Here is a 72,089-nt window from a genome sequence, read left to right as displayed (position 1 = left end):
TTCAAGAAAGGTTAACTTTTCCTCGCTCTTCCTTTTGGGCGATGCTCTGGTTAGCCAAAGTTGAGTTCATCCGAACCCAACTCTGACCTTCTCCTCGAGCAGGCTTCCTCCCCGGCTTCTAGTTCCTCAAATACGCCACGTGAGTCATTCTCATCAATCGGTGTACTCTTTCGCAACTTCTTGTTCATTCAATGCACTGAGCTCGCCGATTCCCTTTCCGTGTCATCCTTCTCGTCGGATATGTCTTGCACTTGACTTCTTGTGTTCCTAAGTTTATACGCACTTATACATAATAGATCAAAACACAACACCTAACTTAACTTGGTTGACCATATCAAAATCTATCCGGGGTTCTTACACATTCATCTAAATTGCATTACAATAATTAACCCGTCTTCAAAGTAACTTTATCACTCTAGTACCAACTCAATTACACCGTAATGACTACCATACGTAATCATCTTAAAAATATATTAATTAATAAAGGCTTTTAGCAAAATGACGCACTTGAAGCGTTCCCTAACATTTGATTTCCTTTAGTCGATAGGCAAAATGAACCACCTTAACAACCTCCATCCATCATAATAGGTTAAAAAGTAATATTTTGAGCAAATTTAAACACAACAACTGCTAGTTTTCGGAAGAAGTTGATGAATCCCTCATGCGACTCAGTCTTCTAGAAAGTAATATATAAAACATGATTTTATTCCTCTCGAATGTCTTATCGTCTCATAATGAATTCTGAAAAAAAAAATCATAGTACCAAATCTCTTAAATTTAAAGGACATTTTTAATTAAAAACATGAATCCAACAAAAATCAATCCTTACCTGAAATAACTTTACCATCCAAACACTAACTTAGCTACACTGTAGCAGCACTCAACACGTTCTAGTGTCCAAGTCTAAGAAGCAGTCCGCTAGAGCTAGCTATTCTCGACCTCTGTACTCTATGCTCAACTCCCTTGAAACCTTTTATGTTGGGTCTGACCCTTTATGGTCCTCGTAAGTTAGAGGACAGAATCCTGCATTGCAGGTACATATCATAATTAGAAATAGTCCTTGCAAGAATATATCATAATTAACCACGGTCCTTGTAACCCGGGACCATTATTGTCACTGTCCCATAATATTTCTCACCGTTGCAATTTATAATTTTAAGATCTAACCATCCTTGAATTTTACGATATTAATTAATTATATATAATAATTAAAATCGACGACCACATGAAAAATCTAAATCTAATATCTCTTTTTTCTTTTTTCTTTTATTATTCTTTTAGCTTAGCGGTAACTTAAATATCGAAGGACTGTGCCGAATAACTTTCGGCAGGGCGCGCGCTCTGACAAATGTTATTTTGCACAAGATTATTTTCTTCCCGCTGCTGTTTTAGCAACCAAAGTAAAGCTGAATTTCTGACACATGAGTACCTTGCAGAAGTGAAATAATAATCCATTTTAATATATTAATTTGTTGTTGCAGGAAAGAAAGGATAAATCTTTACGGACAGATTAACCAACTAAAAAATAAATTATAATATATATCATTTTAAATTATAATTAACTATGAATATAAAAAGAGATAATTTTATTTGAATATTCTTAATAATAATTTTTTTAAAAGTATATCCTACAGTTGTAGGACCATAATTTTAAAAAATAATTTAGAAATCTAACTTTTCAAATTAACCAATTCTAAACATGACTTATCCTATTTCATGAAAATTTTTTATCAATTACCGGGATAAATCAAGAAATTTTTATGAAGGCCTATCCAAGTGTTTATTCCACTAAAAAATTCTTTATAATACATCGCAGTTGAAATTCAACTCTTAAATATTTGATTAGTTGTTTGAAATGTCTAACCATCGCACTATTTCCCTGAGATAATAATAATAATAATAATAATAATAATAATATAATAGATGATTATATAATAATAATAATATAATAAAAGATGATTATACTGATCCTAAGCGCTTCTCACAGTCTATTTTCATATTACATGAAAAAAATAAATTACGAATTCAACTTATAACAATTAAATAACTAGTGGATGGAAGAAATTTTTTCTGAAACTATATATCTATCAAAAATTAATCTGTACCTTATTATATTAAATCGGTCACCTCTAATTAACTAATAATAATAATATTAAAAACCAATAAAATGATCATCAACTCATTTAACTTATGACTTGGCAACTCATAAAGAAGAGTTGGTCATTCAGGGACTATGATATAGTGAAAAGTTTTAAATTGTCATTTAAACATCCATGCATCCTAGTTATAATGTATTTATAAACATTTGTTTTTAAATAGAACATGTAATCATATGATATTGAACCGGTCATTGTAACCCCTTTTTAATTTATCATTAGAAAATTTTCATGTATTCTAATCAATCATCCCCATTCGTCAATGCTACCCTATTCATCACAGTTGGTCCGGTTAGTTATTGGAGCTGCATGACAGTGACGTCCACCTCTCAAGGAATAGGATTCTAAACGTGGAATTTAATGCTGCAATTTTATTAATTTAATCTGACTGCCAATCCACATCATTGCCTACGCAACAAGCTAGGTTGCCTGCCAATCATTCCACACAATATTAATTTTCTTTCTTATCATATTTATTAATGTTTAAAAGTCATGAATAACATAAAATAAAATAAAATAAAATAAAATAAATTAGTTATATTGTTCTATTATGTATCTTTAGCTTTAGTTGAATTGTTTATCTCGTTAGCAATTATAAAGCCTCAATTAAAACTTTTAAAAAACAATTTAAAAATCTTTTAAAGATAGTTTTTCTCATTTAAAATTATTAAAATTTATTATTATACATTTTTACCCCTTTTTTTTTTCCCTGAAACGCCATTTTATTACTATTTCCATTTCATTTAGTGTAACTGCGAATTTTCTATTTTAAACTCGTGAAGGATCCGTCTCCATCTCCGAATTAAATATTCCCACTCCACTTGCTTCAACGTCGCTTCCTTTTCTCATTAATGGCTTCCCACTCTCTTCTTCTGCTCTTCTTGCCTCCTCGTCCTCCTACGCCCATCGCACGACCCTAATCTCGATGCCTGCCCTCGCCTTCTACCTCTCCAGCCCATTCTCCCGTCCTCGCCTTAGAACCCTAATCCCGGCTCAAACTCGAACAAACTCGCTTGGGGATGCCGTGCCTCGCTTCAATCTCGCTGCCTCGCTCGCCTTCCTGGTTTGTTCTCTCTCCAAATCATTGAGGTCTTGTAGTGTAGTGTAAAGTTGATTTCTTTACCGTTTTAAGATCTGGTTCGCCTCCTCCGCTGCTTGCGTTTTGTCTAACATTCTTCTTCTTTTTTTTTTCTTGATTAATGTAGTTGATGTTAAAGGTTGTTGTTTTGTTTGTTAGGTTTACGAGGTTGTAGTTTAGTTATCGAGCTTTAGAAGCATTTGACGCTGGGGTTACGCGAGATGGGCTCAGAGGGTGGAGGTTTCTTTCATTTGTTTGATTGGAACAGGAAATCACGCAAGAAATTGTTCTACAACGGAGACGCTTGTTCTGGTATGTTGTTTTTTCCTCATTGGTATTTGCTCGCTTGTTTATTCGGACGTTGAAGTCAAGCCTGTTGCAACTTAAACTGTCTTCTTCTTACAGAAAAAACAACCAAGGGCAATAAGTGTGATTATAATAAGTCAGAGCCACAACTCCACCAGGTGCCTTTAAACCTCTTTTGCTCTGTCCTTTTTTCAAGTTGGTACAAATCTACTTTTTAATGCGCTTTCTTTTTTGCAGGTTGATCAAAATGAATCGGATGGGCAAGCAAGCACCGAGGTTGGCAGTAACTATTATGGTAATTTGGTAACTGATCAAGAGGAAGGTGGATTTAAAGCTCCAGGAGTTGTAGCCAAGCTTATGGGTTTGGACTCTATGCCAGCCTCTAGCAATTCTAAGCCTGATTCTCCACTCTTAGATGACTCAAGCTCTTTTTGGGGTAACAATAGTCAGAAGAGAGATGCTGAATATTACTCCAATGATAGTGTATATCATGTGATTACAAGAAACAATATCTATTCTGGAAAAATAGAAACAAAGTTACAGAGGATGCCGAGCAGCCCAATTGAGAAATTTCAAATAGAAATGTTGCCTCCTAGAGGAGCTAAAACTATATCAATTACCCACCACAAATTACTTTCTCCTGTTAGAAATTCTGGTCTCATCGCTCCTAGAAATGCATCTTATATAATTGAAGCTGCAGCAAAGATTCTTGAACCAGAATTTCACAGTACTACCATGGGTGGACTTCATTCTTTCAGGATGCCTCTGAAATCACTAAAGGATAGTGAATCCAAAGGGATCATAGAAACACGTAGGAATATATCAAAACAGATAGAATCATCTGTTGGAATTTCAAAGACTGGTGATCCTGCATCTCTCAGAGGACGGACCTTAAAGAGTTCAAAGAGCCTGAAAGATGATACAGGTGCTCAATTGAATGGAAGTTCAAATGAGTCCCAGTATTCAGGTGCTAAAGTAAATCAGAACTCAGGTTCGCTTCCAATTAAAGCAAAGGTAAACTCACAGAGGAAGGAGGGAGCAAGCTTGAAGAGCAGCACAACATTAGGCAAAGATAATGAGGGGTGCAGCTCAAACAAGCCAGCTAATAGTCTGTTGGATGACCAAAACAACAACCAGGATAGGAGAGCTCCTTCTGTTAATGGTTACAGTGTGCTGAAGAGAAGTAATCAGAAGGACAAGTATCCGTCTGGTAAAGGCAAGTTAACTTTGCAGCCATCAGTTACAGAGCAGCAAGGGACCAAAAACGTTATTGGACATGTGTCATCTGAGAAGAGAAAGATTGGAAGTGAGTTTCCAGTGAGTAATAAAGTGGGTTACAAGAAAGGAATAGGAACTTATTACTCCGAGAAAGAGGCAGTGCCGTCAGGTTGCAAAAACTTCTCACAGCATAATAGTTTGGTAGAGACAAAGTCATCTTCCCAAACAAGTTTTTCTAATGGGATCGCTCAGGTGCCCCCAGGTAAATCTTGGACCCTGGTACAGCATAATTTTGTATTGGATGAACATTTGAAATGCAGGTATGATAATGTGCAAAAGAGCACAGATGTTGTTTCATTTACATTCACCTCACAAATTAGTAAGCCAAAGGGCTCATCACTGTCCTTCAGCAGCAAGGTGGAAAACCAGGTCAAAAAGAATGAATATTCTGATAAGAAATGTCAAGATGTTGTATATTCAGACAACCAAATCTTACCCCACTCAAAACAGAATGTTATAGAACAGGACTGTCTAGGCATTCTTTTAGAAAGAAAGTTGCAAGATTTAACTACAGGTGCTCAATCACCTTATTTTAATTTACTTAAACGAGGTAGTGTTTCAGCATGCATACCCATTGTGGATGATTCGGCTTCTGCTTTTAATGAATATAGTTCTGAGCGCAAAAAGAAAGCCTCATTTTCATCTGTTAGTTTGAAATCAGTTTCATTAGCTAGCGAAATGGAAGAAGGCAACATGAGCTTTAGGCTACAGGTATGCTGCTACTATTTATTCTTTTGCCTATGTTCTTCGCAAACATGTAAATTTATGGCTTGAGAAAAATAAATCATTGGACACTACAGATGCTGTTAATTTGGAAAAACCTGCCAGTATTTGTTCGAAGTAAGGATTTGACATGATCATGTTTTGTCACTTAAGTCCTTTCATGGTGTCTTTCTTATGCAACAAAAGTAGTCTAGTTTTTGAAAATTTGAATGATGAATATTGTCATTAATTAACCAGTACCTGTAATTTTTTGTCGATACATATTGGTAACAGGGAAATTCTCACAATGGACACTGTCTTTTCATTGTTTATTTTCTTATTGTTTTCCAAAGAGAAATTTGAGATTTAAATTGGGTTTGAAAATATTTAAACATGTTGGTGTTTTTTTTTTTCATCAGGAGGGTCAACTAGACAATTTTTTGCTAATAACTTAATGAGTTATTTAACCATGTTCCTTTCTCCATTCTCTTCAAGATAATTACCAGAAAGATTATCAAAAATTGCACGCTTGATTTCTACCAACAAAACTATCTATTGTATCCCTCAACCGCATTAAATTCCCTTGAATATCTGTATATTAGTGCCCATGTTGCTGGGCATATGTGAACGTGCCCCTTTTTGTTTTGGTTGAGTTACTATATTATCCTCATTCATCTTTTCTGAGTGTGGATAATCCATAAATTAGGACTTTATGTATATATTTGCACACATTATGCAAGCTTAATTTTTTTATTTCTTAATATCTTATGAATTAATTATAAATTTTGACAGCTACCACAATCTGGAATCTCATAATAATTAATATGTTATGTTCATTTATTTATTGACAAATGAGAATGTTCTAGTTTTATAAGTCTAAGTTTGAGCAAAATAATCCTGGAGACCAAATCTTTTGGCTGGATCTTGAAATGCAGATATACGGACTTAGTACTAAGCAAACATTGACTTGGACCAACTGTCTGCCGTGCTTTTGTTCATAAAAAATTGTTCTTTACGAGAAAAAAACAGTTTGATTCACAAAAAAAATTATTCTAGTGAGTATCAACATAATTCACAAGTTCAGTGGCATAAAGATTTATCTAGCCTGGAGACCTGGTGGATTTTTTTTTTTTTTGATCTAGGACCTGAGCACACCAGCTTAATTTGGTCTCAGACTGTCCATGTTTTTTTCAGTGATTTTAACTTAGCTAAAAGGTGCCTTTTTGCCATACGTAAAAGATCCTTTGACCAAGAGTTTTAAGAAACATAAGCAAGCAATACAGTATCTGATTACCCAATATATGATCTGGTTACTGATGAAGTCTCTGCCTCGGAGATCTGGGGCCTGTGCACACTAGCTAAATATAGTCTCCAGACTATATGTTTAAGTTTTTTTTTAATGATTTTTGCTTATATGCATTAGCATAAGCACTTCGTATTAAAATAGTTATTTCTTCAATTATTCATAAAATCTTGTTTAAATAGTTGTAAAACTTAACAAATACAAGTAATTCATAACATAAGGTTATCTTCGGACCAAAAAATAAGGGTTTTAACACAAACCATCTATTGAATAACAAAAATGCAAAATAATGCCGAAATTTCAAATTTGTAGCCATAACCAAAACTTATAGTATCTTTACAAAAGCCTTCAAAGTCAATGTGAAGTTTGTTATTCTTCTTCAGAAAGGGATTTAGCTATATTTACAATCATTATCATAACAACAAGTAAGTGGGTTTTTAGTTTATACTACCAGGGTACAAGTGAGTCTGCAGCTCCTCTGGTAACAGAGTCTATTAGCTTGTGTTTCTGAAATTAAATTCCATGTCAAAGTCCGACCCAAGCTAATTTCTTTGTTAAATCATTTGATTGCATTTGTCCATCTTTTGTAGCCAGGGATCTCATCCCTTCTCAATTTGTTGTGTTTTTAAAAGATTTTATTGAATTTAAAATAGATTGGAATAGTTATCTTTTCCATGTGTTGCCTCATCACAAATATTGAGTTCTCTTTAACCTAGTGCTTATCATAGTTTGGTGAACCATTTAAAGAATAAAGACATATGCATTAAAGAGCTAACACTTATCACCTTCAGTTTGAATGTGTAATGGAAGCACATATAACTTGTAAAACATGGTGAGCAAGGACTGCTTTTAAAACATGGCTCCTTAGCCTTCTTTGTTTCTAGTGTTTTTTCCTCACTTCTTTCTCAACCCTCATCTTTACATAACGAGGTAAAAGATAACCAAATTCATAAGTACATATTATTTCTGGTGTGAGGCAGTAAAAGCCTTCATAGTGATGGTTTTGTTAACTAACCTTTCAAAAAGATCAGATCCAAAAGATGTAAAGTCAGCTTAAAAGCTGTTGATAGAAAACTGGAAACTTTGGTAACGTGAATAATTGGTGCCAATGTTCGATTTAAATGAGTTTTTGAAGAACAATTTTGCTGAAAAGGTCTGGATTGTAGTATTTGTTGGTAATGGCTTTATATTCTGATTTGCTGTTCATTATAGTTTGACTTGGAAATTGAAATTGGGGGGAAGATCAATTTTTTGATAAGTTATAAGAGATGAAATTTGAAATGGTCTGTCATTTTAGTTTTTTTTATGCCTTTCCATTTCTTCTTTTATCAAAATTAGGTATTGGACCTGTGTTAACCAAGTATGGATGCCACTCTAGACTACGCAAAGCCTTTTCAGTTACATTGCACACAAAGTCAAGAGTATATGTTAACAAACAACATACTTAGCTTAGACTTGTGAGTTAGATTACGTCAAACTGTTAAATGCTAGTTTTCTTATGTTTCGATACTTCCAAGTATTACTAGATAAATTTACGATGCATTTGTTTGAGCATTCTGCTTTTCCAATTGAACAGCTTTTTGAGTCACTGCAGGAAATGAGTAGAGCAGGATCTCACAGCAAGGTGGACGAAATTGGTCACCAAGATCTGAGCCCTTTATCCTGGAACTCTATGCTGAGCTGCAGCAGTGTTCATGGTACTATCAGAATGCTTACACTCGATGCTTTCTTCAACAAGTAAACAATTTTAGTTTTCTCTTTGCAGGAAACAAAATAAGTTCCACTTTTTGTGCTGATTTATCAAATTCAGTTTCCCAATTTTCTGAAAATAGAGATGGAGAATTAGTATCTGAAATCCGCAACGGTGGTCATACTAATTCATCCACTCATGAACTAGAATATGTGAAAGAGATAATTATTAACACCGGCTTTACATTTGAGGATCTGATACCATGCCCACTTGACCATTCTTTCGAGATACTTGATCCAATTCTTTTTCACAAGCTGGAAGAGACTAGAATCTCAACACCAAATGAAGCGGAGGAGAAAAGGCTGAGGATGAGGCGGAAGATATTATTCGACTCTGTGAACGAATGCTTGGACAGGAAATGCAGTCAGTATTTCCGGTCAGGATTCCAATCATGGGTGAAAGGGGTAGCTGTTGCTGCAAAAAGTTTGGGAGATGAACTCTACAAGGAGATCTCAGATTGGAGTAGCATTGGAGACTGGATGGTGGATGAACTTGTGAATCGAGACATGAGTACGCATTTAGGTGGTTGGGTTCACTATGAAATTGAAGCATTCGAAGCAGGAATAGAGATTGAGTCAGAGCTTTTCAATTCCTTGGTCGATGATGTTGCTGCCGGATTGTTATGAGGAACGAGGAAACAAACTTGAGGGATTCACTTGCAAACCGCTTGAAGCCCTCTATACAGTCGATGGTTTCAGGTATTTTAATCCTGAGGCTGTATAGGGGGTTTCACGGTGAAGGCCCCTTCATGGTTTATTGGTCAGTCTTGAAGAAGTGAGGAAACAGGCTTGCCTTTCGTTCCCACATTTGATGTTCTCCAGGCTTCTCTCTTTTCCTTGTAACCATGTAAATACATTCCAGGATTTGAAGAGAATCACTGTGGCATTGTTGGGACTCGAGTTAGCAATCATTTTGCTCCGACAAGAATTCCTAAAATGGCAAGATTCGTGTAGTGCATTGAACTTGCTAAATAGTAGTTGGCTTTACACACTTGATCATCATGCTTCAACACTAGACTTTAGTTGCCTCCGCGGATTCGGATTGATGCAGTTGATATTTTATATGGGTATTTATTTAATAGGCCTCGGAATCAATTCTCAACAGGAGTAAAATATCTCATTGGGATTTATCTCTTTGTATTTTATCATGGAATTGGCCATATTAGATCATTTGGGATGAGCGATATGTTTTACTCTGACAGTAAACTTTAGGTAGGTCGAGTTGGACAACCAAGTTGAATGGGCCAGGGTGCACAGGCCAAGTGTTGGATGGATTAGTTGGACAATCAAGTAGGCTTTTAAGCTTGCCTGTCTTGGAGGCTAGCCAAGTCACACAGGGTAAGTAGGCTGGTTGAACTGCATTGTGCTAACATGCCTATCGAGGTGAATGCGTCAAATGAGGTTGGGATGTCAGTTTAGACAATGCGTTGATCAAGTTGGATTGGATGAAGTGTATAATGTTCGACAAGCTAGTTGGTTGCTGGGTGTGGATTCACTAGTACTTTCCGGGGAAGACCTATCATCTCCGGGATTAATTGAGTGTCCTAACACTTGGATTTTTTTTTTACTTGAAAAAAAGATTAACAAAAACTTCTAGCATAATTAAAATTTTAAGTGCCATTTCTAAAAATGGTTAAGCTTTTGGAATATTTCAAGTAACCAACTCGAGGTACGCGGCGACCGTTTCAACCGCTCCATCTCTATGCGGAATCAGTATAAACAAGTTGCAACTATGTTCTTATTTGTTCTTGGCCACAATACTTGACAAAGGCCATCACACATAATGCATGATTCAAGAGAAGTGGTTGTTGTGAGCTTGACGTTGTCAAGCCATGACCACCACGCTTAGTTCAACCATTATTGTATCATCTTATGCTTTTGCTCTATACTCGAGGAAAATTTGGGGCGCAACAGTTTATAATTGTAGGATAACAAACCATGGCAAACATAAATTCATGGATCCAACATTTACAACTGTAGCATTGTTAAATACCTGCACAACACGGTTACTCAATCCTGCCAACCTATTAGAGTTCGTAAACTGGAACGGTCAAGTTAAGAAGACTCGTATTCGAAAGAAAAAAAAAAAAACTAGTGATGTAGCAGTGTTCATAGGATAGACATATATCAGCGGAAACTTGATACCTAGGATTCCATGTACTGAGAAGCTGGTGGACTTGTTTTTGTTTTCCAGGATCCTGCAGAGTAACGAACAGCTTTAACAGTCAGGAAGATTAGACAGAATGCTTGCAATTTGTTAGAAACAGAATCTTAGACATCATGGAGAAACATTCATCCAGTGAGAGACAAACTATAGAGCTCTGTTGTTGTTGTTGAGAAGTGAGCAATGGATATGCAGCAGAATCTATGGCAAGGATTTCTTTCAATGAAGGCTAAGTTTTTAGTTTTTTAGATATGAATCATGTACGCAAGGGATATAACTAAGACTCCACTCGTTCGTTTTAAGCATTACATACTTTGTCTTCTTAAGGGTGTTATGCTGAAGACCCAGGAATGCATCTATCTATACCCTGTGGCATTGTTTATCATAGAACTGAAGTGAAGATATAGAATTAGTCTTAATTACCCAAAGAAGATTGGTATTACTATTTCTTAATTACCCAAAGAAGATTGGAATGATCGAAAGGAATAAATTTTGCTCCGATTAGAAGAGTGCAAGACAAAATGCCCATAAACAACCAACTGGATTGAAAATTGGGAAGTCTGGAAATCTTGAAGGTGAAGCAGGCCATTTATAGCCGCAGTCCAAAAACAGAGAAACCTCGGATGACGTGTGGACTGTGTGCAGGATGACGCTAGCAAGAGACACACGAAAGACATGATGCTCAAGTATGCTGATCTTGGATAAGATGTTGGCTTTGCTCTGGTCAGGAAGAAGATGTTGAACTATAAGACATGATGATGGTAGGCCATTGCCAAATTCTGCGGCTAAGGCATCCCATTGGATGGAGGAATTGCGCTGATGGACAGCTTTATAAAGAGTGAGGCTTGCTGGAGATCTGTTGGTGCATCACAGATCAGCAAAGCTGGTGAGATCTACAGGATGACACGAGGGAAGGCAGACGCATAATGGTGAAAGGATGCTGGTGAAATGTGGATGACAAGCAAGGAAGAACCATGACTAGCATTGCAAGTGGTGAAACTGGATTTTCTCAAGTTGTCGATCTGTTGACTACTGTGAGAACACTGACATGCTGATGCATGAGTTAAAGGAGTTCAATGGACACTAGTACAGAACAAGGATACTAAGAAGTGAGGTGAAGAAATCAAAGGATGAGTAAAACGCCAACAACCTACTCTGAAGGTGAATTTTGCTTTGCAAAATCTTAATTCTAGAAAGGAGGCTCTAATACCACATATAATTTAGGAAAACAAATATCCTGTTGCATTGTTAGAATCAACATTATATGAGCATATATTGACCTATGATAAAAACCGTAAACCAAACTTGAAAATAGCAATGCTGAACTACACTTGCTGCACATAATAGCTTTGGGTTATAAAGTCATTTTCTAATAATGGTCATTAACTTTGGGTTATAAAGCCATTTTTTATTATGAAAAGTAAAGAGCCATTACCTTGAGCTCCACGAATCTCAACTTCTCGCCATTCTTGAACTAGGGCGCAGCAACAGCAAAGTAGATGAGACAAGAAATCATCACAAAGCCCTCCCTAATTGTAAAAGAGTAGTTTATCAGCAAACTCTGAAAAGTAGTTTGGCTTCTCTACACCTCTTTATTTTTCTGAAAGCATTGTTAAGCCTTTAAAAATTGTGAACAAACATAAAATTACGAGGTTTAGAATTATAGCACCACCTATTTAACAAATGATTGTAACACTGTTTGCCGTCTCATAATGCAATAGCAGTCATTGAGCAATGCATACTACATTGACATGAATATCTGAAGGTATACAAGATAACTTCTTACCAGATTTATTTAGACAAAAATTATCAATTTTTAAATTTTTAAAAAACTTTGCAGAAGTCAGTATACTTTGTAAGTAAACATGACAGAATGACGGAAGCCAGATTACCGTAATATTGAACATTTTCCGTAGCTTCCTTCGTACACAGCAAGTGTAACAACAGCACGATAATACTAATGTATAAGCCATCAAATCATTACATGCTTCAGCAGAAGCTGTTGACAAGAAACAAGGCCTCAGTTCAACGCTAGTATACGTCAGAAATTTCTATCAGACTATGAACAGAATATCTAATGAGAAGTTTATATGAAATTGCTACTTTACAAAAATGGAAGCTTCCTACACCGTAAAAGTCACGACAGATGACTAAGAGCAAAACTGAAAAGAGGACTGCGAGCATCCAGGTTCCTGTCCGCAAGAAGAAAAAGCCAACGAATGCTAGAGGTCTTTTTTAATCATTACATAGTTTAAACATAGATTATTCAGAACAATTTTGTCCAAATGGAATCTGCCAACAAGTTCATAAGAAACTGAAAAAGTGCCGGCAAGAATCTTATGGAAGTCGTCTTCATTCCCTTTGAAGAGCTTATTGTTCTTGGAAAATATAGCGCTAATCATCTTTTTTCATCTCTATTATTTTTCCTTTCAAAATATCTAGATTCATTTTGAGGTAAACTATATTCAACACTTATCTTGATAGTCATCCTTATTCCCAACTGAGTTTCTCGTGATTATGTAAATTGGCCTTGACAATAATGCTAATTGAATAGATTCAAACTCTCAATGAAGATTGTGACAGTTCATCCTTATATCAAATATGAATTATTGTTTATTTAGCTAAGTACACGCATTTGTCTGCAGGAAGTGCAACAGTAAAAAGAACAAGCAGTCTTTCCAGTGAATTATATCTATTATCTAGCTACCCAAAGAATCTGAAACTTTAAAGCAGATTGGTCTAGTTTCTTGTATATTTTAATAAATACACCAGATATTGTTTTTTTCCAGTCTATGTCCAAGAATCAAGAGATATACGATGTCAACTAACATAGAATTGATTGTTTCTAATCTGAAATGACAATGGCAAACAAAAGAAAATTCTAAATAGATGTAGGTTTGTTTGGTTGTTATTCATTTTTACAAAATATATATTGACTACCAACAGAAAGATTAGGCAAGAAACTAGCTGTGGAAAAAACTAACTTACAAATTGGTCTATCTTTTGCCACACTAGCAATCTGTGAAAATGTTCCGCAGGGATAGAATAAAGTTCGCAAACCTGCAAAACATCATTAGGCAATATAATTTTTATCTAATTTTAGAAAAGAACTGTATAAAAATAATCTTGTAAAATCTATAACCATATTTGAAATAGTTTTCAATCCTGCCTAAGATGGATAAACTAGTGTCCATTTTACATCTTAGCTTATACAGAAACAAAATCCACAATGAAAATCAACAGAAATGGTTAGCAAATCATGGGTCACTTGAGTTTGAGAAAGGGCAGTCTGATACACAAAGCTCCCGTTAATGTGGGGTCCTAGGGAAGAATCTATTATATGCGGCCTTACCTTGCATTGTAAGAAGTTGTTTGCGCGACTGGAACCCGTGACCACCAAGTCACACGACAATAACTTTACTATTACGCCAAAGCTCCCCATCCGTCACTTGATTTTGACAATTTGACAAAAATTAATTGGTAACATAGAGTAGCAGGAGACCTAAAATGAAGAGGAACTGATCACTCATGTATGCATACTGTAGATTGTTTGGGAGGGGAAAACACTTCACTTAAGAAGCCCATAAATTAAATGTCTAAATATAGGGAACAGATGACTGCTACTGTCCAGTAATATCGAAAGAATAGGGAAGGAGAACATCAAAAGTGCATCAGTTGACTAAGATGATCTGGAGGTCTATTCACCAATGAGTCTATGAAAAAAAAGAACAAATACCATTGTGGATTCTTTTTCTTTCTTTTACTAGGCATATATAACTCAAAATCTATCTTGACAAGCTTTGCAACACTTAAAATTGAGCAGTTGTGTTGTTAAATTTGATTGGTTCACTGCATACTCCAAATGATAAATTTCAATGACTAACAACTTTTCCCAAAGGTCGAATGGAAGCCGTCTTTCAGACCCTGATAATGTCAGTATTTCAAAAAATATATATAACTAAGTTAGTGCACATGATCCACATTGCACGCATGGAGACGAGTGTTAAAATTATGATCAATTGTTAAGTTTATCATGATTTTTTAAGGTTTTAACAAAAATATCCCTTATTTTCATTTCTAACTACAAATATATCACACACTTTCAACATGACAAGGAATCTATAATGGAAAAATAAGTATGACCAAATTTAAAATTAAATCTTGACAAAATTGTTTCCACATGGCAACATACTCATTTGGCTACAAGGAATTCAAGTACATAGTAAATCATAACAGTGTTTTGTAATAAGCAACTTCACAAAATAGCATAAGCATGAAACGAACAATCACATACATAATGAAGGCTCTGAACAGCATCCCAGTAAATCTGCATGCCATTCTTCATGTCCATGAAATCCTTTGTATGAAGGTGTATCGTGACCATATGTATCTGGTGAAGCCCTTCTAGACAAAATTCAGAATTGTTATCATATTCTGAAGTTTACATTTACGTTGCAAAACATCATGAACTAGAAAGCTTACTGTTAGTAAAATTCATATGAATAAAGTATGAGATAGTGCTTTAATATCTTCAACTCATACATTCATTCCAACAAAATCCAAGAAAATGCTTAAAACAAAAGATGGGATGTTGGTCAAACTCTATTTATTCAGACAATGGTGATGGATCTCACATGTGAGTGGGTGGGAATACAGTGAGCAATGATGGGATGGATCACCATAGAAGCTTGTCCAAGCTGGTCACACCATGTGCTATGTAAAGATTGGTATAGGAGAATTCTATACTGCTCATGGTTGTCATTGCTTGGGCTAAATGTCTTTCTTTTAGAGAAACACATAAATATAATCATGGTAAAATATTCAACAATTAGGGAAGAAAATGACAGCAGCGTTATTTTATCATTGAATCGAGGTAAATCACATGTGAGTTAGAATCAAATTCCTTCCTAGCAATTATTTATCATGTGATAATCTCACCATTACATGGACATGTCGCCAGTGGACCATTTTTTCAAAGAATTACACAATTGAATTTACTTAAAGACACATGTTTTGACCAGCAATATCAGCAAAAGAACAAAAAAGAATTGTTACCTTAGGAGTATGCCTGATGTAACAAAAACAAGAGGTTGAAGGAAAAGTGGTAAGCCGAGAACAAAGTGAACAATAACTTTTCCTTTGGTTTGCTATATTTGAAAATTTATATGATAATCTATAACTCTTTGAATAAGTACATTATGAGTCCCTAAAGTTGAACTTTTCTAGAAAACAACTATTTCATAAATTAATACTCAAGATCATGGAAGTGTAGAATCATTTGAGGCAGGAAAATCACTATTTTTCTATTGGAATTCAAGTAAACTACATAGACATTATAAATACAGATTGTCTAATCTAATGAAATTTTAATTCCTTGAGTGGAAAATTTTAATCACTGGAATGATGGATTATTGTACAAGTGTGCTTTGTTATGAAAAATGAAAACTGTAGTAAGGTTGCCTGCAGATATATTAGCATCTTCTAAAGAAAGATGTATTCTATGGATTTACGATTATGTCTATACATATAGAAAAACAAGACCAACCTAGTTGTCCCATCAAAGGACTTCTCTTTGTAATCATTGGGATCTGAATATTTTAGCTCAACTTTCTTTGGACTTTTAAGATGTGCACTTTTTTCTTCTAATGCTGTTTCCACATTTTGTGTTACCCCTATCAAATGTTGGATCATTTCACTTTGACCTATATCACACGATCTCTCAAGCTCCATTTGCAGCTTTTCCCTTTCTTTCTTAAGGGCTTCATCAAATGGCACATTTGGATAAGAACAAGAGAGAGATTTCTTGAGAACTGTGGAAGGATTTGTTGATCGTTCACGATCCAAAATGACATCTTGCACTTTTCTATCTTCTTCATCCAAGGTATATTCTCGCTCATCCCTCTCAATGGAATCAAGCCTTTCCTATCATATGAAAAAGGAAATAAGAAGCTCTAGGGGAAAGAACAAAAGCAAATATTACATGAATCATAAGAAAGGACATTGACATGCCAAGATCAACGATAACTTCAAAAGTTTTTATAGAAAACCCAAAAGATCCACCAAAATGTCCTAGATAAACTTCAAAAAAAAAAAACTCGGAAATTACTCAATGAAACCCTAAATCAGGTTAGAATGAAAACAAAAAAAAACCACTTTTAATTAGGATATATGAAATTTAAACTTGCCAAACAAAGGAAATTCTGTATTGAATAATTGAATCCTTTGACACTTTAACTAAACCAAAGCTCACTTACACTTCGGACAAAAGCCTATCCAACATGAGTAAAATTTTCACCATACAAAGTTATTCTGTAAAAATATCTCTAATCCCAGAATTGAATGTCCACGACCACTAGAAGAGAAAATTAAAATCTTGCTATGTGAAGACAACCTGGTGCTTAAACTAATGATAAAATGGCAGAAAATAAGTTAAGATATTATAAAACATTTAGAGACAAGAAAAGTACATAGTTAGACAAGTTATATTAATTGAAGTTGAAGTAGAGAGGCAAAAAGAAATAAAAGGATACCCAAGTATTAACAACAACGATTGAAGGATAACATTTAATACAAACAACCCCACATGGTTTCAAAACAAGACTTCTTGTGGTAAAATGATCGCTGGTCATGTTATTTGCAAGAAAAACTATCAGGTGGGTTTCTGTTCACTTGTGGCCATTTCCGCTGATGACAGACATTCTGGCATATTTCTTTACTCAGGTAAAAACTTTGCTGTTTACTAAATCGATTACCAAAAAAAAGTATACAGGATAGTCAAACTGCTAGCTCTACCAACTGCAAGTCAAATCAAAACAGAAAAGATACAACCAAAACCATTTGAAAAAACTTCAAACTGAATCAAACTTGCAATTGTTAAATGTAAACTCTTCAATCTATTAATGCAGACAAAGAGGAGCTAAAAAGAAACTGCAACAGCAAATCAAATCAAAACAGAGAAGAAGTAACCAAAACCATTTGACAATACTTCAAACTGAATCAATCTTGCAATTATTAAATGTAAAGTCTTCGATAAAGGGAAGTAAATGACAGCGAAAGATTGCATTCTAGGAAAACTTCAAAAGATGGATGAATTAACAAGTTTTTTTTATTATTTTTTTATTAAAAAAAATCTTACTCTGACTCGAGCATTATCTACGAGGGTGATGAGTGGAACGAGTCGAAGATATCGATCAATCTCATTCTGAGCTCTTCTAAACTGGTAGACCATGTTCCATCCCATTGCCAAAAGGTACAAATAACTCCTGTTTTGGCAACTATCCACGAGAATGTAAGACCTCCTAAGAGCATCTTCTAGCTGCTCGAGAGGCTCCCGGGTTTCAGGGTACTTCCTCAGCTCCGAAATCTTCAGCTGATCCAAGAGATTACCAATCAGCTTCAGATGCTGCGCGAACTGTCGGCAATTCTTCTTGTGCATCCGTGCAGTAGCCGCCGCCTGCCCAATCAACCCGATCAAACGGACGGCGTCGAGACCCGTCAGCTGGGCCACGTTCGACAGCTCTCCCAACTGCTCCCAACTCGCCATTTTGGAGTCGGTTAGGACGGAGAAAACCTAAATGTAGGTTGTTCCACGCAACAAAGGAAAGGAAATGAAGTTTAACAGACGCAATAGCACATGGCGACGACTTAGGATGCCACCCGTCTACCGAAGAGGACAAGGAACAAACTTAGACAGACAATAATTAAAACTAAACTTCAGAATCCGTGCTACAGTCTACAGATCACAATACCTGCAATGAAACCACTCCAAAATTTCTCCTTTTTGTCAGATATCTCCCGTCGAAGATTCCTAGGGGATGAATTATCAAAAAGGAAACGTTTTAAGTTCCAAGGTGAAAACTTCGATCAGGGTGCAAATCAAGGAGGAAATGTGGAAGTACCGATATGAGAAACGCGGGAAACCAAACGAGCTTCCAACGTTACAGCTTCAAGTAAGTCCACAGATCTAAGTTCCAGATCCACCGCCGCGGCAACTAGACCTGGAAAAACCACGTCTTTTCCATCTCGCCGCCTCTCTCCCACCGTTCGTTCCTTTTTCTCCAGAGCAGGGGAGGCCCGGGCGCCGTCGTGCAGCAGTGACTAGAGGAAGAAGAGAGAGAGGCATCGAGGTGGGTGCATCGCAGGCATTGCTTTGAGTGCGAGCTCGATCGGTCGGCCGAATCCCGTGGGCGATTTGCGAGCTCTCCTTTTCCCCTCTTTTGGAGCGACGCGGCACGAGCGCTCTGTCCTCTTCCCCCTCTTCTACTGGCCTCGCTTCCAAATCATCCTCTCTCCCTCAGTCCCTCTTTTGCTTGCGCGCTTCTGTTTGTCTGTCTGTTGCAGTGGCTCTTTTCATAAATTCCCAAAAATTATTTATCCGAAGTATATAATTAATTAATTAATTAATTAAATCTTTATTAAATAAATATTTTGCATGATTTACTAAAACAGCGTCTTAATTTTCACTGAATTATAATTACTTTATCATTATTATATCCATTTAAAATTACTTTAACTTAATTAAAATTATTATATTAATCGATCTCATAATCTATTATAGTAATCATACCTAAATACCAGCTATGAATTTTAGTTGCTTAAATGCACGTCCCACATTGAAGTCAACTCATGGATTTAGATAATTATGCTTATTGCTTAAGTAGGATTGATAGAATAATAAGAATTTGGAAAGAATGGATAAATAAATCAATCAATTAAGCATTTGTATATTTTTCTAAAAACAAATATCAAATAAGTAAATAAATAAGTAATAAATAATATGGACCTCGCAACAAATACATTCCAACAACTTCTCTTAAATTAATGAAAGGGAAAATGAAGCATTTGCCTCCCTAGTCCCTAGCGTGGGGCATGTGCTTGGGGGCGGAGGTCTGTGGGTGGCTCCATCATGGTAGCTAACAAAAGCCAAACGCCCTCCATTTGCTAGTGGAGCAAGAGATAAAGATGGCATGCGCCATTGATCACTCAAAAAGTTAGCAACAAAAATAAATAATAATAATATTAAAGAAAAATGATGGAGAAACTGATTGGCACGCAGTGAGTAGGATGAGCATTTTTGGTGGGATGTTTCAGTGATCCACTAAACTATGCCATGCCTGCATTTCGATCTGATCATTTATTTATAGGGTCTCTTTCTCTGTTCAGTTTAAAGAAGTTATCGGGGTGAGTGCTCCCCAATTTATTCTAATGGTCAATGGAAGAATTCCATGAAATCGGACAGTCATCCGGGACTAACTGAATTTAGTATTTTTTTGTGTTCAATTTAAAGGAGAAAATGAAAAACAAAATAAAGTATGAGGAGGAAGAAAGTCATGAAATCCATGAGTTGTGGCTGTGTAAGGTTCACAGTCGTCTTCTTCTTCTTTTGTGTGTGTGTGTGTGTTTTCATTCATCTCATCCTTTGGGCTTTTACATTGTTCATTTGAATAATACGAAGAAAACCAAGTTTGTTCTTATAAACTGATACTGATGTATAGTAAATAAACAAACAAACATTTAAAATCAAACTCATAAACCAACTAAATAAGTTTTATAAATATAAAAGATTCAGACAAATTTGAAATTAGAGCACGATAACATTTAAAAAAAAATTAAATTCAAGTTTGTAAATCAAGTCAAATTCCAACAACTATTTTAATCGTTTGATTCATTTTAGACTTGGCTTGAAAAAGTAAAGCATTACACGAATATCCAAGAGCACCACGATTCAATCCTCTAGTGGGGCATGCGTTGACATTGAATTTGATTAAAAACCTAAGTTAGGGGTTTCAATCCAAATACCCACGAGCGGAGAAAGACGGAGAGTTTGTCTTCAAAGGTAAAGTACTCAATTTAATATTGGATGACCTTATAAAGATGACAAAGTCAACGTAGTACCATGAAGATGCGTTTGGTTCAAGTCATCATTTATAACCTTGGTTATGTGATTACCAGGTAATCACATAATTAAGGTTATGGGAAATACAACATAACTTATTAGGTGTTTGGTTCAACTGAGATTATGCAATTACTTAGTTTTACATTTACTAATTTATCCTTTAACTTTTTGAATTAATTTAATTGAATGAAAATCTTTTTATCTCTTCTCTCCCGTGACTTCTCTTCTTCCCTGTCGTTATTTCCGAACTCCAATCATGAGAGTGATGCCATGGAAGTTCTAAATGCTATAGGCCTCACTCCATTAGCCTCGCTCCACAAGGCCGCTTCCTCTTCCTCCTCCCCCGGAAAAAGGGTCGAGGCCAGACGGTCGCTTCTACCCCTCAGGATCCGTAACCTCGCCGCCCTCTCGTCCGTTCTCGGCGCCGGAGGGCTCACCAGAGCCTTGACCTATGAGGAAGCGCTAAACCAGACCTTCGGCAGCTTCTCCCCCTTCCCGGACTTCGATCTCAGCGGGCTCCTCGACGGGATCGTGAGCTTCGTCACCAACAACCCTCTCGTCGTCGTCGACGCTGGGTTGCCACTGGCGGTGCCGCTCGTTATTTCTCAGGTGTTGAATCTGGCGCAGAGCTGGGGGGTGGAGTCCGCCAAGGGGGCCATCAATGGCAGATGGCTTTGGCGGAGCCGGCGATGACCCCGTTGTGTGCTCCGCCAAGGGATTCAGGGATTCTCTTCTTCCCCGAATCCCTTGTCGGCGGCCTGTACGTGTGCTCCGCCACCCCCTGCAAGTCGTAGCACGACGCGATCAGTATCACCACCTCCGCGAACCTGGCCACGTTCCCGAAGTCCGCGTCGATGAGCACCAAAATCCAAGGTTATCAATGATCAGTATCACCACATGAGTGCCAGGCGAGGATAGGAAAGGGTGGGTAATTTTGGAAAAAATAATATGATAACCCCGAAATCCTAGAAAACCTTAGGCTTTCAAGGTTTTCTGATTCCTGGTTGTATTCCCAAATTGCTGACGTGGCGGGAATCACTCATTACCAGGAATCACACATTATCTAAACTAAATAAGGTTTTTGTTGATAACCTACCAAGGTTATCAGCGATAACCTTGAACCAAACGTGCCCTGAGTGTTTTTGAATGTATTCGGTGGTTGAATGACCTCCCACCTTTAAGAATAGTGGGGCGAAGCATTAAAAAAAATAGAAATGACATGGGCAATGGTGTAACATTATCGGCAATCGAGTCTCCACTTTGAAGAATTAACAGATGAATTTTGTTTAATGGACGGTTGACCTAAAAATGTAACTGAATCAATGGACTACTCGCTACGAGTGCTTTCCGAATTATCCTGGTAGTTAGTGGAAATTTTTTTATAAAATTAGTCAGCAAATATACGATGCAACTAGGAAAAAAAAGTTGACACAGTAGTTGATAAGCTTGGCTTTGCATGTAATATAATTTCAAATTAACATCTAAAATTAGTTTAGAGATGAAGGCGGGCGTTTCGGTCATAAGTCACGATTTGAAGCATACTAAAATAAGTAGTTGGAGTCTTTGTTTATATAATCCTTGGCGTTCTTTGGTTCAGTAAAAGTGCACAAAATTAAGTGGCATACTATTGTGACAAAAGAGCAAAAGCAGATGTTCATATAAAGTCATAGCAAAGGCGCAATGGAAACAAACTGAGGGAAGTTTCAGATTTTCCTCTTAGACCCTAAGCAACTAAACCAAACAAACAGTCAAATTTACAGATCAATTAGGATTTAGCTTAATCAAAAGCTTGACAGATTTAAAACTTGATTATTTTGGTCTTTACCCAAAGAGAGGAATCTCCATTGCTAGGGTATAGTATACATATTATTTTAAAATGTTTTAATTTATCAACAAATTCATTTAATAAATAATAATTTTGTATTGTAAATTCCAAACTAATCAGAAAAAAGAAAAACAGTGTAGATCTCCATTTTAGTAGCATACAATTAGACACTCCCTAAAATTCATTATTTTAAGTTGGCCAATTCCATCGCCAAGAAATTGACATCCTACCTGATCATCCACGACTAAGTGGTCACAGTGTCCGGAAATAATTTGAGCACCCCGACTTTCATATGCAGATTTCCATTGTTCAAAGTACTCGTGTAAGAATTTGTAAGTGTAGGATTAAATCTATATGGGTGGACTAAATCCCCATAAGATGGACTTACACTTGATTAACACACATACATAACTAATTGTCAACTCAATTAAGTGATCTAATACTTCAATGCATATAAAGAGGATTTGGATTAAATGGATGTGGATTTAATGTGTAGATCCAATAACCCGGTTCGTTAATATTGATAAGTTGTTAATGATGGATGAGCTTTAAGGTGGATAGTTTCTATAGGATGAACTTGGTATATAAAGGAAGATGCTCATGAATTAGGGCACGTTTAAGAGCTTCTTCAACCACCTTTCTTCCCCATTGAGAAAGAACTAAGGATTGCCGCTGCCCACTCTTGTAGAAGACTATTCCGCACTAGCAGGAACACTGGCCATAAGTAAGAAGCAATAGTCTATTGAGATGAATTCAGGGCAGCCATTCTTGACCTATTGTTTCAATTTTTTATTGAGCTTTAGATATTGATAATAGCTAGCTCCTGTTGTAGATGCATCTTTTAGTTCATGTATAATGTATTGCAAATCTAACAATTGGTATTAAAGCTTATGATTAGCTTATTATCATATTTAAGGCGTAAGGATAATTTTTTAATGTTTTGACACATATATATTAATTTTTGCATTTGATTCCATAAAAATGAGTGAAATTAATGTGTATTCATTGAATGTAGGCTATGTAGCATGGATAGATTAAGATTTAACCAATAAATCGAGTTTTTCGCATTATCATCGAAGAACACGATTGGTAGCATGATTTTAGGGCTGAAAATTATTGGACCAGGTAGGCCGGCTGGAAAAGGTTGAGTTGCCTGAAACACTAAAACAAACACCTTCTCGATCTTTCAACTTAGGTTAGTAGCAATAGCAAATAAAGTTAAACAATAAGAAACTAAAGAAAGAGGCACCAGAATTTACTTGGTTACAACCTAGGTAGTTGTTAAACCAAGACAAATGAACGCTCTTAAAAAGTCTCATTCGGTAAAGGCGGAGAAGCCTCTTACACTCGTTAATAGCTCAAACTATTGTTAGAAAATGAATATAGAAGTTGTTACATCATTCCTAGGTCCAGGGGTCCTTTTATAGCCCCTGAAAAATCTTATCCGCAGGCTGAAGGCGCCTTCCATAAGGTTGGGAGGCCTCCAGCAAGGTCAAGGATAAAACTTTATTATTTTTCGTAACGGCCAGAATTGCCTGGTCGAAGGCGCCTTCCATAGCCATGGAAGGTGACTTCCATAGTCATGGAAGGTGCCTTCCATGATGAGTTGAAGGCGCCTTCCATGCGTAAGGAAGGCGCCTTCCATGAAGGCTTGAAGGCACCTTCCATGCACAGTGAAGGCACCTTCCAGCAGAAGACTTCAGCTTCTTTCCTCCTCCTCTCGCTCTTCCGCTTGGGTGATTTCGGCTAACCGAAATAAGGTTCACCCGAATCCAATTTTGACTTTCTCCTCGAGCAACCTTCCTCCTCGACTTCTCGTCCCTCGGGCCTCCGCGCGCGTCCTTCTTGTCCACTAGTGTACTCTTCCCCAGCACCTCGTCCCTCAGACGCACTGAGCCCGTCAGCTCTCTTCTGTGTCGTCATTCTCGCTAGCTGCATCTTCCACTCGACTTCCTGTGCTCCTAAACTCTTGCACACTTAGACACAAGGATCAAAACATAACAGGACCTAACCTAAACTTGGTTGATCACATCAAAAACAACCTTAGGGTTCCAACAATCTTCCCCTTTTTTGATGTGAGCAACCCAAGTTAAGTTAGGGTAAACTAACCATAAATTAAAGATTGCAATACCAAGTAAAAAATTGTAATACCAAGTCAAGATAATAAAATTGTAATAAAATGCAAAAAGATTTTCAATTGTAAATTAAAATTTGAATTTTAACTACTACCTCTCCCTACACTTAATCTTCCTTTCTCCCCCTTTGATCACATAAAAAATTAGGGTAAAAAAAATCCAAGGGTAACTTTTCTAAAAATTTAGGTTTTCAAATAAAAAGTAAAAACTTATCAAGTTTTTGAAAATAATTTTGATAAACTTTAAAAATAATTTGATATTAAAAAAATTGCAATGTCAATATTTTAAGTTTTTTAAAAAATAATTTTTTTAAGTTATGAAGTTTTCAAACAATTAACACAGATTGAAAGCATTACTTTAATTAACTATTACATGTTTATCAATTTGCCAATTAAATATTCAATTCAGTAATTGACTTTCAGGCTGTGGTGAGGCATTATGCCTTCTTAGTTATTGGATCATCAACCACTTCTAGATAAAATCTCTTAAAGAATTTAAACATTTAATTTATTTTCTAAAAGCCTAACATAATTTCAATTCAAATATTCTTTAGGAACCCAATATAGGTTCCTTACTACTGGGTTATTAGAAATTTACAGGGTATATAACTTTTTGGAATTTTTTTAATTTGACCCCTGTGAAATCTAAGATACCATCTTAGTCTTTTAAAATTTTAAGCTTGAACAATTAAGCATGTATGGTTTTAAGTTTTCTACTTGTATCCTCAATTTATCATTTTCAATTTTTAATTTTTCAAAATCTTCTAACATATAAGATTTGGCTAAAATTATTTTTAATTCTTTATTTTCTTTTTCAATTTTGCAATAGTTTTTAGTTAATAATTTAATATATTTAAACAACTTATCAGATGGAAGAGATCGTATCTGACTTACCTTGTCGACCTCGTTGTCCAATAACAACGAGTTATGTGGCAGATGAAAGTACCAATAACAAGTTATAAGTTAGTCCAAATACTTGATGTAATGTTGCACTAGAAATCTCTATTAATGTCCATATGGTTGCATGTTTTGTTTATTGCATTTTGTTATTGCACAACTATAAAGATATATGTCTTATTTATTAAATTGAACTATGTTCTTTGTTTTTCTTTATGTAGTACTCTCAATGTATGATAATTTAAACAATATCCCCATGCTTACTGACACAAACTTTGGACAATGGAGAGAGCATATTACAGTTTTATTAGACTGCATGGATCTAGACTTTGCATTTAGGCATTATCGCCCTGCACCTTTAACTGATGATTCCACTGCAGATCAAAAGGTGAACTTTGACAAGTGGGAGCGATCTAATCTCATAAGTCTGATAAGCATGAGAATGTCAATTCCGGAATCACTCAGGAGTTAGATAACCGAGAAGGAAGATGCTAAAACCTTCCTTAAGTGATTAGCGGATCGATTCACCTCAAATGTAAAGATCATAAAGTTAGTGTCCATACGGTACACAAGAAACCGTAATGTTAGAGAGTACATCATGGAGATGTCCAACTTGGTTATAAGACTTAAGATACTAAAGTTAGATATGTCTGAAAGTATCCTTATAAACCTTATCTTAATCTCTCTGCCTATACAATTCACTCCTTTTAAGATTAGCTATAATACTCAAAAAAAAAATGGACACTAAATAAGCTCATAGCTCAGTGTGTACAGGAAAAAGAGAGATTGAGAGGTGACACATCTCAAAGTGCTCACTATGTATCCTCATCTTAGTATATGCACAAGAAAAAGAAGAAGGGTAATGGTGAGAGTAAGGGTAAACAACTTGCACTGGAGTTCAGGGTATAAGTACAAAAACAATAATATCCGAGCCTGACTTATTTCTTTTGTAAAAAAAAAGGTCATCTGAAGAAGGATTACCCTAGATATGTCAACTAATGTGTTAAGATAAATATACTTCTCAACTTTATTAGTTTAGAAGTCAACCTAATTATTGTATCTAATAACACTTGGTAGATAGATACTGCTGCAACTACTCACATAAGTGTAACTATGCAGAATTATCTCATGAGCCGAATGTCAATTGTGGTAGGACCTTTGGATGCGGCTAGAGAGGGGGGTGTGAATAGCCGACCCCAATTTTTCGTTTCTTCCTACGAATTAGGTTAGCGCAGCGGAAATAAAATAATAGAAACGAGAACGAGAAGATCAAACCTTAGACGCAGCGATGTAACGAGGTTCGGAGATGATACTCATACTCCTCGGCGTGTCCGTAAGGTGGACGAAGCCTATCAATCCGTCGGTGGATGAAACCCCGGATAATCGGCTAATATGAACTCCTTCTGGGTGGAGAAACCTCACCACAAAGTCTTTGCAACAGCAAAACAGAGGAGTACAACAATAGAGGAAGCAAACAAGAATAATAGAAATTGTAAACACACTTGCTTGCCTTCTCGTCGGAGTCCGTTGATGAAGCAGCAGCTTCACGGCTCCAGCCGCTAGAAAATCAGCACGAAGCTCACGCGAAGCTTTTGCAAACCGAGAGCTCAGCAAAGCTCAAATAGCAGTGACTAGGATTAGCAAGAACTGTTACTGTAGAGGCCTTATATCATCTGGTATCTCCCTGCAACCTGCGAAGAAGAACAGACGAAAACAGACGAAGCAGAGATAGCCGTTGTGTCGCAACGGCTAGGCCTGGACCGATCAGGCACACTCCTGATCGGTCCAGGAGTGCTCTGATCAGTCTTGGGACCGATCAGGCCTTAGGCTGATCGGTCCCCAGACAGATCAGCCAACTCTCACAGAGAGTTGGCCTCGTCTCTGATCGGTCTGTGGACCGATCAGGACTCAGGTGGATCGGTCCACAGACCGATCCCCCCTCTTTCTTCTCATGATCTTCTTCGCTTCTGATCGGTCACCAGACCGATCAGTTAATTCACAGAAACACACTGTTTGGTTACTGATCGGTCACCAGACCGATCAGTCAACCAGCGTATCACTGGATCGGTCACCAGACCGATCCAGGTTTAGAGCTCCCAGCCCTAAACCCTACCTAGTCCGGAGAACGAGCTACCGAGCCCTCTCCGACTTCGTCCGGTCCAGAGAACTAGCTACCGAGCCCTCTCTGACCTAGTCCGGAGAACGAGCTACCGAGCCCTCTCCGACTCCATCCGGTCCAGAGAACGAGCTACCGAGCCCTCTCCGACTCCATCCGGTCCAGAGAACGAGCTCCCGAGCCCTCTCTGACCTAGTCCGGAGAACGAGCTACCGAGCCCTCTCCGACTTCCACATCCGGTCCAGAGAACGAGCTCCCGAGCCCTCTCTGACCTAGTCCGGAGAACGAGCTACCGAGCCCTCTCCGACTTCCACATCCGGTCCAGAGAACGAGCTCCCGAGCCCTCTCTGACCTAGTCCGGAGAACGAGCTACCAAGCCCTCTCCGACTTCCCATGCCAAGTTTCCATACTTGGACTTTTCCCGTGCCAAGCTCCCTGCTTGAACTTTTCCGTGCCAAGTCTCCATACTTGGACTTTTCTCGTGTCAAGTCTCCATACTTGGACTTTTCACCAGATGTCTGGTCAACCTTGACCTATCTGAATTTTCCTTGCCTGGCTTCACTCACCAGGACTTTCCAACTGCCTGGCTTCACTCACCAGGACTTTCATCTGGCTTCACTTACCAGGATTTCCCGAATCAGGTCGACTCACCTGGGGTCAACCAGGTCAACCTTGACGAAAGATTGCACCCACAATCTCCCAAGTTTGTATCCTTGTCAAACATTAAGATACAACTTCAACTTCTCTATTCTCGTCAAACATCATAATAGAACTTTTCTATTCTCGTCAAACATCAGAATAGAACTTTTCTATTCTCGTCAAACATCAAAATACAACTCGAGTCAGGTCAACCAGGTCAACCTTGACCTAAGGTTGCACCAACAAATTGATGTTGAAAGATTTATCTATATAAGAATGGGTAAGAAGACAAAAGTAGAGGCAATATGTATTTTTAGAATTTGTTTGGGGAATAATGTACTTTTGAGTTTGAAAAATATATTTATAGTGTCGTCTTTTAAATGGACTTAATTTCTATTTCATGTTTAGACAAATTCGGATACAGTTGTTCATTTAGAAATGAAAAGTTTAGTATTTTTTTAAATTATATCTTGTGTGGTACTAGTCCTTTGATTGACAAACTATAGAGATTAGACACTGAAATTCATACAAATAATTTTGTGATGTATAGTATAGGTGTGAAATATGGTGTGACAAATGAGAATTCATCCATATTGCGACATAGGCGTTTAGGGCATATATCTAAACAATGCCTAGAAAGGTTAATGTATTAGGAATTCTCAATTATCTTGATATGTCAGATTTTGGAATCTACATTGAGTGTATCAAGGGAAAAACAACTAACAAAAGTAATAAGGGTTTAAGGCGGAGTAATGGAGTCTTAAAACTTATACATACAAATATATGTGGACCATTCCCTAAAGCTTTTTGGAATGGTCAAACATATTTTATAAGTTTTATAGATGATTATTCACGATATAGATACTTGTATCTTATTCATGAGAAGTCGCAATCCCTAGACATGTTCAAAACCTTCAAAACCGAAGTTGAAAATCAACTTGGTAAGAAGATTAAGACCGTAAGATCAGATCGTGGTGGAGAATACCATGGTAGATCTGACGAATCAGATGAACAACGTTCTGGGTCTTTTGCAAATTACCTTGCTGAGTGTGGTATCATGGTGCAATACATAATGCCTGGGACATCTCAACAAAATGATATAGTAGAGCGATGAAATCAGACCCTTAAGGATATGGTGAGAAGTATGATTGCATATTCTTTTTTATCAGAGTTTTTGTGGGGTGAAGCACTCAAGACTATAGTTTATCTACTCAACAAAGTTCTTAGTAAGGCAGTAATGAAAATCTCATACAAGTTGTGGACAAGTAGATTGTCTAGTCTAAGGAATTTACATATCTTGGGTTGTCCAGTTGAAGCTAGGCCCTATGTGCCTAACAAAAGAAAATTAGACTCAAGCACTGTTAATTGCCATTTTGTAGAATGCTCTGAAAACTCTAGAGATTTCAAGTTTTATAACCCCTTAAGTAGATGCTTTTTCGAGACGGATAATGTCAAATTCTTTGAGGATGGTGGGAATGATAAAGCTAGGGAAATATCATTTGAAAATAACATTAGTGATCTTAATATAGTAACTACTAATGCAACTGATAATGAAATGGTTACTATTCCACATATACTTGAAACTGCTTAACCCGAAGAGGTAGTTTGCCATGATATTCTAATGTCACCTCCAATTCATTTGGAAGGTACATCATCTCAAATAGAGGCATTTCCTCTTATAGTTGAGAATGACTCTCAATCACCTCAAGATCCATCAAGTGTCATTAAGAAGATCTATTAGAAATTAGAGATCCATGATGTCTCGTGATTATGTATATCTCCAAGAGCATGAATTTGATATTGGGTTGGAAGATGATCCCACATCATTCCAAGAAGTCAAACAGTGCCCTCATTTGGATAAATGAATCAATGCCATGAAGGAAGAGATGAAGTCTATGACGGACAATGACGTTTGAAAACTTGTAGAATTGTCTAAAGGTGGGAAATCCGTTGGTTGTAAATGGATATTTAAAACCAAATAGGATTAACATGATAATGTTGAAAAGTATAAGGTAAGCCTAGTTGCCAAGGGATTTACTCAAAAGGAGGATATTGATTACACGGAGACATTTTTGCCAATTTTGACAAAAGACTTCCTGAAGGTAATCATGAAACTTGTAGTTCATTATAACCTAGAGTTATATCAAATGGATGTTAAGACTGCGTTTCTCAATGAAAATACTGAAGAAACTATATACATGGTGCAACCGAAGAACTTTGAGTTGGATGATTTAAAACACCTAATATGTAAACTAAGGAAGTCCATTTATGGTTTAAAGTGGACATCTCATCAATGGTACTAGAAGTTTGATCAAGTAGTTTCTTCATATGGTTTCAAGGAGAATCTAGTTGATCAATGTTTGTATATCAAGTTCAGTGGGAACAAGTTTATTATACTTGTTCTATATGTGGACGATATATTGTTGGCAAGTAATGATAAGAGTCTGCTACTAGAAACCAAGTCATTTATATCCGGTGAATTTGAAATAAAGGATCTTGGTAAAGTATCTTTTATCTTGACATACAAATTGTTCGTGATTATTTAAGGTACACATTTAGACTATTACAAAAAACCTATATATAAAAGGTGTTCATTCGATATGACATGTAGAATTGTGCTCCCAACGACATGCTGGCGACAAATGGTGATAGGCTTAGCTTGCAACAATGTCCACGTCATGAACTTGAGATCAAAGAAATGCAGCAATTCTCCTATACATCAGCAGTAGGGAGTTTGATGTATACTCACGTATGTATGCGTCCGGATCTTGGTACATTATGGGGATGTTGGACAAATATTTGAACAACCCTGGACCAGAGCATTAGAAAGCCATAAAGAGTGTTATGTGGTATTTGCAAAGAACGAAAGATTGCATGCTCATATATCGGAGATTAGGTCATCTGGAGATTATTGGATACTTAGACTCCAATTTTGCTAGATGCTTGAATAGCAGGAGGTCCACCTCAAGTTATGTCTTCATGTTGGCAGAAGAGGTTATATCATGGAAAAGCGTCAAACAAATGCTAATAGTCACTTCCACTATGAAGACAGAGTTTATAGCTAGCTATGAAGCTTCCAACTATGTATGGGATGTGGATGTGAAACCTTATCATAGGGTTACAGATCATTGGAGGGCATTAACAGACCATTGAGGATCAATTGTAATAACCAAGCTACAGAATTGTATTATAAGAACAACCGCAGTTCGTTGAAGTCCAAACACAACGACATAGAGTTTTTGGCGGTTAAAGAAAGAGTTCAGAATGGCCAAATAATGATAAAGTATATAAGGACAGATTCCATGTTAGCGGATCCACTTACCAAGGGTTTACAACCCAAGGTGTTTCATCAGCATGTGCTAAATATGAGGTTTCTTCCTTTTGATGAAGTACCCATTATGTAAGAATCTGTATTTTGTGTGATGTTCTATATTCATGAACACATATTTTGGCTCATTATATATACTGTAGTTTTTCTATATGTGTATATGATTTTGACTTTCTTTGACATATGGATATCATATTGACTATTGCAGTTTTATACTTGATTGTTGTAGATATGATGCAGACTCCATTTGGAGTCATAAAGTTAAATCATGATTTACCACTACAGTTTAGCATACGATTTTGGTAAATATGATTTGGATCCGGTTTGGGTCACAAAAGGACTTATTGAGAATAGACACTTGCATAACACATTTCATGTCATTCTTGTACTATACATCCACATTTAATCTATGTCGTTAATGATATTAGTATTGTAATTACTATTGGGTCTTGATATAGTTATAGTAAATATGACTTCTTTAGTCCGGTACTAATTATTTAATGGACGAGATTGTTTAAAGAGATATTTAACCCATAAAATTTAGCATATTGAGCTGAACTAATGAGTTGTGTGGTGTATAAGGAATCAAGTATAGCCAAGTGAGAGAATGTAAGATTAAGTCTACATGGGTGGACTAAATTCAATTGAGTCCACATGGATAGACTTAATCTCCATAAGGTGGGCTTACACTTGATTAACACACACACACAACTAATTTCTATAAAAGTAACTAAACACAATTAAGTTATCCAATGCTTCAATGCATATAAAGAGTATTTAGATTAAATGGATATAAATTTAATATATAAATCCAATAATCCGGTTCATTAAAATTGATGGGTTGTTAATGATAGATGAACTTTAAGGTGGATAGTCCACATAGGATGAGCTTGGTATATAAAAAAAAGATGCTTATGAATTAAGGTACATTCAAAAGCTTCTTCAACCTCCTTTCTTCCCTATTGAGAAAAAACTAAGGATTGTCGCCGTCCACTTATACAGAAAATTATTCTGTACTAGCAAGAATGCCGGCGACAAATAAAAAGTAATAGTTTATTGAAATGAATTCAAGTCAGCCATTCTTAAGCTATTGCTTTAGTTTTCTATTGTGCTTTACATATTGATAATAAGCTTTACATATTGATAATAACTAGATCATGTTAAGACGCATCCTTTAGTTCATGTATAATCTATTGTAAATCTAACCGTAAGTGCTTAGAACAAGGCATTCAAAGAAAATCATACTGAATGTATAGTTAGCAGAGATTGTTTCGTCAGTCTGTCAACTTTGATTTCCTGTCAAGAAGTTTTCACATCTCCAAATCTGGTTCTCAAAATATGATCTCCATCTTCAAAAACAGTACTATCCAAACAAAAAAATCTAAGGATAAAAGCACCCATGAATTACAGTATCGACAATAAGCAAGCATCAAAGTCAAACTAAACTGTACAAACCAAGTAGCATATTACCAATAGCTGCTCTAAGGCCACACACCCAGTTTAAATTAATCTCAGTTTTATTTTTTTATTTCGTTCCTTTCATGAAAAGAGATGACTGCTTCTCTTTGGCGTCGTCTTGGCAGTCAAGTCGACTTGGGTCTAAAACAACGAATCCATCCGTTTCTTATTGTTGAATGGGTTGTGGTAGTTCTCGGGGAATCAAAGTCAGACCGCACTGACTGACTTGCTGGATGATCAAACTCAGACTATGATGATCTGACTCACTGACCAGCAAATTCCGTCTTGAGCTGGATTGTGATCCTGCTGGTTGTTCAACATCCCAGCAGCCAATCCCATTTGAAGTACCTCAATTTGAGGCTGTCACAATTTGCCTGGAAGAATCCCCTACGACCGAATCATAATTTGATGCAGACGCGGTGGAACCCGAAGGTTGTCCATCTCGACCATTTGCCGATGGCAATATCCATCTTTTCCAGTCATTGTGCCTTCTTATGTTCTCCCCCTGTAAATGTTTGAAGCAAGAGTAGGGATGGATTAGGCAATCACCTAGAGGAATTCAAGAAACATAGAAGATAAGGCTTCTTGTGACCTTCACTTTGCAGATAGATGAATGGTGCAATAGTTGAGTAAAATGTAAAATGATGAGAATAATGATGGATCAAGATACAATAAAAACACAAAGTGACCCATAATGATACAATCAATAGAAAGTAAACTCAGGAGTCTTGGAGTATATAGAATAAACAACAAAGTGAATTATTGTACCTGTATTTCAATCACTATTGAACTTCTTAAAGCACTCAATATATAGTTTGTGTTACTAGTCACCCTCTTAACCTGCACATGTTAAGTCAGGATCATCAGTGTTATACCAAATAAAATGATATCAGAATCTATTAAACAACACACCAGATAGCAAGGAAGGTAAAAAGGGAAACAGAAATAAGAATTCACAGCAACTCACCCGCCTGAAGGTCGCAATCAATGAGATGGGCACCCACCCTTGAGCATCCATATTACTCCGCAGGAAAGAATCCCTGCACAGATTGTCGACACTGCAAAAGCATGATCATTAAATGCCGGACCTTGACAATGAGGCATCTATGGAGTTGTGAGAGTACCTGAAGTAGTATTCTATTTGTTGCTTCAACACCAATTGTTGAGGTGGATGTGGAGATGGCCGGACATAGTATGTCTCAAGAACTGGAGGTGAGGGAGCATAATACGTCTCGAGAGCTGCAGGTGGTATGCCAGAATATGAATATGGAGAAGTGCCATCTAGACGAAAGATAATAACGATCATCAAAACCATATATAAAACCAAATTAACTTGACAAAGAGAAAACACTACCAGCGTAGCATACGAGACTCGCAAAAGGCTGGGTTTGATCGAGCATGAAAGCAGACGGCGAAACAAACGGTTGTCCATGTCCCTGCAGCGGTTGCATCGGCATCCGTATGCCTGGATTTGTACCGACAACTGGAGGACCATTCCAAAGATGTACTCCTCGCTCGTGATGACGCTGATTCCTGTAGCGTCCATTATCGCTGTTGAATCTGCCCCAATTGCCACCAACTTGTGACTGTGGCGGGAACCTAAAGTTGGTATGGCGAACAGGAGTGCCATAATTTCCTTCATTGGCATGCCTGTTCAATGGAAACGCACCGCGGAAAACCGGAGGTTGTACCGACGCCGCAGGACCACCGTTGGCTGACGTGCTGCCGCTACTGCCGCCGGCATTCTACATTGAGATAGATAGGGTTTATTTAGGTTTATAAACAAGAGTCGACGATTTCGGTTATGTTCATTAGATTATGAATAAAAGGCCGGGTTTTCAATCTCAGAAAATACCAAATTTACAATCAGCAAGATAGGGAAAAATACGAAATCTCACCGGAGATGATCCATCGAATAAAACTTTCACAGAGTAGTCGGAAGAGGAGGAATAATTGACAGAGGGCCCGAGAGTGAACTCCGAGGACGAAGGCCGAGTCTGATTTCCCCAAACCTGACTCGCCTCGTTCACTCCGCCGGCCATCAAAATCAAAGCTTCGCTATCACCCCCTCCAGCGGCGGCAATGCCATCACCCAGAACGTGCGCGCCGTCATCGGAGGGATGTGGGAGAGCGATCCTCCCAGGCTCAGCTGGCGCCGGAGAAGAGAGATCGACGTCCAGACATGCGCCGGAGACGACATCGGACTGCTGGGACATGGTGAGAGGGTTTTCGAAAAGCGGATCGGCCTGAAGAAAATAAGATGGTGATCGTTGCACTTGCACGGAGAAGGGATAAAAGTTAATATATATATATATATATATACATGATTCTAAAATTTCTAATTTTTTTATTAAAAAAATTGAAACAGCAAAATCAATTTTCTTTTTCTTTTATAAAAAAAATTTAAAACGGAAAATTATGGATAATAATAGCGATAGATATAAAAAATAAAATTTATCAACAGTAGTTCCTTATTAATATTATTAAGATAAGTCTTACTATATATATCTATATAAAATTGAAATTTTATAATTCCCGATATATAGTTAGTTAGAAGATAATAAATTTATTATAATAGAATAAACATCGCTACTAAGTTGATAAACTCTAAAAATAATTGAGTAAGTTTAATTATCTTTTTCAATTAAGATTAACATTCGATTAATAAATTAATTAAAAATCGATTTAGTATTTATTAATCGAATCAAATTAAAATTTTACTAAACTGAATTAACAGAATTAATTATTTCAGTTAACACCGAATTAACTAAATTTATTTAAAATAATAATAAAAAGAATTATACAAAATTAATATCAAATTAATCGAATTAACCGAATGTTCATCCCTATTTTCAATAATACTTGAAAATTTATAATATTTAAATATATATATATATATATATATATATATTTTAAAAATATATAGTAAATAATTATTAAAAAAATGTTAATATTTATTTCAATTATTTAACTTATTTATTTCAAATATTAAAAAAAAATACAACATCGGTTACTAAAATATCTTGTGAAAAATAATGAATTGCATGACTAAATGATATATAATAGCGTACATTAATAACTAAAAATGAACAACCAATTAAATTAAAATTAAATAAATTAATTTTTTTATAAATCAAACATTTTTTATATCAATTGATAGTCGAGTCGGGAATAAGGATTTTAAAGATTTTTTAAAAAATATCGGTCTAACAATATTAATTGACTACCCGGAATATAACAAATTTGATTAATTTTTTAATTTAAAAATGAGATGGAATAAATAAATTTAAATAATCGAGATTCAGAAAATAAATAATTTTTTGAATAAAATAAATTTAATTTTCAAATTTAGTCTCGGTTGGTAATTAAGTTTAATTTAATCGTTGTTACTGGAAAACAAATAGCATTTTAGGGATAGATTTATCCCATCATGGCTAATTGAACATAGAGATCGATTGTTGATATCGTTGTGAAATTGATCGTTTATATCATTTAATGATGGAACTATATATTTTATCGATACTAGAGATAGAATAAAATATCCGTTTCTAAATTTAGAAAGAAAATTAGGACTATAAATGAATCGAACTAAGTTTGAGTCAAACTAGATTCGAGCTCAGCTCGACTAGATTTATATTAGCTCGAGCATGTAGGTTGAACTTGAGTTCGATATTGCATGTAGGTTGAACCCGAGTTCGATATTTAATTATGGATTCGAGTTTATTTTTTTTTAATAAATAAATTAATATATTATATATTATATACAATAAAAATATATATTATTACTTATTCATTTGGCGAAGATGTTCATGAATATCTTGATTCATTGGTACCCTTACATGAATAACAACCAATTAATGACCAGTTATTACTGTTGACATTATTCGTCGATATCATTTAGCAATATAATTACTATAAAATTGGTCACTGATATTATTTAGCAATAAATTTCTGGTTTTTTAATAAAAAAATAAAATTAAACATCAAAATCAATTATCTTTTTCTTTTATAAAAGAAAATTAAAACGGAAAATTATGGATAATAATTGTGATAGATATTAAAAAAAATATATCAACAGTGATTTCTTATTAATATTATTAGGATAATTTTTACTATATATTAAGATTGAAATCTTATAATCTAGAGGGTGATAAATTTATAACAATAATAATAATAATAATAAAATCAATTCATAAACATGTCCTATGAAAAAAACTTCTATCCGTCCTAGTTATTTCTTAAAATTTGTTAAACTTTATTATTTATTATGAAAAATTATCATTAGTAAAAGATAGGAAAATCATAATTTTTTGTAATAAGGTTTACGAACAAATTAAATTATAATTAAATAATTTTTTTGATAAATCAAACATTGTTTATATAATTGATAGGATTTTAAAGATTTTTTTTTAAATATTGGTCTAGCAATATTAGTTGGTGTAATATAACAATCATATTATTCGATTTGATTACTTTTTAATTTGAAAATCGAGATGGAATGAAACATTTAAATAATCGAGATTCAATAAATAAATAAATTTTTGAATAAAATAAATAAAAATTTCAAATTTAGTCTCGATTGGCTAATTAAGTTTAATCACTGTCACACAAAAAAAAATTTTAGCACCGAATTATCTGCCATTAATCAGTCTTTAATTGAACATAGTGGTGATTATTATTATTACTATGAAGCGTCACTATGAAATTGATCACTGACATTATTTAATGAAAGAATTATATATTTCGTTGCTGATACGGCCATGAAAAAGATCCATTAAAAATGGGTCAAAGTGGAAAAGACTGATGAAATCTCACCGGAGATCTATGATCCATCGAATAAAACTTTCACAGAGTAGCCGGAAGAGTAGGAATAATTGACAGAGGGCCCGAGAGTGAACTCGGAGGACAAAGGCCGAGTCTGATTTCCCAAAACCTGACTCACCTCGTTCACTCCGTCGGCCATCAAAATCAAAGCTTCGCCGCAATGCCATCACCCAGAACGTGCGCGCCGACATCGGAAGGATGTGGGAGAGCGATCCTCCCAGGCTTAGCTGGCGCCGAAGAAGAGAGATCGACGTCCAGACATGCGCCGGAGACGGCATCGGACTGCTGGGACATGGTGAGATGGTTTTCGAAAAGCGGATCGGCTGAAGAAAAGAAATGGTGATCGTTGCACTTGCACGGAGAAGGGATAAAAGTTAATATATATATATATAATTGTAAAATTTCTAATTTTTTTATTAAAAAAATTGAAACAGCAAAATCAATTTTCTTTTTCTTTTATAAAAAAATTTAAAACGGAAAATTATGGATAATAATAACGATAGATATAAAAAATAAAATTTATCAACAGTAGTTTCTTATTAATATTATTAAGATAAGTCTTACTATATATCTATATAAATTTGAAATTTTATAATTCCGAATATATAGTTAGTTAGAAGTTAATAAATTCATTATAATAGAAGAAGCATCGCTACTAAGTTGATAAACTCTAAAAATAATTGAGTAAGTTTAATTATCTTTTTCAATTAAGATGAATAATCGGTTAATTTGATTCATAAATTAATTGAAAAATAATTTAATATTGACTAATTGAATCAAATTAAAATTTTCTTAAATCTGAATTAACAGAATTAGTTATTTCAGTTAATACCGAATTAACTAAATTTGTTTAAAATAATAATAAAAAAATTTATACAAAATTAATATCAAATTAATCGAATTAACCGAATGCTCACCCCTATTTTTAATAATACTTGAAATCTTATAATATTTAAATATATATATATATATATATATATTTTAAAAATATATAGTAAATAATCATTAAAAAAAAGGTTAATATTTATTTCAATTATTTAACTTATTTATTTCAAATATTAAAAAAAATACAACAACGGTTACTAAAATATCTTGTCGTTATTGAAAAATAATTTAAGAAAGACACGGAATACAATTTTATAATTAAATTATTCTCTGGCTTACATCATCCCGTGAATCCATTGGTTGCATGACTAAATGATATATAATAGCGTACATTAATAACTAAAAATGAACAACCAATTAAATTAAAATTAAATTAATTATTTTTTTTATAAATCAAACATTTTTTATATCAATTGATAGTCGAGGTGAGGATTTTAAAGATTTTTTTAAAAATATCGGTCTAACAATATTAGTTGACTACCTGGAATATAACAAATTTGATTAATTTTTTAATTTAAAAATGAGATGGAATAAATAAATTTAAATAATCGAGATTCAGAAAATAAATATTTTTTTGAATAAAATAAATTTAATTTTCAAATTTAGTCTCGATTGGTAATTAAGTTTAATTTAATCGTTGTTATGGAAAACAAATAGCATTTTAGGGACAGTTTATCTGTCGTTAATCGATGACTAATTGAACATAGAAATTGATTGTTGATATTGTTGTGAAATTGATCGTTTATATCATTTAATGATGGAATTATATATTTTATCGATACTAGAGATAGAATAAAATATCCGTTTCTAAATTTAGAGAGAAAATTAGGACTATAAACGAGTCGAATTAAATTTGAGTCAAACTAGGTTCGAGCTCAGCTCGACTAGATTTATATTAGCTTGAGCATGTAAGTTGAACCTGAGTTCGATATTGCATGTAGGTTGAACCCGAGTTCCATATTTAATTATGGATTCGAGTTTATTTTTTTATTTTTTTTTAATAAATAAATTAATATATTATATATTATATACTATAAAAATATATATTATTACTTATTCATTTGGCTATCATTTAGCAACAGAATTACTATAAAATTGGTCACTGCTCATATTATTTAGCAATAGATTTCTAGTTTTTTTATAAAAAAAATTAAATTAAACATCAAAATCAATTTTCTTTTTCTTTTATAAAAAAAATTAAAACGGAAAATTATGAATAATAATTGTGATAGAGATAAAAATAAAATAAAATTTATCAACAGTGATTTATTGTTAATATTATTAGGATAATTTTTACTATAGGTTAAGATTGAAATCTTATAATCTAGAGGATGATAAATTTATAATAATAATAATAATAATAATAATAAAATCAATTCATAAAGTATACATGCCCTCTGAAAAAAAAAATTCTATCCGTCCTAGTTATTTCTTAAAATTTGTTAAACTTTAATATTTATTATGAAAATTATCATCATTAGTAAAAGATAGGAAAATCATAATTTTTTATAATAAGGTTTACGAACAAATTAAATTATAATTAAATAATTTTTTTTGATAAATCAAACATTGTTTATATCAATTGATAGGATTTTAAAGATATTTTTTTTTAAATATTGGTCTAGCAATATTAGTTGGCTAGCTGTAATATAACAATCATATTATTCGATTTGATTACTTTTTAATTTGAAAATCGAGATGGAATGAAACATTTAAATAATCGAGATTCGATAAATAAATAAATTTTTGAATAAAATAAATACAAATTTCAAATTTAGTATCGATTGGCTAATTAAGTTTAATCAATGTCACACAAAAAAAAAACTTTAGCGACCCAATTATCTGTCACTAATCAGTCTCTAATTGAACATAGTGGTGATTATTATCATTACTATGTGACAAAAGGTGATTCACTCATCCCCAACATCCTCATCAATCCGTCCTTAGATAAATCATGGGTGGCTACTAACCATTAGTGCAAATGGCCAAGACATGGGAGAGGTTATGCTCGGTCACACCGAGTTTCTACCCCAAGACCTCATGTGACAACACCCCATGTCTTAACCATCGCACCGCCCCGAAGGGACGATTATTATCATTACTATGAAATTGAACATAGTGGCAATTAGCGTCACTATGAAATTGATCCCTGACATTATTTAATGAAAGAATTACATATTTCGTTGATGATATGGTGATGAAAAGGGATCCATTAGAAATGGGTCAAAGTGGGAAAGACTGACTAATGTGGAGGTCAAAGTTAAAGTGGTCAAATGCACAAAATGGCTGAGCAGGCGATGTTGGCCGAGCTAGCATGCCGGTCCGAACGGTCATCCTCCGAAAGCTTGCAACTGGAGTTAAGAGACAAACAGTAAGCCCCTGATCCACCGTCCCTGCCGATCAAACGGGTTATCCTATCGGATAAAAGGTAGCCACAAGACAGCAAGGAAGCCGAGTAGAGGACAAGCCAATAGTTCTGATCGATGCGACCGAACTGGGATGTCCCGGCCGAGTGGGCTCTAGTTGGTCAATAGCCGGACCCACCTACATATCTCCTCGTACTCTTTTGGAAGTTTGTGTTGCTATCAACAGAGCATGTCCAACATGTAAATCGTACTTTAAAATCTTCTAGTCTGTCATATCAAGGATTTGCGTGCCCATTTAAAGAAAAGTGTCAGAGATACTTTTTGACTTGTCTTTTCTTAGGATGCCTTAGAAAATGTACATCTACTTTGAGATGTATGCACAAACGCTATAGTGATATTATAAAGAGGGGTCTCCATCTACAAGCAAAGATATGTGATGCTTCATTGTTGAACACACTCTTGCTATAGTTCTTTATTATTTTTCTTCTTCATTCACGCGGATCATTGACTTGAGCGCTAGAGAGTCAACGCCGGGGTCCCCCTCCCTAGCCTGGCACTAATGCTCTCAGTTTTGCAGGATCGATCGAAGTCTTCCTTTAGTCAACCGTGAAGCCACATTCCCAACTAGCCGTCTTCTCAGCTTTCGGACAAGATCATATTTGGTGCTGTCTATGAGAATTTTACTTGAGTCGGAAACGTGAAGATGGAAAGCGCCAGACGACTTACTATAGTAACGCTAAGTTGATGACACAAGAAGACCTAGAGATATTGATACAAACCCAAGTTGCAAAGATGATGGAACTGTTGGTGCAACCTTAGGTCAAGGTTGACCTGGTTGACCCGACTCGAGGTGACTTGACTCGAGTTGTATTTTGATGTTTGACTTGGGAAGATTGTCGGTGCAACCTTAGGTCAAGGTTGACCTAGTTGAGTTGCATGTTGATGTTTGACACTCGTGAGAGAGTTCTATTCTTGATGTGAGACAAGAATAGATGGTTGGGAGATTATTGGTGCAACCCTAGGTCAAGGATTGACCTGGTTGACCTGAAAAGTCCAAGTATGGAGACTTGGCACTGGAGAAGTCCAAGCAGGGAGCTTGGCACGGGAAAAGTCCAAGCAGGGAGCTTGGCAAGTGGGAAAGTCCTAACTGGGATGTTAGGCAGTGTGGAAAGTCCTGGTGAGTGAAGCCAGGCAGTGGGAAAGTCCTAACTGGGATGTTAGGCAGTGTGGAAAGTCCTGGTGAGTGAAGCCAGGCAGTGGGAAAGTCCTAACTGGGATGTTAGGCAGTTGGAAAGTCCTGGTGAGTGAAGCCAGGCAGTGAGAAAGTCCTAACTGGATGTTAGGCAGTGTGAAAACCCTAGTGAGTGAAGCTAGGTGAAAGTCCTGGTGAGTGAAGCCGGGCAAGGGAAAATCCAGATGGATCAAGGGTGATCGGACATCTGGTGATGGGAAGTCCAAGTAGGTCATAGGAGTGACCGGATACTTGGCACGAAGAGGAAAGTCCAAGTGGGTCAAAGGGATTGACCGGACACTTGGTGGGGAGTCTTAGCAGGTCAAGGGAGTGACCGGATGCTAAGCAAGATGTACCAATAGGTCAAGGTTGACCGGATATTGGAAGGTTTGGGACTTGGTTTGGGCAAAAACCAAGCTCTGGATCGGTCTGCAGACCGATCCGATTTGTGTATCGATCGATTTGGTGACCGATCGGATGACAAATGAAGGTGATCATGGTTATTTAGAGAGGACCGATCAGATTGAGCCTGATCGGTCCCCGGACCGATCGGACGCTACCACTGAGGTGGGATCGGTCCGGGACCGATCGGGCAGAGAGTTGGGCAACTCTTTGTGAAAGCTTTCGATCGGTCCCGACAGCATAGAGCCCGATCGGTCCCCACGACCGATCAGAGGTTCGATCGGTCCATGGACCGATCAGGACAAGCGAGCTTCTTCCTGATCGGCCGGTGGACCCGATCGGAGTAATTCCAACGGCTAGTTTCTTAGCTGTCTTCTTCGCAGATATAAAGGGGTCGAGGGTTGCTGCGCACAAAACTTCTTCTTTCTTCTAGAACTTGTTCTTCTCAAGCTTCGCTCAATCGAGCTTTGATTGAGCTCGCCTCCGAAGCTTCGCGTGAGCTTCCAGTCGTCGACCAGCTGCTGCGTTTGGGTTGTGAAGTTACTGCTTCACCTCCAATCGACAAGAAAGCAAGCAATTGGTAGAGTGCTATTGTATTCATATTGTATTGCTTTTCTTACTGTTCTTGTACTCTTTGTTTGCTGTTGCAAACGTTTGTGGCGAGGTTTCTCCACCCACAAGGAGTATATTGTATTAGCCGGTTCTCCGGGGACTCATCCACCGACGGATTGACTGGACTCGTCCACCTTACGAACACGCCGAGGAGTAGGAGCCCTAATCTCCGAACCTCGTTACATCCTTGTGTTAAGGTTTGGTTTTCTTCTCTTTCGTTTCTTTGTATTTTCCGCTGCGCTAACACGTTTTGTAGAAAGAAACGACGATTTGGGGTCGGCTATTCACACCCCCCTCTCTAGCCTCCGTAAGAAGGATCCTAACAAGTGGTATCAGAGCAAGGTCGCTCTTCATCAGATTCACACCCGTGGGAGCACAAGCTAGAGATGGATCAATTCGGAGAAGACATCACCATTCCACCCTTCTACAACGACAACTTCGCATATTGGAAGGTAAGGATGATGTATTTTCTTAGGACTAATATGTGGTACTGGTTTTGTGTACAAGAAGGGTTTACTCCTCCAATGGATAAAGAAGGAGAACCTCTAGAGAAGAACAAGTGGACGAAGGAACAAGTCCACCAATTCACGATCAACAATGAGGTAACTAAAACAATTGAACTTTCATTACCTACTAATGTTTTGTGTAAGATAGGTAAATACAACAATGCCAAGGAGTTGTGGGATAACTTGGCCAAGTACCATGAGGAGAGCTCCACTTCAAGCCATGAAGAGGAGCCTAGTGAGCCAAGTAGCTCACATCATGGAGGGAGCGAATTGGGAGTTGAGGGCTACTCAACATCCAAGGAAGAAGAGGAGGAGAGTTCCTCTTGTTCAAGTTCGGAGCAAGAAGAAGAAGTTCCCACCTCCGAAAGGGTTGAAGAAGAAAGCTCATCTCCATCCACAACCCTAGGTAACTCAAACACTGTGATTTCAAGCAAATTACACATAATGTGTTTTGAGTGTAGGAAACATGGACATTACAAGAGCAAATGTCCAAAGAAGGTTAGGAAGACTCCACCGGCACCAAAGGTCAAGGAAGCCGGAGTCCCAACACGCAAAGGCAAGAAGCACGTGGTGTGCTTTCAATGCAACCAATGGGGACACTATAAGAGCCAATGTCCGAAGGGGAGGAAACCTCACAAGGACAAGGGATGCACATCGATAGGGGGAGCTAAGGCAAACCCTAAGGTATCTTTCAAGGCTCATTCGTGCAATTCTAGTAGGATACATGCTAGTAATTTTATTGCATTAGTCAATAATGATAAGCATGTTAACACTAAAAATCAATACATGTGCTTAGGTGCTAAACATGTCAACCTAGATAGGGATACTACTAGGAATGCTAACCCTAGGATTAACACTTCTAAGGTTAAGGAAAACCTAGGTAGAAACCCTAAATCAACTAGACACATGCCTAGGAACACCTCAAGAAAGAATGACAAATCAAAACTTGAGGTATTAGAAAAGGAGAATCAAGTCTTGAGGTCAAGGCTTGATACCCTAGAAAAGGCCCTTAAAAATTTAGAGAAGTCAACTCTAGGGCCTAAGGGTCAAAAGTCCCAGGACAAGAAAGGTTTGGGTCACAAATCTAAGTCCCAAGTGGTCAAGCCCACTTATCATAATGTTCCATTCGATTATGGAACAAAATCTAGGGCTAGGAAGACCATCACCAAGGTCACAAGGGGAGTCACCCCTAGAGTTGATCTTGATGAGTCCCAAATGACCAAGGCTTTAAAGCCTAAGAGGGTCATTAGGAGGGTTGCTAGGGAAGTTATCCCTAGTGAATATTTAGTGAACCCAATGAGTTCTAATAGGTATTGGGTTCCTAGGAGCATCTTCTCTACCCCATAAATGGGTTAGAGAGTGTCAACTCCGATTAGAAGGGTAGTTAACCCAACTTTGAGGAAATTGACACTCAAGGAGCATTTTCAAGGTTTTGAGAACTTTTGAAAATGAAATGGAATTATCATTTACTCCTTTGAAGAGTTAAATGTGCCTAAAGATTGAAAATTTCATTTTTAATCTCAATTGGCACAATTTGGGAAAATCTAGAGAACTCTCGAGGAAAAATGAAACATGCCGAGTTTTGAGGATAAATTTGATCTTTAAGTGGCACGAATTAATCTAGAGTTCAAGAAGTGTCAAAATTAGGATTTTGGCATTTTAGGGCAATCAAGGGTTAAATTTTAGGTTAGCAAAATGGTTAAGGATACTTAGATAGGTAATCTAGATATATTTATTTATGCTAAAGCTTGCCATCATTGTTTGCCCTCACATGTCATGACATCATGTTTAGTTTTATTATCATTTGAAATGTCATGATAATGCTTAGGCTAGTTTATATGTCATGCTTTATTTAAGTTTTCAAACTTTATGCCATGACATCATGACATTGGCACATGTTCTTACTTATGATATCATTATATGCCATGTCAACATCTCTTGCATTATAATCAATAAAATTGATTTAAGGACAAACATATAATTTGATATTGAGATCAAATTGGTGTTTAGAAAATGCATGAGAACTTAGCCTAAGTTGACCTTAATTCATATCTCACATCAAATTGACTTGAATGTGGTTTGATACACCTTAGATGTGTGTGAGATATTAGTATCATGAGTTAGGATCAAGGTGCATAGTCATTGTACCTAGATGACCCTAATTCAAGAAATTAAGGATCATAGGGAAAGCTTGTGTACAAGTCATGTACATCTAGCCCTAAGATTATGGTCCTAAATTCAAATGGTTTTAAAAGCATTTTAAAATTGATTTGAAAAATCTTGATGAAGCTTTCCTAGTGATAACATTCATCATTGAACATTGTGATACAAAGTTGAGTTAAACTTGAACTATTTCAAAGTTTTTGAACTTTGTATCAAGATTGAAAAATGGAAACTATTTTCATAGAAAATTATTTTTCCTTGATAGTGTATGATATGAGGAATGTATCCTCAAGGTTTTATAATTTTTAAAAATTTCTGGAATTTTTAAAGGGTTTCTGAATTTCGGAAGAGGAAAATCAGAAATCTGTGTTTAGAGCCTTGATCGGTCTGCGGACCGATCCAGGGAAGCGTGGATCGGTCTGCAGACCGATCCAGTGAGATCTAGTGCGATCAGTGAGGTGTGGATCGGTCACTGGACCGGTCCAGATGGACTCTGATCGGTCTGGGGACCGATCAAATGCTGATTTCAGTCTGTTGTCTGAAAGTTCAGCTAGAAGTTGGGTTTTGTGGATTTCTAAAGGTTTGGAACTCACAAAGACATTGTTGGTGCAATGGTCAAGGGGGAGTTGACCTTTAGGGGGAGTTTTACCTAATTGTCAAGGGGGAGTTGACTTTTAGGGGGAGTTTTTACTCCTTAAGACTTTTGAGAATTAGTGATATGGGATTATCACTAAGTTGATTGTTGAGTTTAGTATCAAGGGGGAAATTAAGAGTTTCAATGAAAGGTATGGGACTTTCATTAGGAAGAAACTCTTGACCTTGATACCCTCCTTTTTCTTTTTGATGTGTGTCAAAAAGGGGAGAGTGTTCATTGGAGAATTATTGGAGAACCCAAGTTAGGTTATCGGGTTAACCTAAGCTAGGGGAAGAATGTCAAGGAATGTTCGAGGAAGAACATTGGAATTCTTTTTGATGTGTGTCAAAAAGGGGAGAATTATTGGAGAACCCAAGTTAGGTTATCGGGTTAACCTAAGGGGAGAATGTCCAGAGAATGTTCAAGGAAAGAACATTGGACATTGGAAGATGGTTGGAAAACCTAAGTTAGGTTATCGGGTTAACCTAACTTGATTATGGGGTTTGTCAAACATCAAAAAGGGGGAGATTGTTGGTGCAACCTTAGGTCAAGGTTGACCTGGTTGACCCGACTCGAGGTGACTTGACTCGAGTTGTATTTTGATGTTTGACTTGGGAAGATTGTCGGTGCAACCTTAGGTCAAGGTTGACCTAGTTGAGTTGCATGTTGATGTTTGACACTCGTGAGAGAGTTCTATTCTTGATGTGAGACAAAAATAGATGGTTGGGAGATTATTGGTGCAACCCTAGGTCAAGGATTGACCTGGTTGACCTGAAAAGTCCAAGTATGGAGACTTGACACTGGAGAAGTCCAAGCAGGGAGCTTGGCACGGGAAAAGTCCAAGCAGGGAGCTTGGCAAGTGGGAAAGTCCTAACTGGGATGTTAGGCAGTGTAGAAAGTCCTGGTGAGTGAAGCCAGGCAGTGGGAAAGTCCTAACTGGGATGTTAGGCAGGTGGAAAGTCCTGGTGAGTGAAGCCAGACAGTGGGAAAGTCCTAATTGGGATGTTAGGCAGTGTGGAAAGTCCTGGTGAGTGAAGCCAGGCAGTGGGAAAGTCCTAACTGGGATGTTAGGCAGTTGGAAAGTTCTGGTGAGTGAAGCCAGGCAGTGAGAAAGTCCTAACTGGGATGTTAGGCAGTGTGAAAACCCTAGTGAGTGAAGCTAGGTGAAAGTCCTGGTGAGTGAAGCCGGGCAAGGGAAAATCCAGATGGATCAAGGGTGATCGGACATCTGGTGATGGGAAGTCCAAGTAGGTCATAGGAGTGACCGGATACTTGGCACGAAGAAGAAAGTCCAAGTGGGTCAAAGGGATTGACCGGACACTTGGTGGGGAGTCTTAGCAGGTCAAGGGAGTGACCGGATGCTAAGCATGATGTACCAATAGGTCAAGGTTGACCGGATATTAGTTTGGAAGGTTTGAGACTTGGTTTGGGCAAAAACCAAGCTCTGGATCGGTCTGCAGACCGATCGCACATTGTGTCAGCCCGATCGATCGGCGAGGATGATGACAAATGAAGATGATCATGGTTATGTAGGCTTACCGATGGCAACGGGACAGAGCCTGATCGGTCCCCGGACCGATCGGGGACCTAAGGTGGGATCGGTCCACGGACCGATCACAGAGTTGGGCAACTCTTTGTGAAAGCTTTCGATCGGTCAGCCGATCGGCCTGATCGGTCCCCACGACCGATCAGAGGTGCCATGGACCGATCAGGCTGATCGGTCCAGGATTGATCCACGGACCGATCCAGGTTCTAGCCGTTATGACGCAACGGCTAGTTTCTTAGCTGTCTTCTTCGCAGATATAAAGGGGTCGAGGTTGCTGCCGCACAAAACTTCTTCTTTCTTCTAGAACTTTTTCTTCAAGCTTCGCTCAAGCGAGCTTTGATTGAGCTCGCCTCGAAGCTTCGTGAGCTTCGATCGTCGACCATTGCTGCGTTTGGGTTGTGAAGTTTGCTTCACCTCCAGTCGACAAGAAAGCAAGCAATTGGTAGAGTGCTATTGTATTCATATTGTATTGCTTTTCTTACTGTTCTTGTACTCTTTGTTTGCTGTTGCAAACGTTTGTGGCGAGGTTTCTCCACCCACAAGGAGTATATTGTATTAGCCGGTTCTCCGGGGACTCATCCACCGACGGATTGACTGGACTCGTCCACCTTACGGACACGCCGAGGAGTAGGAGCCCTAATCTCCGAACCTCGTTACATCCTTGTGTTAAGGTTTGGTTTTCTTCTCTTTCGTTTCTTTGTATTTTCCGCTGCGCTAACACGTTTTGTAGAAAGAAACGACGATTTGGGGTCGGCTATTCACACCCCCCTCTCTAGCCTCCGTAAGAAGGATCCTAACAGGAACAACAACATACAACAGAGACTACCGAGTGCCGAACGACCCCGTAGCATCGGTGACATGCCAGCAAGCTGACTCGAGAGCTCGAGCGAAAGACCTTGCTAGATGTAAGACAAACAATAGGTCGTCTCGCACTTTTCGAGAAGCACCGAACGTGCCGATCCCGTACCATCGAGCATTATTCCTCACGCCCTCAGATGAGTCAGGTTGAGCTGAAAGGACACAAGGATTCTCTTCTGAGAACGTGCCCATCCGAGACGAGCGGAAGGGCAAAGCACCTCGACTCTATAAGTCTCCCAAGCGGATCAACAAGTAGTTATCCCAAGAAATCCTCGACGATCAGTTACCACCTCACTATAGGACTATGACGATCAAGGAGTACACAAGGTTAATTGACCCTGAAGACCATCTAATCAAGTTTGATAACATGGCTACACTCCACCAATACACTGACTAAGTTAAGTGCCAGGTGTTTCTCACCACACTCTCCAATTCAGAGCTAGAGGTGGTTCAAATGCTTGCTGATCATATCCATTCGCAGCTTTAAAGACTTTCGAATGGCTTTCCTGCAGCATTTTACTAGTAGTCATCGCTACTAGAAGACGAACGTGAACTTGTTCGCGGTCAAACAAGGGCCTAAGGAAGCATTGCGAGCCTACATTAAGAGATTCAATCAAGTGGTCATGGATGTCCCATCGGCCACTCCAGAGATCTTGGTAAGTTCCTTTTCCCAAGGACTTACAAATGACAACTTCTTCCGCTCACTCATTTAAAAGCCCCCGAAAGACTTTGACTATCTGTTTGGGTTGGCCACTAAGTACATCAACGTTGAGGAGGCTTAGTCAACTCAGAAGAAGGAAGCACTTCCTGAGACGGCAGTCATCTCGGAGCGCTGAGCCGCACACACCCACCAACCGGTAAAGGGGCCCCGAGCAGGCACAACTTAGCAACATTAGGAGCCCTGAGCTCATGCAGTCCAGCATGTGGAGGACGAGCAGGCGAAGTTCACCAAGCCCCGATTATGGACCCCACTGTTCTACTCTTAACATCGCTCAGTGACTCACAACACAAGAGATTACTACCATCTCAAACCAAAGCCACGCTAACCGACTCCTCCAAGATTTCACCGTCGATCTCCGTCTCCTAATCGCCACCATCGCCGCCAATCGGGCAGACAGAGCAAAGAAGTCAAGTCGGCGATTGAACATCACCCACCACTGCCCCTGCAAAGGGAATATCAAAGGCATGCTCGGGCATCAACCGAACGGTCATGCCTGTCAACCCAGGAAGAAGAGAATAGTAGCAATGTCGCTCAGGATGACATTGGCATAATCATAGGAGGCTTAACCGATAATGATTCCAACCGAGCCCGAAAGTCACATGCCTGACAATTAGAAATTCATGCTATCAGGTGCAACAAAGAGAGAGCAGAGGGACCAGAGATCAGTTTTGACCCTCAAGATTTGGAGGGAGTAGAAGTTCCTCATGTTGACACCTTAATCATCAAGGTAATAATTTCTAACTAGAATATTCACCGTACTTTTATAGATACAGGTAGTTTGGTGAACATCATATTCAAGAAGGCATTTGATCAACTTCAGATTGATTAAAGTGAGCTTTAACCCATGACGACTCTGTCATATGGCTTCACAGGAAATGAGGTGTTGCCGATCGACCAGGCTCGACTGACCATATCACTTGGGGAAGAGTCACTCAAAAGGACGAGGACGACAAACTTCATTGTAGTGGATGCACCATCCGTTTACAATGTTATATTGGGTTGACAGGCTCTTAACGAGTTCCAAGCGGTCATCTCCACGTTTTGCCAAAAGATCAAGTTTTTTGTAGATAACTTAGTCGGGGAGGTTAAGGGCAACCAACTAGTAGTTCGTCGGTGTTACGTGGAAATGGTAAAAACTAAATCGCGAGTCGCTTAGAAGGCCCAACGTATGGAGGTAAATGCAATTCTAGATGAGTCTCCTACGCTGGTCTATGAGGAGAAAGAGGAAGTTCAAGTGCATCTCAGCTGACCAATGGCTACAACCTTTATCGTGGCCAATCTGAACATGGAAAAGAAGGCATAGCTGGTTGCCTGTCTAAGGCAAAACCATGATGTGTTCGCATGGGCAACCCACGAGTTCCCGGGTATCTCACCAACGATAGCGCAACACCAGCTACACGTCCGACCAAACGTCATGCCAATGAAGTAGAAGAAAAGAGATTTCAGCTAAGAACAAAATCAGATTATTTGAACGAAGGTAGAGAAGTTGCTAGAAGCAGGGCATATCTGAGAAGTACATGCAATTCTCGAGCTGACTCGTTAATGTGGCACTAGTCTCCAAGCTAGGCAGAAAATGGTGGATTTGTATCGACTTCAGAGATCTAAACAAAGCCTGGCCAAAGGACTACTACCCGCTGTCGCACATCGTTCAGATGGTGGAGTCCACAGTGGGTTATGAGCTTATCTGCATACTGGATGCGTATCAGGGCTACCATCTGGTTCTTCTCGCTAAGGAAGATCAAGAAAAGGTTAGCATTATCACGGCAGATGGGATCTTCTGCTACAACGTAATTTCGCTCAGGTTGAAGAACGTCGGGGCCACCTACCAAAGATTGATGAACAAGGTGTTTCAAAGGTAGATCGGTAGAAATATGGAGGTATACGTTGATGATGTTGGTCGCTACTTGGAATTCCATTCTGGTTCCTCTGTACAAAAATTTTTACAAGCACAGAACTTTCCTAACAACTTATGTGTTCCTTATGAGTTAAACTTGAATTGGAAACGAAATTTAACATTTTTACTTCAAGTTCAACTCATATGTTCTTCAGTAGTTAAAACTTGGATTACAAATGATACTTAACATTATTAATTCAAGTTTATCCCATGTTACAGAAGTTGATTAAATATCTATTTCAAGGATTGGCTTCCAAGTTAAACATGGCGAGACACTCGGCCTTCTTGGGTATGGGATCATCCACCACTTCCTAGATAAAGTCTTTCAAAGAAATTGGATATTTAAACTTCTTACAGTAACCCTAGTTTTAACTACAGAGACATCAATAGAAGCACAAGATCAAAACACTAAATCGAAACACAAAAAATGAAATACGAAATCGCTAGCCTCTTGTGTTGGTATTTCAGGATCTGTACAAAGAAAAACTAGTTTCGCTGCGGAGTTAAGAACTAGTTATACATTTCTTTGTAAACAAAGACCTCTTGATCTTTTGCTATATTCCTCTCCTCCTCTTGGACATCGTGTGGGCGGCGATCTACCAAGATGAAATCCACCCGAACCACTTCTTCTTCTTCAAGAAATTCCGGCCACCAAGGAATGCCAAAATAGGAAACTTTCTTCTCTTTTTCTTCCTCTCAAGCAATCGGCCACCAAGTGCTCCTTCTTTTCTTTCAAGTTTCGGCCACCAAGAAGAGATGGGTGACGACCTTAGAAAGAAGAAAGAGAGAGAAGAAAAAAGGTGCCGCCGGCCTTAGGAAGAGGAAAGGGAGAGAGGCTGGCCACCAAGGAAAAGAGAGGAGAGAAATTGTAGAGATATGTACCCTCCGACGCTCAAGTCAAGTACTTTTTCCCCAGAAAAACAGTGTATGAAGGAGAAAGAAAAGTAGAAGACAAGTGCGAATGTACGAGAGAGCGTACCTGCGCAAAGGAGAGGGCCTCCCTTTTTATATGACAGTGCGTACCTTTAAAAGTTGACCAATGTCAGAGAATGTCGGGTGTCAGGTCCTGTTGGGTGATGGAGGACACGTGACATCCTTCTGTATGCTAAATGAAGGTTCCATTCGCAGATGACCGTAGACCGTTGGAATATTCCCTGACACTTAGCAGTTATTCTCTAATAGGCGGTTACAATTCCCTGACCTTGTTGTCATGTAGCGCCTTCTGTCCCGACCGGGTATGAATAGGGCAGCTCGGGATAATCAGTCGAGTATAACACCGGGTCTAAACCTTGGGGGGCGAGAGCTGTGGAGAGATCGTCCAAGAGCCAACGGGAGTTGGTTGACTGGGAGTTAGCTTACTAAGAGAACTAAGCCTAGATACAACCAGGCTATGAGAGCCCGACCAGTCAAATCTAGGTCAGGTATCACCCCGACTGGCTACCAGGTCTTAGACCAAGGTGTCTTAGATCTGGAGTCCTGATCTATGAGAACCCGACCGGAAATCATGTTGCTGACGCTGTTACACAGTCCTACTTCCTCCTTCCATACCTGTTGTCTGTCACGTCCCTTGACTTCTGACTGTCACGTCTCCTTAACTTCTGAATGTCACGTCCCCTTGACTTCTGACTGTCATATCACCTTGACTTCTGACTGTCATATCACATTGACTTCTGACTGTCACGTCTCCTTGATTTCTGAATACCACGTCCCCTTGACTTCTGAATGGCCGACTTCATCGGACCCCACCATTATACACTATATCAGCGGAGAAGCCTCTTACACACACTAATAGCTCAGACTATTACTAGGAAATGAATACTCAAGTTGTTACATTTTTCCTAGGTCCAGTGGTCTTTTTATAAACCCTAAAAAACTTATCCGCAGGTTGAAAGCGCCTTCCATAGGGATGGAAGTGTTGGTTGGTCCTAGGAAGATCGTATCGGTTCCACTGTACAAAAATTTTGTACAAGTGGCGAACCTTTCCTAAATAACCTATTGTGTTATTTAGAAGTTAAATTAGGAATCGCAAACGGAACTTAACATTATTGATTCCAAATTTAACTTATCTGTTCTTAATGGTTTAGATTTGGATCGCAAGCGGAACTTAACACTATTGATCCAAATCAACCTATGTTATAAATTTAATTAAATATTAATTTCTAAAATTGGCTTCCAAGACTGCATGGCGAGGCACATGACCTTCTTGGGTATGGGAGCATCCACCACCTCCTAGACAAAGTCTTTTAAGGAAAGCCAATATTTAATTTCCTTATATAACTATAGGTTTAACCAAAAGTAGCAATCGAATCACAAATTCGAAAAATAAAAAAAACACAAACTCGAATAACAAATTCGAAAAACTAGAATCTATTGCCTCTTCTATTTGGAATTCTTACAAAGAAAAATAACTAGCATGATGCGGAAGAAAATTACTAATTACACATTTTCTTTGTATGCTAATAACCTCGAGATCTTCTGCCGTATTCCTCGCCTCCTCTTAAACGTCGTGTGGGCGACGATTCTCCAAGATGAACACCACCCAATGCATTCTTCCTCCTTCTCTAGAATTCGGCCACCACTACTACAAAGAACAAAAGAGAGCAAGGGGAAAGGGAAGGGAGAGAGGGTCGACCACAATAGAGAGTCTCCACCAAGAGAATAAGAATTGATGTTCCATGAGGCCTCTCCTCCCCTTCTTTTATATTACTTGCCCAAGGCAAATAAGGAAAGACTTTTTACAAAAAAATAAAATCTTCCTCTGATTTTTCCTTTTCCACTTTTATTTTTCCTTTTCCTTCCTCTTGATTGATTCAATCATCAGATCATTGATTGGCCGGCCCCTTGCTTGGGCACCAAGCAAGGGTGGCCGACCACTTAAAATGAAGGAAATACTTTTGTAAAAATTTTATAAGTAAATAAGAAAAACTCTTATAAAATTTTATAAACTCTTTTTTAATTTTCTAATGTGAATGTTAAAAAAGGAAAGTTTTAAAAATTAAAACCAAGTTTTAAAATTTCAAACTTCTCTTCTAAAATTTCCTTTTTTAACATGGTTTCAAAAATAGAAAATTTCAAATTTAAAACTTCTCTTCTTTTTTTTTTAAAACCATGAGGATAGTTAAAAAAAGGAAAGTTTTAAAATTTTTAAAGTTTCTTTTAAACCATGTGGCCTAATTCAAATAAGGAAAATTTTATATTTTAAAATCTCTCTTTTAAAACTTGTAGCTTTTTATAAAGAGAAGATTTTAAAAATTCAAAACGCCCCTTCTATTTAAATTTATTATGGTCGGCCCCTCTTTGCTTGGACACCAAGCAAAAAGCCGACCCCTTTATGAAGGAATTCGGCCGGCCCTGCCCCCTCTTGGACACCAAGATGGGATTTTAACAAGTGGACTTGAGGCATTAATGAGGCTACAACAAGAACCTAGAGGAGAAATTAGTTTTGGCCTTCCGACGAGCTTGAGTATCCCGTGTTCGCCCCGAACACACAACTCAAGTTTATCAATAATAACTCATTCCACTAGAGAGTTATTATTGTACTACCGTACCAATCCCAAATTACATTATGTGCTTCTTCTTATCATGAGTGTGTTAGTCTCTCAGTGTTTAAGATATCGAATGCCCATTAATTTAATTGAGTTACTGACAACTCACTTTAATTAATGTCTTAGTCCAAGAGTAGTACTACTCAACCTCATTGTCATGTTGAACTAAGTCCACCTGCAGGGTTTAACACGACAATCCTTATGAGCTCCTCTTGGGGACATTCTCAACCTAGATTACTAGAACACAATTTCCTTTTATAATCAACAACACACGCTATAAGTAATATCATTTCCCAACTTATCGGACCTATTGATTTATCGAGCTAAATCTCACCCTTTGATAAGTTAAAGAAATAAATACTAAACATATATGCTTGTTATTATATTAGGATTAAGAGCACACACTTTCATAATAACTAAGGTCTAGTTCTTTTATTAAGTCAGTAAAAAAAGAACTTACCTAAAATGGTCTTACTCAATACACTTAGAGTGTACTAGTGTAATTTATTAGTCAAGATAAACTAATACCTAATTATATTACGACTATTCCAATGGTTTGTTCCTTTCCATCTTAGTTGTGAGCAACTGTTTATAATTTATAAAGAGCTGATAACATGATCTTCTGTGTGTGACACCACACACCATGTTATCTATAATATAAATTAATTGAACAACTACACTTAACAAATAAATGTAGACACTTGACCAATGTGATTCTTTTATTTCAAAAATAAATATTTACAAAAGCTAGCCTTTTAGTATACACTCTAACAGGAAGGTGCCTCCAGCGAGGCGCCAGTGGATAAAGTTTTATCCACTGCAACGACTCGAACTAGCCTGGTCGAAGGCGCCTTCTATACCTTCCATGGTGAGTTGAAGGCACCTTCCATGCATAAGGAAGGCGCCTTCCATGCACAGTGAAGGTGTCTTCCAGCAGAAGGCTTCAGCTTATTTTCTCTTCCTCTCGCTCTTCCGCTTGGATGATTTCGGCCAATTGAAATAAGGCTCACCCGAACCCAATTTCGGCCTTCTCCTCGAGCAACCTTCCTCCTCGGCTTCTCGTTCCTCTGTCCACTGCGCGCGTCCTTCTCATCCACCGGTGTACTCTTCCGCAACATCTCGTCCCTCAGACGCACTAAGCCCGTCGGCTTTCTCTCGTGCCTCCATTCTCGCTAGCTGTGTCTCCCGCTCAACTTCCTGTGCTCATAACCTCCTACACACTTAGACACAGAGATCAGAACATAACAGTACCTAACCTAACTTGGTTGATCACACTAAAAATAATCTTGGGATTCCAATAATTTTTCCCTTTTTTTAATGTGAGCAACCCAAGTTAAATTAGGGTAAACTAACCATAAAATAAAGATAATAAAATTGCAATACCAAGTAAAGATAATAAAATTGTAATTATGCAATTAAGTATAAAAAGATTTTCAAATTTAAATTTAATTTAAAATTTGAATTGAACTACTACCTTCCCCTAGACTTAATCTTCCCTTCTCCTCCTTTGATTACATAAAAAATTGGAGTACCAAAAAAAAAATCTAAGGGTAACTTTTTTCAGAAAAAAAAAAATCAGATTTTTCAAAATTTTTTTTTTAAAAACTTATCAAGTTTTTGACATAATTTTGAAGTTTTTGACCAACTTTGAAAATAATTTTGTTAAAAAAACTGCAACGTCAATATTTTTTAGAAACTTTAAATTTTGCAAAAATAATTTTCTAAGTAATGAAATTTTCAAACAATTGACAAAAATTGAAAGCATTATCTTAATTTCACAAGCTTATCAGTTTGTCAATTAAATATTCAATTCAGTAATTGACTTCCAGGCTGTGGCGAAGCACTACGTCTTCTTGGTTATTGGATCATCAACCACTTCTAGACAAAGTTTCTTAAAGAATTTAAACATTTAGTCTACTCTCTGAAAGCCCTAAGTCTAATTTTACTTTAATTTATACAAGTTTTTGGAACCAGTATAGGTTCCTTCCTATAGGATTAATCAAGAATTTTGGGGGCACATAACTTTTAAAATTTTTCTAATTTGACCTCTGTGAAATCTAAGATACCAGCTTAGTCTTTTAAAATTTTGATCTTGAACAATTAAATATGTATAGGTTTCTAAGTTTTCTACTTGTGTCCTCAATTTATCATTTTTAATTTTTAATTTTTAAAATATTCTAACAGACAAGATTTGGCTAAAATTATTTTTAATTATTTATTTTATTTTTCAATTTTACAATAGTCTTTAGTTATTAATTTAACAAATTTAAACAACTTATTAGGTGAAAGAGATCGTACCTGACTTACCTGGTCAATCTCATTGTCTGTAACTCCCCTTAAACTGCTGCTTTCTTTTGTTGACGCTCCCCCTTCATCTATACTCTCGATGCTTATTTCAGACGAGTTTGCTTCATCTTCTGGTAAGTACTCATCTATTAGAGTTGTTCCGGCGATTTCTTCGGTTTCAGATTCTTCTGATGATTACTTGGTGTCCATCGAGGAGTTAGATTCGACTTTTGGTTCTTCATGGAGGTTCAAGAACCTTTCTCAAAGTTCTTTTGCACTTTGGTAGTCATCGATTTTGTCGAGATCTTCAACTGGTAGTCAGCCCCGGCCCAGAGGCCGGGCCGTCCTGGGCGATTGCCCAGGGCCCAAGTTTAGGAGGGGCCCACAATTATAAATGTTTATATATATATATAAATTGTTTTAAGAATTTTGTTGTACTGTGCACTGCCCTTCCGCCGCCGCACAAGCTCGAGCTCTTGGAGGGGCCCATACTATATATATATATATATATATATATATATATATTAATTGTTTTAAGAATTTTGTAACCCTTGCACTGTGCACTGCCCTTCCGCCGCCGCACAAGCTCGAGCTCTTGGAGGGGCCCATACCTTGTAAATGTTTATATAATTTATATATATATTAATTATTTTAAGAATTAGGTTTTGTAAACTTGCACTGTTTGTCCGTTGCACCTGCTCTTCCGCCGCCGCACAACGACATAAGCAGACAAGCTCGAGCAAATTGCAATCTCCGCCAGCGCTCTCTCCTTTTTCATATTCTTTACTTCTCAATTTTCTCGTAGATTTTTTTACAATTACATCATTTTTATTTAAGCCTTCTCTTTCCATTTTTATTTGCTCTCCTTTCTATCGGCGACTCCACGACGGCGTCACAGCGAGGTTGCGCCTTTGCCACTTCTCTACACGGCTGCACCAGTACCAGCACTTTCTACACGGTTTTGAATGGATTAGCAATTTTATCTATTGAATTTTTTTAAAAAAAAATCTTAAAATTAATAATATCATAGATGATTTTACATCTAGAAAAGCTAGAAGAAATCATTATAAATAAATTTTACTTTATGAAAAAAATTAAAGACCTATTTTGATCGTTTCGACCCAGGCCTCCAGATTGTTAGGACCGGGGCTGCTGGTAGTACACTTAAAAGATGAAATTCAGCCTTACCATTTGACGTAAAATCGTCATGTTGCTTTTTGGTCCAAAGGTGTTTTTCGATTTCTTCTCCGTTTGTGTTCTTCGGTGCTTCATAATCATATTTTATTATTAATAAAATATTAAAATCTGTTTTGAGAAATACCTCCATTCGTCGCTTCCAAAACACAAACTCCCCCTCAAACTTTGCTGGGTGAATGTTTGATATGGCCATCTCGTGTGTTTCGTTCAGCGGTTAGTCTTCCTGAAGCTGTTACTCTTTGATACCACTTGTTGGACCGGGGTAGACCAGCTAGAGAGGGTTGAGTTGCTTGAAGCAGAAAAATAAAATATCTTTCTCCTCTTTCAACTTAGATCAACAACAATAGTATAAAAATAAACAATATGAAACTAAAAGAAAGAGACTTGAAGTTTACTTGGTTACAACAAGAGTGGTTGTTAATTTAAGGTAAATGAAAGATCACTAAGAATCTCCTTTGTTGAAGGCGGAGAAGCCTCTTACAGATACTAACAGCTCAAACTATTGCTAGGAAATGAATACTCAAGTTGTTATATTTTTTCTAGGTCCAGGGGTCTTTTTATAGCCCCTGAAAAAACTTATCCGTAGGCTGAAGATGCCTTCCATAGGGGTGGAAGACACCTCCAGCGAGGCGTCGATGGATAAAGTTTTATCCACTGCAACGGCTCGAACTAGCTTGGTCGAAGGCGCTTTCTATAGCCATGGAAGGCGCCTTCCATGCGTAAGGAAGGTGTCTTCCATGAAAGCTTGAATGCGCCTTCCATGCATAGTGAAGGCGCTTCCAATAGAAGACTTCATCTTCTTTTCTCTTTCTTTCGCTCTTCCGCTTGGGTGATTTCGGCCAATCGAAATAAGGTTTATCCGAATCTAATTTCGGTCTTCTCCTCGAGCAGTCTTCCTCCCCGGCTTCTCGTCCCTCAGACCACCGCATGTGTCCTTTTCGTCCACCGATGTACTCTTCCGCAGTACCTCATCCCTCAGACGCACTAAGCCTGTCGGTTCTCTCCCGTGCCATCCTTCTCACCAGCTGCGTCTTTCGCTAGACTTTCTGTGCTCCTAAACTCCTGCACACTTAGACACAGAGATCAGAACATAACAGGATATAACTTAACTTAGTTGATTATCCTAAAAATAATATTGGGGTTTCAACATATACTTTATATAAATTTATTTACTTTGTAAGTCACTACCAATGACTTGTGGGATGAAAAGCAATTTGATGGGAAGGATGAGACAATCAAAATGATTAGGTAATTATTAAGTAAGATTATTATAAATTTTTTATCTTAAAGGAATCGGTAAGAAACAAGGATAATTTATTTTTACTTATCTTAAGGTAGTATTAACATCTAATCCTACTGAATCCTCTTTAAGATATTGAACATTGCCTATATACGTTTACATATATGAACATTGCTCATTATTATTTTAATTATAATTAATGATACTGACAGCAACATGCAATTGAGATTTGACGTCGTCATTGCATAACGGAGGTCCCATGCATGGATGAGAATACTTACATGAAAGCGAAAGCAATATGTAAGTTATAATTAATAGTCATTTCCAAATTCTAATTTGTTTCATATTTGTATTTTATTTGTTAACATGATAATTTTTTTTTTAGCAAATACACTAAATGCTATGATTTATATATTTTTGTTTTGTTATTAGGAAGCAATAATCACTCTCTACAATAAAAAAATATATATATTTTTGGTGAGGGCGGTGAGGGCGGCAGAGGATGGTATTCCTACATCCACGTTCGACATATATTTTTTCTATGACATTCAGCATACAAATCGGGTTAGATGTCGAGAAAAAAAATAAAATGATAATTTTAATTAATTTTATTAATTATTTTTGGGGTGATTAGTTTAATCTCATGGAAATTTTTTTATTGATTATCAGAGTAAATTGAGAAGTGCACGGGTCGACTAGTCCAGAAATTTAGTATTCTTTTGTTACGTCCTCCATTTGAAATTTTTTTTTTACAAATATATTATAACTAAAATTTAAATTACGAATATCTGAATGATAATCTAAATATTCTATCATGATAGTATGATTATGAGGACGAGTTAGATGTCGAGCAAGAGCAAGAGTTTGCAGTAGCATGAGAGAGAGGCGATGATTAAAATAGGAGCTGATGATAATGGAAGTCCAAGCCAATCAAGAAACATAAATTTGTACAGTGGCTTATAATTTTATTATTGATTAAATTTATTTGAATGATTTAATATTTATCTTAATGTTAATTGTATGATATCTTTAAAATAAAATTAGTTATTTTAAATAATTTTAATTTATTTAGTTTGCAGTAGCATGAGAGAGAGGCGATGATTAAAATAGGAGCTGATGATAATGGAAGTCCAAGCCAATCAAGAAACATAAATTTGTACAGTGGCTTATAATTTTATTATTGATTAAATTTATTTGAATGATTTAATATTTATCTTAATGTTAATTGTATGATATCTTTAAAATAAAATTAGTTATTTTAAATAATTTTAATTTATTTAAAATGTGTGATTGTTTAAAAGTAATATGTAGATGAAAAATATAAAAATAAAGATAATAAAAATTTATTGATAAATTTAAAAATAAAATTATATACACATTTATAAAAATAATTAAATTAAATTATAAATAGACTAAAATTATATTTTATATGTTATTTGAGATAGATTAATGATGAATTTAAAATAGAATTAGAGATAAAATTTACAGTTGAAATTAATTTTATTAGGTTAAACTAAAAATAAATTTATAAACAACTTTCTAATAAGTTTCAAAAATTAGAGATGAAATATTTTCGTCTCAAAATTAACCACGGGGCTTTCACTAATGAATTTTAGATACAAAATAATTTATCTCAAACTTTTTTTAAAACAAAAAAGTGACTTTCAGAGATAGATTTTTTTTTTATCTCTTAAGCCCTGTTTTCTTATAGTGTATGGAGCATAACTAGGAAATCGACTTATTAAAATGAATAGATTCGAGCTAAGAATGAAGGTTAAATAGATTTATATCTTTTGATGTTACCCATTTCTGTTATGTATAGAAATAATTATGAATATTGAATATTAAACATGCTCTCGATATAATTATCATTATGAGATATTAGAGATATTTATATTGATGTAAATAATTTAATCTAAGGTAAAAGCAAGTTATTGATGTCTCTAATTCATTCTAAAGAGCAGCTATGTAAAGTGTAACATTCCTTGTAGCAATAATTGCTCAGTGTGTGCTTGCTGTGACACGAACCATTTTCCCTAAAATGTGAATTGGATGTTCTTATTTGGTCTTTATGACTAATTAATGTTTTGTTCTGGTCTTTGTGACTTGATTATAATATAATCTATATGACTTATATGATCTTTGTTACTAGTTAACCTTTATGGATTGACTTGCATGAATAAGAGATGTAGGAATTATAAAGATGAAATAGTGTCTCTTCCCCTTCACTTTCCTCCTTTATGAGCGACCCTTCATCTTCCTCACCTTTCTATACGAGATGTCTAAGGAATCGAAAAGGATGAGGTGGTGAGCAAGTAATCAGCAAGGAGAACATCCAGTAGAAAGGGATTTGACTCGTGGAATCTTGAAGAGCTTTCTGATTCGTTCGTGATCGTTCTTTCGACGATAAGTAAAGATCAAGATCTACTATGGGAGATTACTATGAGTTTTACAGATTTTGTATTTCTGTATTTTTCATACTTTAGAACCAACACAAAGTTTGCTCCATCTATGCTGAACAAATTTTAAAAATTCCCCTACTTTCATCTAATGAGCCGGACATTAGATTTTGGAGATTTGATAGCAAGGGGTGGTAGGGCTGTATAAGGCAACGTGTAATATACTATCACCACAAAACCAATCGAATTATTCATTGGGAGCATGGTGGAAGTTTATGTAAAGCCTAAACATGCCTCCTAAAATCCAAATTTTTTAGTGGTGCCTATCGAATGATATTATCCCTGCTTCAACTAACTTGAACCAACGTCATGTGCCATGATTGGAATCATGCCCGCTGTGTGATTTTCACCGAGATAATACAATTCATGCACTATTCCTCTATGCTTCCATAAAGGAATGTTGGAAGAAAATCAACCTTTGAAATATTGTATCAACCCTCCAAGACACCAACACCTTAGATGGCTGCCTTTGGATACAAGTCAATACAGACAAAGCGACTTTTGAGAGGCTGGCCACTTGTGCATGGGGCATCTGGCAATATCGAATCGAAACCATATTTGGGAAAGACGAGAAAGATCTAAGACACAACTTGAGTTGATATGATAGTCTATCGCGTGATTACTAGGAGTCTAGTATGAATTATAATCCAAGCCCACTATCTCAAACCAATTAGAGCCTCTACCTGGGATGACCTTGCCACCGGGCACTCTACAAGTGGAAGTTGATGCATGTGCAAACAAAAGGCGGAATAAAAATAGAGTGGAAGGGGTGGTGAGAGGCTCCCAAGGAAGTAAACTTTATGCTTTTGGGATGATCATTCCAACATCATCATCAGTGACCGAGGGTGAACTCATAGCCATCCATGAAATGGTGAGGTTTGCCTACCCGTGAGGATTGTGAAGATTCCAAGTTGTTTCTGACTCATTAATCGCTGTGCAAGCAGTCATAAGGGTTGATGAGTATCTTTATTACACAGGGTCTCGTATTCAGCTAATTCAAAGACTTATGAATGCAGCACAAGCCATAAACTTACAACATGTCAAAAGATCCATAGATTTTATAGCATATAATATTGTTTGTTTTGCTTCTTCTACCCCTCTCCACTTGTTTGGGAGAAGGGGAATTGTTTTGTTTGGATGGAAATATTGTACTTTAATGTTTACCTCTAATAAAAGTTACAATTTTCCTCTCAAAAAAGAAATTAATATAATTATAATTTTTTAGAACATTTATAAAGTTTTAGTAATAAGGTTTCAAGAGTAGAGTCCAATAATCACAAATAAAAGTTTACATACAATCCCCGGTGTAAAAAAAAAACTATGTTTCCACTCCCTAATTAAACATAATGAATGCCAATTTACCTAATTATCCCTCATATTTTTTAATTATAAAAAGTCTAAAAATGAATATAATTTCTCTTAAATTCAACACATTAAACTAGAATCTAGTATATTTTCTATCAAATTTAACATAACTCTTTTCCCACTCAATTGGATGAAAAATATATTAGATTCTTTTAAATGATGCTCAATTGAATGAAAATACACTAGATTTTCTTTAAATAGTGCTAAATTTAGGAGAAATTATATTAAGCAAGAAAAAAATCGTACTCAATTTTCTACTCCCTACCCCAACATAACGAATATCAATTTACCAAATTACCTCTCATATTTTTTAGGTATAAAAAGTACAAATTCCTATAAAATTCAGCACATTTAACTAGAATCTAGTATATTTTTTATCAAATTGAGCACGACTCTTTTTACACCTTAATTGGATTAAAAATATACTAGATTATCTTTAAATAGTACTCAATTGGATGAAAAATATACTAGAATTTCTTTAAATGGTGTTGTATTTCTAGGAGGAATTATATTAAGTGGGAAAAAATTATGCTTAATTTGATCGAAAATATACTTGATTCTAATTTAAAGTGCTGAATTTAAGAGGAATTATACTCATTTTTGGACTTTTTATATCTAAAAAATATGAGGGACAATTAGGTAACCATACTTGCACGAGGGAGTTAAAGCAAATAAAACTTTGTATACAGGGAGTGGAAACAAAAAAAAAAAGGTGGATCCGCTACCTTAGCGGCCCCTTAGTGCTGACCCCATGGATATGGAGGGAGGTACATGTAGGTACACAGGTCATAGGCGCATGATGGGATAAACCTCATGTCATCAGTTTCTGAAAATCGACTTCTGGCCATTACGTCAGAGATATCATGTATTCATCATCTGCGCTACGCCCTGAGACACAGGGATTGGAAATAAAGTATTTTTTTTTAAGATAAAGATTATATGTAAAGTTGCAGTTATATTTTGAGATTTTTCTTTGATTTACCGTTAAATTAAATTTACAATCTAACTAATTTTTTTTTTTTAAGAAAATCAAATAAATTAGACCCATAAAAAATTGATGGATTCAGTTACGAAAGCAATTGATATTTTATATGATATTAATAATTGAGTCGGAAATCAAAAAAATTTTATTTTTATTTTTAAAATACCGTTCAAACAATACCAGCCGACTGCCGTATTATAGCATATTTTTAATTTAATTAATTTTTAAATTAGAAAATCAAAATTGAATAAATGGAAATAATTAATATTTTAAAAAATAAATTTTTGAATAATCTTAGATTGGCTAATTTAATTTAGAAAAATATTATGCAGAGGAAAAAATATCAAGAAAAATATGAAATATCAGAAATAGACACATAAAATGATGGAAAAAAAAATAGTAGACCATAAATTTATGTATATATCCCTAAGTTTTTCTCTGACATTTTTTTTCCAATCATTACTCTTTAATTTAATCTAGCTATATTTTACTTTCAATACAATAAAGCTCGTAAAAAAATTAATTTTTCTGTTTTTTTATATAAAAAAATTTAAAAGACACAATTGTTGATGATAAGTAGGATGAATATGAAAAAAAAAATTAATAGTGTTTAATATTGTTAAGATTAGTTATTATCTATAATTAAGAGCGTTATAATATATATACTATTTGTGATAATGATAATAATATTAAATTTGAAATATTATTATTTTTTTATCATTTAAATGTTTAAATTTGTCATTAATTTTCTTGTAATTCATCAATCTGATTTTTAAAATATTCATTCTATTTGTACTTCAAATCTAGCCCTTTTATTATTTAAATTTGAATTATTATTACTAATGCACTATTTCGCCTATACTAAAAATATTATAAATGCAAAATGTATAAAAATATTCTTTTATAAACTAGTAATTTAAAAGATAATTTATATTAAAAAATCTTAGATAGAAAAGTATTTTGACAAGGAAATCTAAAATGTAATCTTGTCGTTAATAAAAGTTTAAAATGTCTTTTTAATAAAAGTTCACAAAATAATTGTGAAAATTTTGAGAAAAATTACAAACGTTAATAAAAATTATTTATGTAATTTATAGCCTCTCCTTTGTTTTTTCACGACTTTATCCCTTTAAATCAGTCCCTCTTTGAAAGTTTATGATACTTTCTCGTCTCACAAACATGAAAAGTTATTAAAGAAGTAAAATAAGATAAACTGAAATTATGGAATGATTAGGAATGAATGATAGCTAAATTGTTGTTATTGTTTCAAATTATTTTTGTTTCTTTTATAATTAACCCTTCCAATGACAATAAATAAGATGCATTAATGTCAATCTACTCATTTAAGTCATCAATCCATAGAAATTAGTTAGCGTTTTAGTTTAGGAGTTTGAGAATAATGGTCAGTTTACTTGGTAGAACGAAAATCAAAACTAAGGAAAAGTTTTCGCTTTGGAAAAGTTTCCGTCGTTTACTTCATTAAAATTTTTAAATGGAAAAGAAGCGTAATCCATCAATGGATGATTTTGAAGCCAAAATTGATCATCTCAAAATCGGACGGAAAGCAAAGGATGGAAAAAAAATGACGCATGTACCCCCTTTTCATTTACAAAATTACACCATATTGTTAGAGTGCATACTAAAAACCTAGTTTTTTGTATAAACACTATAAGAATCACATTGGTCAAATATCTACATTTATATGCTAAGTGTAGTTGTTCAATTAGTTTATATTGTAGATAACATGGTGTGTGGTGTCACACATAGAAGATTATGTTATCAATTCCTTATAAATTATAAATAGTTACTCACGACTAAGATGGATAGGAACAAACCATTGGAATAGTCATTGTGTAATTAAGTATTAGTTTATCTTAACTAATAAATTACACTAGTACACTTTGAGTGTATTGAGTAGGACCATTTAAGGTAAGTTCTTTTTATACTGACTTAATAAAAGAACAAGACCTTTGTTATTATGGAAGTGTGTACTCTTAATCATGATATAATAACAAGCACATGTACTTAATATTCATTTCTTTAATTTATCAAAGGGTGCGATTTAGTTCGATAAATCAATAGGTCTGATAAGTTGGAAAATGATATTATTTATATGGTGTGTTGTTGATTATAGAATGAAACTGTGTCCTAGTAATCTAGGTTGATGATGTCCCCAAGAGGAACTCATAAGGATTATCATGTAAACCCTGCAGGTAGACTTAGTCCGACATGATAATGAAGTTGAGTGGTACTACTCTTGGACTAAGATATTACTTAAAGTGAGTTGTCAGTAATTCATTTAATTAGTAGGCATTCTATATCTTAAACATAGGGAGACTAACACACTCATAATAAGAAGGAGCTCAAAATGTAATTTGGGATTAGTGCGGTAGTTCAATAATAATTCTTTAGTGGTATGAATTAATATTGATGAAATTAAGTTGGGTGTTCGGGGCGAACACGGGAAGCTTAGTTTCATCAGGAGACCAAAACCAATTCCTCCTCTCGGTCCCTATCGTAGCCTATTATTTATAAAGTATTATACCCACCCATATCCACCTTCTTACCCATTTCTATGTGGTCGGCCAAGCCAAGCTTGGAGCCCAAGCAAGGGTCGGCCAAGACATTGCTTGGATGGGTTGAAGTGTGGTCGACCCTAGCTTGAGTCCAAGCTTAGGTGGCCGTCCACAATAAAAATAAAAGGATTTTATTTTTAAAAAATCTTCTCTTATGTGGATACCATAGTTTTAAAAGAGAGCTTAAAATTATAAATATTTCCTTTTATAGCTTTCTACAAAAGATTAAGAGAAAGGTTTGATATCTTTCCTTATTTGTAGCTAAAAGGATGATTTTAATTTTTAATAAAACTTTCCTTTTTTGTAACCATCCTCATGGTTTTAAAAGAGAGTTTTAAAATTATAAATCTTTCCTTATATAACTTCTACAAAAGATTAAGAAAAGATTTGATATCTTTCCTTATTTGTAGATTGAAAGGAAGATTTTAATAGAGAGATTTTAATTTATAAAAGTTTCCTTTTATGACCAACCATGAAGGGAATTTTTTAAGAGAAATTTTTATTTTAAAAATTTCTGGAAACAAATTAGGAAGTTTTAATTTTATGTTTAAAACTTTCCTTGCTTGGAGGATTATAAGTGGTCGGCTATATGAAGTTTAAAAGAGAAATTTTTTATTAAACTTTCCTTTAATTGGCAAAGAGAATAAGAAAGTTTTTATAAATCATTCCTTATTTGCCAAGACAAAGGAATATAAAAGAGAGGGTAGAGGTGCCTCACCTCATAACCTATGTTATAGTTTTCCTCTCTTCTAATCCTTAGTTGGTGGCCGACCCTTTCTTCCTTCTCTTCTCCTATTCTTTTTTCCTTTGTGGCCGACGACATCTTCATCCCTTGGAGCTTGGTGATGGCCGAATTTTATTAGAGGAAAAAGAAGAGATAGGAGGCTTTATTTCTTGCATCCCTTGGAGCTTGGTTGGTGGCCGAAGTTCTTCATCTAAAGGAGTTGATTGATTGTGGCCGAAACTTGTTGGAGAAGAAGGGCTTGGGTGGATTTGGATCAATAATGTTAATCATCGTTTGTGATCCAAGTCTAAACCACTAAGAACAGATAAGTTAAATTTGGAATCAATAATGTTAAGTTCTGTTTGCGATTCCTAATTTAATTTCTAAAGAACACAATAGGTTGTTAGTAAAGGTTCAGGACTTGTACAAAATTTTTGTACAGGGAAACCAGTATGATATTCCGCATAGCAACCAACAATTGGTATCAGAGCTAGGGTTTGCCTCTATGTGTTTTGGTTTTCAGTTAATTATGCACATGTCATATATAATTTAGGGAGGATAATAGTAGGATGTGCTAAATTTGTGGTTGCAGACTCCAACTATTATGGCTTATAGATATTGTGTGTGATTGGACCCTTGGACATGTCAAGGGCATTTTATTGTGTGTGCATGATTGTATTTAACTAATACAGCTGGAGTTGTATTAGCCCTAGGATTTTACATTTATGTTCGATCTAGACTTGATGTACATTCCCTTGTGAAATATTGGATCGATGTATGTAAAATTTTATTTTATTGTCGCGGATCATATCCTTGCGAGGCGTGGTGCTATTGAGGACCAGAGGCGCAGCGGAAAAAGGAAGTTCGATGGACCCCGACGACATGAACCCTAGGGCAAGAGCACGCGAAGTACAATGATGGAAAAAGCCATAATAGTTGGAAAAATAATTTCCATATTTATTGCTTTTATTTACTATGTGTGCTTGCTAGGTTAAAATTTCTCACCTTAAATAACTAAGTGGGAGAGGAATTTTTAAATAAATTCCACGGTCTCCATTACTGGTTTGTAAGTGATGCAAACACATTTGAGCATTGGCTCTGAGTGTCTTCCTCCATATTGGATGAGTTTGTTTGCGGATCACTAGATCAAACTTCCATTTTGGATGATTATAGGAAATTAATTAGGAGCGTGTGATTTTCCCCATAGGAAGGGGCATAATCTTATTTAATGGACTAAGTATCAAGTAATGGTATACACTTAGGCACATTTAATAGTATCCTCCCCATCGGAGTCACTGCTATTATTTGTGTAACCGAAGGAAAACCAACTATTAATTTTATTTGTCATAAAGTTAGGATTGACAAGAATAAAATTAATGGGTAAAACCTCCTCTTACAAATGTTCGATTGTGTATACATCCACACTATCGTGGCATGCAAAATTTACGGTGTTTGAGGTGTTGGTGAATTTAAACGATATTGTTTTGAGGAATCAATATTATTTTAAATTCTAAAGTTTTGACCAAATATTTGATCGAATAAAGACCAACTATTAATTTTATTTGACAAGATAATAAAATTAATGGATAAAATCTCTTTTGTATACGTCCACACTATCGTGGCATACAAAATTCACGGAGATTTTGAGATGTTGGTCTTGACCAAATATTTTTTGTGATTCTTAGGATTACAAATGTTTTTCAATTCCCTAGCTATTATACTATAGAATATACTTAGTAGTCCCAATTATAATGATTGGAAAACTTGGACACTAAGGTAGACTGTCCTCTCAGAACTGAGAACAATAAAGGTATATTTTATTAGTTGTTGAAACATATTTAGTGGTGTTATCTACCGGTATCTGGTGTGTAGATACGGGAGCCACTGATCATTTCTGTAATTCATTGTAGGGGTTCCAGGAAACCCGACAACTATATATATCACCGTCCACATGGGCACTGCTGTAAAAGTAGCAGCTGTTGCAGTGGGAGATGTTTATCCTTTGATAGGAATAAAACATGGATTTTGAGAAATTATCTTTTCGTACCAAGTTTTAGAAAGAACTTGATTTCAGAACTTGATACTCTATCTATTTTGATAACAAAGTTGTTATCAAGAAAATAGGGAAGTTATCTGTTCTGGTACGTTGGTTGACAATTTAAATTTAATAAACTCCCACAATGCAACTAATGGAAATTAATAACATGTCTTCTAACTCTAATAAGAGAAAGCAACATTCGGAAATGAACCAATTATCTAAGGCTAGGTCATATTAACTTGAATAGGATTCAAAGGATAATAGCCGATGAACTTTTGGGTTCATTGGTGGTGGAAATCTTTCCAACCTGCGAGTCTTACTTGGAAGGGAAAATGACCAAGAGACTTTTCAAGTCTAATGGGTAATAGAGCCAAAGATGTGTTGAAATTGGTTCATTCCGATTTGTGTGGACCTATGACTATCCAGGCAAGAGGTGGTTTCGAGTATTTTGACTATTTGAGATACGGGTGCATTTACTTGACACACCATAAGTCTGAGTACTTTGATGAGTTCAAAGAGTACAAAGCTGATGTGGAAGAAATGTCAAGATAAAAATATCAAGACACTACGGTGAGATCGTAGTGGCGAGTACCTCTTGGGAGAATTTAGGAGTCACTTATCGGAAGTCGAGATTCAATCCCAACTGTCTGCATCTAGTACACCCTGACAGAATAGTGTGGCAGAAAGAAGGAATAGAACTCTTATGGAAATGATTAGATAGATGATGAGTTATTTAGAATTACCAAATTCGTTCAAGGGATATACTCTGGAAATGATAATGAACATAAAACCTTCTAAGTCAGTACCCTCTACTCTCATAGAATTGTGGAATATACGTAAGCCTAGTCTGAAGCATATTCGGATTTGGGGTAGTCCAACACTTGTGCTGAAGGTAGACACTGATAAGTTGGACAGGAGTTCACTTGTTCATGGGTTATCCTAGAGAAACGAAAGAAGGTTTATAGTCCTTAAAAAAAATCAGAAGGTCATTGTTAGCACCAATGCCTGATTTTTAGAAAAGGACTATGAAATAAACCACAAGCTCATAAGTAAATTTATTCTTAAGGAAATAATAAAGGACACGTCTAATCTAGTACCAACAGTACAAGATTAGATACCACAAGACACTGCAACACGTGTCACAAATGATGTACAATTACAGACGATGCCTCGTCATAGTGGGAGGGTTGTTAAGCAACCTGAAAGATTCATGTTTTGGGAGAGTCTAAGGACTTGATCCCTGGTGAACATGAATCTGATCCCCGAACATATGACGAAGCACTCCATGATAAAGATGCAACATCTTGGCAAAGAGCAATGAATATAGAAATAGAATCTATGTAAGTCTAGGAGCTTGTAGAACTACCAAATGGTGTAAGAGCCATTAGGTGTAAACAGGTCTACAATAGAAAAAGAATGATAGACGGGAAGGTGGAAACCTTTAAGCAAGGCTTATTGGAAAAGGGTATCAATTTTGAGGAAACTTTTTCACCGGTAGCCATGCTTAATTCTATCCAGATTCTTTTATCTATTGCTGCTCATATGGTGTATGAGATTTAGCAAATGGATGACAAAGACAACTTTCTTTAATGGAAGTCTTAAAGAAAATATCCATATAAAACAACCAGAGGGATTCATTGCAAAGGGAAAAGAGCATCGTGTATGTAGGCTTAATCGGTCAATGGACTGAAGCAAGCTTTTAGGTCTTGGAACATCTGGTTGTAATCCAGTCTTATGAATTTAATCAGTGTCCGAATGAGTCTTGTGTATACAAGAAGTGTGATGAAAATATGGTGATATTTCTTGTACTATACGTAGATGACATTTTTGATAGTTGGAAACAATATCAAAGTATTGTCGGAAGTAAGGGTATGGTTGTCCAAGCAATTTGATATGAAGGACTTGAAAGAATACAAACATATTCTTTGATCAAAGTAATAAGGGATCGCAAGAAAAAGAATGTTGTGCTTATCTCAAGCTTCATATATCGATACAATCCTAGCTCGT

At 36.3% G+C, this 72,089-nt stretch overlaps 4 protein-coding genes across 6 annotated transcripts; 2 read left to right on the top strand and 2 right to left on the bottom strand.

The window, feature by feature from the left end:
• The first annotated feature begins 2,978 nt into the window (after nucleotides 1-2,978).
• Nucleotides 2,979-9,509, top strand: LOC122023537. Its single transcript, XM_042581678.1, has 6 exons — nucleotides 2,979-3,219; nucleotides 3,394-3,546; nucleotides 3,640-3,698; nucleotides 3,778-5,529; nucleotides 8,418-8,520; nucleotides 8,589-9,509. The coding sequence occupies exons 2-6, from the start codon at nucleotides 3,456-3,458 to the stop codon at nucleotides 9,197-9,199; spliced, it is 2,616 nt and encodes an 871-aa protein (XP_042437612.1). The 5' UTR covers nucleotides 2,979-3,219; nucleotides 3,394-3,455; the 3' UTR covers nucleotides 9,200-9,509.
• A 984-nt stretch (nucleotides 9,510-10,493) lies between these two features.
• On the bottom strand, nucleotides 10,494-19,082 carry LOC122023664 (cell number regulator 13-like). 3 transcript variants are annotated; one of them, XM_042581913.1, is made up of 9 exons: nucleotides 18,635-19,082; nucleotides 18,485-18,543; nucleotides 17,872-18,396; nucleotides 16,282-16,658; nucleotides 15,031-15,140; nucleotides 13,725-13,796; nucleotides 12,629-12,735; nucleotides 12,172-12,265; nucleotides 10,494-10,770 (listed from the first exon to the last, which is right to left on the bottom strand). In XM_042581913.1, the coding sequence occupies exons 3-9, from the start codon at nucleotides 18,277-18,279 to the stop codon at nucleotides 10,718-10,720; spliced, it is 1,221 nt and encodes a 406-aa protein (XP_042437847.1). In that variant the 5' UTR covers nucleotides 18,280-18,396; nucleotides 18,485-18,543; nucleotides 18,635-19,082; the 3' UTR covers nucleotides 10,494-10,717. The 3 variants fall into 3 exon arrangements, with proteins under 3 accessions (XP_042437847.1, XP_042437849.1, XP_042437848.1); XM_042581915.1 differs by having other exon boundaries at nucleotides 15,031-15,137; XM_042581914.1 differs by having other exon boundaries at nucleotides 17,872-18,306.
• A 1,819-nt stretch (nucleotides 19,083-20,901) lies between these two features.
• On the top strand, nucleotides 20,902-21,324 carry LOC122022873 (rhodanese-like domain-containing protein 4, chloroplastic). The gene has a single exon (XM_042580986.1). The coding sequence runs from the start codon at nucleotides 20,902-20,904 to the stop codon at nucleotides 21,322-21,324; it is 423 nt and encodes a 140-aa protein (XP_042436920.1).
• An 11,596-nt stretch (nucleotides 21,325-32,920) lies between these two features.
• LOC122025055 (la-related protein 1B-like) lies at nucleotides 32,921-35,289 on the bottom strand. The gene is made up of 6 exons (XM_042583809.1): nucleotides 34,927-35,289; nucleotides 34,383-34,773; nucleotides 34,153-34,309; nucleotides 33,996-34,086; nucleotides 33,797-33,868; nucleotides 32,921-33,533 (listed from the first exon to the last, which is right to left on the bottom strand). Exons 1-6 carry the CDS (start codon nucleotides 35,242-35,244, stop codon nucleotides 33,378-33,380), a joined length of 1,185 nt encoding a protein of 394 aa, XP_042439743.1. The 5' UTR covers nucleotides 35,245-35,289; the 3' UTR covers nucleotides 32,921-33,377.
• Between the last annotated feature and the right edge of the window lie 36,800 nt (nucleotides 35,290-72,089).

Source organism: Zingiber officinale, chromosome 9B, assembly GCF_018446385.1.
Source record: "Zingiber officinale cultivar Zhangliang chromosome 9B, Zo_v1.1, whole genome shotgun sequence".
Lineage (NCBI taxonomy): Eukaryota > Viridiplantae > Streptophyta > Magnoliopsida > Zingiberales > Zingiberaceae > Zingiber > Zingiber officinale.
This window is presented reverse-complemented; position numbering and strand designations above follow the sequence as displayed.

Bases quoted from the DNA above. Each gene is read 5' to 3' on its own strand.
- LOC122025055 (XM_042583809.1), bottom strand. From the start codon at position 35,244: ATGTCCCAGCAGTCCGATGTCGTCTCCGGCGCATGTCTGGACGTCGAT. The intron at 34,774-34,926 runs GTGAGATTTCGT...ATCTCAATGTAG, and splicing joins TATTCGATGGATCATCTCCG to AATGCCGGCGGCAGTAGCGG. The intron at 33,869-33,995 runs GTGAGTTGCTGT...TAACATGTGCAG, and splicing joins TGATTGCGACCTTCAGGCGG to GTTAAGAGGGTGACTAGTAA.
- LOC122022873 (XM_042580986.1), top strand. From the start codon at position 20,902: ATGGAAGTTCTAAATGCTATAGGCCTCACTCCATTAGCCTCGCTCCAC.
- LOC122023537 (XM_042581678.1), top strand. From the start codon at position 3,456: ATGGGCTCAGAGGGTGGAGGTTTCTTTCATTTGTTTGATTGGAACAGG. The intron at 3,699-3,777 runs GTGCCTTTAAAC...TCTTTTTTGCAG, and splicing joins CAGAGCCACAACTCCACCAG to GTTGATCAAAATGAATCGGA. The intron at 5,530-8,417 runs GTATGCTGCTAC...GAGTCACTGCAG, and splicing joins ACATGAGCTTTAGGCTACAG to GAAATGAGTAGAGCAGGATC.
- LOC122023664 (XM_042581913.1), bottom strand. From the start codon at position 18,279: ATGGCGAGTTGGGAGCAGTTGGGAGAGCTGTCGAACGTGGCCCAGCTG. The intron at 12,736-13,724 runs GTAAGTTAGTTT...TCTTGTCAACAG, and splicing joins GGCAAAAGATAGACCAATTT to CTTCTGCTGAAGCATGTAAT. The intron at 12,266-12,628 runs GTAATCTGGCTT...TTTTACAATTAG, and splicing joins GGAAAATGTTCAATATTACG to GGAGGGCTTTGTGATGATTT.